This window comes from Pelobates fuscus, chromosome 6, assembly GCF_036172605.1.
Source record: "Pelobates fuscus isolate aPelFus1 chromosome 6, aPelFus1.pri, whole genome shotgun sequence".
Lineage (NCBI taxonomy): Eukaryota > Metazoa > Chordata > Amphibia > Anura > Pelobatidae > Pelobates > Pelobates fuscus.
This window is the reverse complement of record NC_086322.1, coordinates 236788900-236860988: the sequence shown is the minus strand read 5'-3', so window position 1 is coordinate 236860988 and position 72089 is coordinate 236788900. Positions and strand designations below refer to the sequence as shown.

The 72089-nt window shown below is 45.7% G+C and overlaps 1 protein-coding gene across 1 annotated transcript; it reads left to right on the top strand.

The window, feature by feature from the left end:
- Positions 1 to 25963: 25963 nt before the first annotated feature.
- Positions 25964 to 46831, top strand: CNP (2',3'-cyclic nucleotide 3' phosphodiesterase). Its single transcript, XM_063425386.1, has 4 exons — positions 25964 to 26096; positions 28350 to 29025; positions 40891 to 41021; positions 46324 to 46831. Exons 1-4 carry the CDS (start codon positions 25986 to 25988, stop codon positions 46774 to 46776), a joined length of 1371 nt encoding a protein of 456 aa, XP_063281456.1. The 5' UTR covers positions 25964 to 25985; the 3' UTR covers positions 46777 to 46831.
- Positions 46832 to 72089: the final 25258 nt, after the last annotated feature.

Sequence of the window (72089 nt, the reverse complement as noted above, 5' to 3'; positions counted from 1 at the left end):
ATGTTGTCTCTGGTCTTGAAATCCATGTGTTTTTAGATGTTCAACAATCCTATCCTTTAACATGGTTTCCATCACTTTCCCCACTACTGAAGTAAGGCTTACTGGCCTATAGTTGCCCGACTCCTCCCTATTACCTTTCTTGTGAATGGGCACAACATTCGCTAACTTCCAATCTTCTGGGACTACTCCTGTTATCAATGATTGGTTAAATAAATCTGTTAATGGTTTTGCTAGTACACCACTAAGCTCTTTTAATAGCTTTGGGTGTATTCCATCAGGTCCCATTGACTTATTTGTCTTTACTTTTGACAGTTGAAATAGAACCTCTTCCTCTGTAAACTCACGTGTAATAAATGACTCATTTATCCTTTTTCTTAACTGAGGTCCCTTTCCTTCATTTTCATCTGTAAATACCGAACAAAAATATTCATTGAGGCAGTCAGCTAGACCTTTATCCTCATCTACATACCTTCCTTCTTTTGTTTTTAATCTAACTAATCCTTGTTTTACTTTTCTTTTCTCATTTATGTATCTAAAAAAAGTTTTGTCCCCCTTTTTTACTGACTGTGCTATTTTCTCTTCTGTGTGGGATTTGGAAGCTCTTATAACTTGCTTAGCCTCTTTCTGCCTAATCTTATAGGTCATTCTGTCTTCCTCACTCTGGGTTTTTTTATAATTACTAAATGCTAACTTTTTGTTTTTTACTATTTTGGCCACATCTGCGGAGTACCACAGTGGTTTCTTGAATTTTTTGCTTTTACTGACAAGCCTAATGCAATTTTCTGTTGCCTTCAGTAGTGCAACTTTTAAATAATCCCATTTCTTTTGGACTCCATATAAATTGCTCCAGTCTGATAATGACTCCTTTACACATATTCTAATTTTAGAAAAGTCTGTTTTTCTAAAGTCTAAAACTTTTGTTTTTGTGTGGTGTGACTCAGTCACTGTTCTTATATTAAACCACACTGACTGATGATCACTGGATCCTAAACTTTCACCTACAGTAATATCTGATACCAAATCTCCATTTGTTAACACTAAATCTAGTATGGCCTCTTTACAAGTTGGCTCCTCAACGACTTGTTTTAGAGACAATCCCAGTAGGGAGTTTAGAATATGTGTGCTCCTGGCACAAGTAGCTATTTTTGTTTTCCAATTCACATCAGGAAGATTAAAGTCACCCATGATGATAACTTCCCCCTTCATTGTCATTTTAGCTATTTCTTCAACTAGTAGATTATCTAACTCTTCAATTTGTCCTGGGGGCCTATAAATCACACCTACACGAGTTACTGTGTGATTACCAAATTCTAACGTAACCCAAACGGACTCTATGTTCGCCTCACTAACCTTTATTAGGCTAGATTTTATGCTATCCTTTACATACAGGGCCACCCCTCCCCCTTTCTTGCCTTCCCTGTCTTTTCTATATAAAGAGTACCCTGGTATTGCTATGTCCCAGTCATTTTTCTCATTATACCATGTCTCTGTAACAGCGACTAAATTTACACTATCAGTTGCCATTATTGCCACAAGTTCATGGATCTTATTCCCTAAACTGCGAGCATTTGTAGACATGACTCTAAGCTTATCATTTTTTAACACACTTGCTACAGGCACCTTCTGTCCTTGTTTTGGGGGACAATTGGATTGATGTTTTATCACCCTTTTGCCCCCCCTCCTAGTTTAAAAACATCCTAGCAAAACCTCTGAACTGCTCACTGAGAACATTTGTTCCCTTTTGAGAAAGATGCAAACCATCTTTTTTGTACAGTTTATTTCCATTCCAAACAGAGCTACCATGAGCAATAAAGCCAAATCCTTGCTCCCGACACCATTCACCAAGCCACAAGTTAAAGTCCCTAATACGCATCCGCCTGTCGTTCTGAGTGTTATGCACAGGCAGAACTTCAGAGAATGACAGTGTGGAAGCAACCTGCCGTATATCATTGGCAAAAACACTAAAAACTTCCTTAACCTCTGAAACCTCATTGCAAGCCAAGTCATTTGTCCCTAAATGGACAAGTACATCCAATTCCCCTTCCTGCTTTGCTTGCTTAACAATATTACAGATACGTCTCCTGTCTCTGTGAGCAGTAGCTCCGGGAAGACACCTCACAAGACCACCATTGTCCATCTCCACACCTCTTATGATGGAATCCCCCAACAACAACTGCTTTCTATTAGGCCTCACCATAGTCTTCAAGCCTCTCTGCACAACACCACTAGCCTCAGTGCCTCTCTGCACAACACCACTAGCCTCAGTGCCTCTCTGCACAACACCACTAGCCTCAGTGCCTCTCTGCACAACACCACTAGCCTCAGTGCCTCTCCGCACAACACCACTAGCCTCAGTGCCTCTCCGCACAACACCACTAGCCTCAGTGCCTCTCTGCACAACACCACTAGCCTCAGTGCCTCTCTGCACAACACCACTAGCCTCAGTGCCTCTCTGCACAACACCACTAGCCTCAGTTCCTCTCTGCACAACACCACTAGCCTCAGTGCCTCTCTGCACAACACCACTAGCCTCAGTGCCTCTCTGCACAACACCACTAGCCTCAGTGCCTCTCTGCACAACACCACTAGCCTCAGTGCCTCTCTGCACAACACCACTAGCCTCAGTGCCTCTCTGCACAACACCACTAGCCTCAGTGCCTCTCTGCACAACACCACTAGCCTCAGTGCCTCTCTGCACAACACCACTAGCCTCAGTGCCTCTCTGCACAACACCACTAGCCTCAGTGCCTCTCTGCACAACACCACTAGCCTCAGTGCCTCTCTGCACAACACCACTAGCCTCAGTGCCTCTCTGCACAACACCACTAGCCTCAGTGCCTCTCTGCACAACACCACTAGCCTCAGTGCCTATCTCCAGGACACCACTACACTCTGAAAGTGCAGAAAATGAATTATGTAGAACAACAGACTGTGCAATATGCCTTTTATCCACAACTCCAAGTCTACCAGATCCTGCAATGCCCTTAGGGGCATTGCAAAAAGCCAATTCACACACTTAAGGCGCAATTGCTCCGACAGCCAGGATTTTAACATCCAATCTACACACATTAAGAATAAACTAATAGAGAAAGGTTACAACAAGAACACTTTAGAAAGAGAGATCCGGTTAGCCAAACAGGTCAGTAGAAATCAATTATTGAGGGATAAACCTCAGAGTGATACGCCTAAGGAAAATAACTTTTCAACAGCTTTCCTAACACAATTTAATACTGATCACAATAGAATAAAAACATGTTTACAACAATACTGGCCAATTCTGCTACAGGACCCAGTTTTGGGGACTTCTTTACCACAACAACCTAAAGTTATTTACAAAAAGAACAAAAACCTTAAAAACATGCTAGCTCCCAGCTATGCCCTTAAGTCCACTAATCAAAATGCTTTAAATACACTAGGATCCTTTAGAGGATGCAATACATGTAAAGCTTGTACCACTAGTCTTGTATTTAGAACAAATTCTTTCTTTAGTTACAGCACAGGAGAAAAGTTTAACATCAAGATGGACATCGGTTGCCACACGGACTTTGTCGTTTATCTACTGCAATGTCCGTGTGGCAAGCAGTATGTGGGTCGCACTAAAAGGGCTCTCAAGATAAGGTTCATGGAACATCTTAATAATATTAAAAAGAAATTAGAGACCCATTCTGTGCCCACCCACTGTAATACTTGTCCCCTGTTCTCTTTTTCCAACTTCAAGTGTGTGGGAATAGAAAGAGTATTACCTTACTGGAGGGGAGGAGATAGACTCAAAAAATGATCACAACGCAAAACATGCTGGATACATAAACTCCAGACCCTTCACCCAAAAGGACTTAATCATGATATAGATCTCATATGTTTTCTGGATTAGCTTTACTTTTTTGTCCCACAGCAGTGCCTTTGTAGGAGGGATTTTCTTCTTTTTCTTTTTCTCTCCTTTTTTATAAAGGATGGGAAATCTGTATTTTGTCAGATGAATCCACATTACCAAATAACTACAGGAACAGGTTTATTAAGGATATTCAAATGATGGACACCACTAGATCATTAAGATATACCATATGTAGCAATTTGTATTATGGATGATATGATTAACTTATTTTTAATACTTGAAACACATGAATATTAGAAAATAAATTCATATAAATTAATTCACATAAAAATTTATGTAATAACACTCTGTATATTAAGGTGTAAATATGGATACTTTTTGTAACAAATTTTTGAACGGATAAACACTGGTTATGAACAGCACCCTATATGATTGATGGCCGTTCATTAATACAACATCACTGATTATTATTATCATTATTTTGGAGCATTTATTTATTATGTTTGTTTAAGTTGTATGACAATCCATATATTGGATTTATTTATTTTTATTAAATATCACATTAAAGAGTTCACTATATTAATAATATATTTGGAATATGCTTAATTTCATATTAAAATACTATATTGATAAAGGGTTAATTGAGATTCCCATATACTTAATTGTGGCAACAGGACATTAGGGTAGTATTAACTCAATCTGTGTACTCTATGTTCTATAAAATTGACTATTCCTATTCCCCTTTGTTAGGAGATAGCTGGTTATAACATGCTCCAGTTTTATTTATTTTTTCATTAACATTAGGACTGCCATATCCCTGGCGACCTCTAGGTGGCAGTATGTTTAATTATTTCTTATTTTTGAGCTGGAATGCATAGGGCAATGGAGCGCGGAAGTGTAAACGGACTGCCACTTCTGGTTTTCGGTTTCACCGATTCGCGCCATGAATGATCGTTGCAACACCTTCTCCACACCTGAACAGGTTTTCTGGACACTCCACAACTGAACAAGATCATGAATTAAGGGTAACTCCCACCGGATCCACCAATGAACTAAGGGCTTTTGCCCTATTTATAGAGACTTATTGGGGGGATAATACTGTATGCATTTTTTGTATTGATTGATTTTATTTATTTGTATTCTGGTCCCTGAGGAAGTTCCTTTGCATAGGAACGAAACGCGTAGGACCTTTCTTGCGTTTTTATTTCATTTTATTTAATGGGGCTTATATTTATAGCCTTCATTCCACAATAAATTTGCATATATTTTTTTACCTATCTACTTCGAAGTCTCATTCCATTTTTTTGGTCCGCTTGGAGTTCCAGTGGAGAGTGGAGGCATTCAGCCGCCCAAAGTTTACCGGGGCAGGCACCTTTCTGGCGCATTATTTACTTTGATCTTGTGAGTGCATTATTGTATCAGCGCATTATTATTTACTGTTGCAGTATTACACTATGTATTTTTTTCTGTTCCTGTTCTAGATTATGCGCAGCTAAATGTAGCATTGGGATGGCCGAGGTACAGTACCTGGGCCATCGAGTGGGCTGTGGCAAGCAGAAGCCAGAACCAGCCAAAATAGAGGCTGTAGCCCAGTGGCCTACCCCTAAGACTAAAACCCAGGTGTTAGCATTTCTAGGGACAGCGGGGTACTATAGGAAGTTTGTCCCTAATTATAGTGCCCTGGCCAAACCCCTCACTGATCTGACCCGTAAGAACCTTCCCCGCCAGGTAACCTGGACCCCCGGAGTGTGAGCAGGCATTCCAACATCTGAAAAATGCACTTGTTAATGCCCCTGTCTTGGCAGCTCCCAATCCAGCTAAACGTTTTCTTGTACACACAGACGCTTCTATGTTTGGATTGGGGGCAGTACTGAGCCAAGTCGGGGCCGATGGCGGAGAACATCCCGTGGCTTACATCAGTCGCAAGTTATTACCCAGGGAAGTAAGCTACGCCGCCATCGAGAAGGAATGCCTGGCTGTGGTGTGGGCCTTGAAGAAGTTGCAACCGTATTTATATGGACAGGCTTTTTCCCTGCTCACGGATCACAACCCGTTAGTCTGGCTGAACCGGGTGGCTGGGGACAACGCCAGGCTGCTGCCCTGGAGTTTGGCGCTGCAGCCTTTTGACTTTAACATTCAGTACCGCCCGGGTAAGCAAAATGGAAATGCTGACGGGTTGTCACGACAAACTGATTTGGAGAAATGATCCGTGAGCACCCTGGACATCCCCAAGCCGATCCGTGTGGGATCAGACTGTGTATGCCGGCTTGTGGGCAAGGGGGAGCAGTGTAGCGGAATGCATTAAGCCTGTCCTGTACCATTCCTATGTAACTGTGTTCAAAATGTTATTCGTGTAGTCTTTTTCACATTGCTAGGGTATTTCTATGTATTAAACGTATGTTATTCGGTAGTTTCCATCCGTACGCTATACGAATGGAAACTACCGAACTGATGGACCACCCCAGAGAGAAGTGTGTCAGCTATTAAGGTTCGCACTTTCTCTGACCGCAAGTTAACAGGCTCGTTATGGATGTATCTGGGTGGCCGCCATTCGGTATGCGTACACGTGGCGGCGGCCATCTTACGCATACGAATCTCAGTGGTGTATGGTCGTCGAGTGTCTGGAACTCAAATCGGCCATTCGATTACCCGAACACCGCTGAGACCTCCAGAGCTCCATAACTCCCGAATGGGAAGGTTAATCAGAACCCCGTTCGGTAGTTTTAAAGTACCGAACGAGGGGATTCGTATAAAGGGAAAGTTAACCATGGATGGCAGTATTTTCTATGTATTTCATCTCCCGAACGAAGACCGACCGCAGAGCCAAAATGCATGGAACCCTTTTCGGATACCACCTCGTGTGCGGTCGGTCAAATTACACCCTCCACCTAACTCCCGAACCCCTGGTCCGATCTGGGTGAATTTTGGATATGTTAGTCACCCAGATCAGGACTACCAGGGGGTACCACTTAGCTAACAGTACCAGGTTGTTTTGGGGTACATCCAGAATCGAGGTAAAAGTGTAATAGTTATAAGTGGATTATATGTCACACTGAGGGGAGGAGAGGTATGGGAGGTAACTACTGTACTATTGGCTATTGTACTAACTACTGTAAATCCCTCCCTTGCAAGGGAGAACCCTTTATAAGAAAGTGTGTGATTAAAGATTTCAGTTCTGCTCCTGATACTGTGTGTCGTCCAGTTATTGGGAGTGCTGATGGGATATTGCTGTATTGTTTTACCTGCTGGAATTACTACTCCATGGATCTATAATACTTGTTCCTGAGCCTCACTGGGATCTTAAGTGGAGAATAGCTGTGGGATATCAGCTCTCCGCTACAATCGTCTATCTGGACGATATTCTGTTGATGGCGCAAGATCCCAACGTTCTGCATTAGCAGACGGCGTTCACAATGCGCCTGCTCCAGGACCTGGGTTTCGTCATCAACATAGAAAAGTCGGAGCTGACCCCCTCTCGGTCGTTCCAGTTTCTTGGTTTTGTGGTGGATTCCATTCAGGCGCTGCTCTGCCTTCTGGTATCCAAGGTGGCCACCATCAGGAGGGACATCAGGCGCCTACTCCGCAATCCGAGGGCCATACAGGATCTGGCCAGGACAAAAGGTCTACTTTCTTCCTCAATTCAAGCCATTTTCCTGGGACCCCTACACTACCGGGCTCTCCAATGTCTGAAGGCTCGCTACCTTAGTTCGTCCGCCTCTTACGACCAAGTTGTGTTGCTCACAGTGAAGCCCATCTGGAACTCCATTGGTGGCTTCGACACATGGAGGCTTGGAACGGCAGAGCGATATTTGGATCCAAGCCAGACTTAGTCCTGGAATCGGACACACCTGTTTAGGCTGGGGTGCTACTTGCAATGGCGTGGCAACAAGAGGACTCTGGGCCCCAGAGGAAAGGGCTCTTCACATCAACTGTCTAGAGTTGATTGCAGGGTCCGCTACATAAACCGGCTGGGCGGTTCCCATTCCAAACTTCTGTCGGATCTCACAAAGGACCTCTACCAGTACTGTCTGGACAGGAAGTTGTCGATTGTAGCAAAATATCTCACGGGACAAAACAATCTTGTGGCGGACTGGTTTTCCTGACACAGCAACTGTCAACTTCACCCTCCGGTGAATGCTGGACCTCCTGCGAGGTCCCCTCCATCTGGATCAATTTGCGTCCAGGAATTGTTCTGCAGCTGGCTTCCGGACCCCTCAGCGTGGCAGTGGATGCATTCCTTCAAATATGGCTTACATTGGGGGCATATGCATTTCCCCCCCCTTCTACATCATCCTCCGGACGTTACATCAGATAAAGCTTCTGAGGGTGTCAATCGTCCTGATGACGCCACTGTGGGGGAGTCAACCGTGGTTCCCTCTACTGTTGGAGTTATCGTGCAAAGACCTGCTACTACTACCTGTCTCCAAGTTTCTCCTGCGGGATTCAGCAGGGAATCCACATTCGTTGATATTGGAAGATCGTCTGTCCCTGGTGGCCTGGACCATTTCCAGGGTTCATGGAATGTGTCGGGACTATCGACTACGGCTAGGGAGTTACTCTTGGGCACCTGGCACCAGAAGATCATATCTGCATGCCTGGCGATCCTAGCATGGCTGGTGTCTGGAGAGACGTTTGGATCCTGAACTTATTGGCTGAATTGTTTTCTCAGGGTAAGTCATTTAGAACTATCAATGTTTTCCGATTGGCTATATCGGCGGCCTTTCGAGACCCACTACTGCTCGCTATTCCTCATTTTTGATGTCTCGCTTGTCTTACGTTTTCTTGAGGAAGGGCCTGATAATGGGGACTTGTCTTTCTGCTAATCTGGCTCTGCTGTTATGTCTTGTATCCTTTTGTTGCGTTTTGGATGTCCATGCCTTTTGATATAGAATCTTTTTCTTTTTCACCAGATGGTGTGTCTGTTTCTATCTCACGCAAGACGAAACCTAATTCGCCTTCTGTGTCGTTTCCCTACTTTCCAGATAGACCACGTCTCTGTGTGGCACGTATATCTCGGTCTTCTGCTCATTGATTTCCTACATTTAACAGTTTGGGGCTGTCTCTGCACCTACGATCGCTCGTTGGATTTGATGGATTCTGTCATCGGCTGGCATGGCGAGTTCCTTTGGGGCGCATTCGGTTCGGGGAGCTGCAGCTTCAGCGCCGCTGATTGGTCTAGGGAATTGACTTTCCGTACCTCTTATTTCCGTCCGCGATCTCATGTTTCTTCTGTCTTTATGTCTGGGTGTTAAAATTGCAAATATGAAGCCTCCTGTCTTGCCATAAAATTAGGGATTATTTTAGCCTTGGTGAGGGAATAATCTAAATTTTATTAGACAGGAGGTGAATATTTCCCCCCCTTACTGTTTCCCACCCTGGAATTGGTTTGTTTTTTGCTTTTGTGTTAATCGGGGTATTGTTGTATTCTTGGTCATGTATGGTCTCATATTTTATTAATAAACACATTTTCGTTACTGCGCTTTTTGTTGTCCGTGTGCATTTATTTATCTTATCGTATTCCACTGATGTGCTGATTGTGTAAGGTGTGACATTCTGCTTTGGCAGTTTACTTTCACAATGTTTCTTTTTCCTTACAGTTTAATCTAAAGTTGTACTGGATATGGCGGTTTCTCATCAGAGTGTGCCAGATACAGTTGGTTTAGTTTGGTCTTCATGCTCTCCTGCTCAACCTCATCAAATAAAGAGGAAGTGGGAGGGTCTGCCTAAGTTGTTTTAAACTGCTGTTATTTTGTTCTGATTGGTTGTTTTGAAAAGTTCTGTTAACTATTTCTTTGCTGCTGCAGGTTTCAGTAAAGAAGGTAATGCAAATATTCGCCTCCTCTCTTTAATACAATTTAGATTATTGCCTCACCGAGGCTAGAATAATCCCCAATTGTCTGTCAAACCATTCGAAAATAACATAACAAAAACAGAAGGAACTGCGCACAGAGCTTCTTTACACCTTTACCACTACAATAAGATGCAGTGATACTGGTGCATAGAATTAAGAGGAATCGATTAACCCCCTTAGTGACCAGACCTGTTTTCAATTTTCTTACTGTTAAGGACCAGGACTCTTTTTACATTTCTGCTGTGTTTGTGTTTAGCTGTAATTTTCCTCTTACTCATTTACTGTACCCACACATATTATATACAGTTTTTCTCGCCATTAAATGGTCTTTCTAACGATACCATTATTTTCATCATATCATACAATGTACTATAAAAGATTTGTAAAATATGATGAAAAAAATTTTAAAAACACATTTTTTCAAACTTTGACCCCCAAAATCTGTCACACATCTACAATTGCCAAAAAACACCCATGCTAAATAGTTTCAGAATTTTGTCCTGAGTTTAGAAATGCCCAATGTTAACATGTTCTTAGCTTTTTTTGGATATAGGACTATAAGTAGCACTTGACTATTTCCAAACCAATTTTTTTTCAAAATTAACGCAATTACATTCTAACACTGATATCTGTCAGGAATCCCTGAATAACCCTTCACATGTATATATTTTTTTTAAAAGAAGACAACGTAGGGTATTAAACTTGGGGTATTTTGAATCTTTTCATGCAAAATACTACCACCAATCTATGCCAAATTAAAAAAAAACTAATAATAATTGGTGATTTTTTTGACACACATAGCAATTTAAGAATACATGTACAGAGAACTTTAAGGGTTACTGCCAAATAACAATCCAATATGTGCAGGGCCGGATTAACATAGGGGCTGATGGACACTGAGACACTAGGACACATGGGGACACAGACACATGGGGACACAGGAAAACATGGGGACACAGGAAAACATGGGGACACAGGAAAACATGGGGACACAGACACGTGAGGACACTGGAAAACATGGGGACACTGAGACACATAAAGACATTGGGAGACACTGAGACATTGGGACACGGAGACATTATGTTCCCATGTCCCCCAGCCAGTGTCCCTAGTGTCTCAGTGTCTCCAAGTCTCCCAGTGTCTGTGTCCCATGTCCCTCAGTGTGCCTAGTGTCCCTATATGTCCCAGTGTCCCCATGTCTATGTCCACAACTGTCCCCATGTCTCCCCAAGTGTCTGTCTCCCAGCCAGTGTCCCCTAGTCTCCCAGTGTCTGTGCCCCTAGTGTCTTAGTGTCCCCAAATGTTTCAGTGTCCCCATGTCTCCCAGTGTCTGTGTTCCTAGTGTCTCAGTGTGCCTGGTGTCCCCATGTCTCCCGGTGTCTCTATATGTCCCAGTGTCCCCATGTCTATGTCCACAACTGTCCCCATGTCTCCCAGTGTCCCCTAGTCTCCCGGTGTCTGTGTTCCCATGTCTTTGTGTCCCCAAATGTTTCAGTGTCCCCATGTCTCCCAGTGTCTGTGTCCCTAGTGTCTCAGTGTCCCCATTTCTCCCAGTTTCCCTAAATATCTGTGTCCCCATGTGTCCCCATGTCTCTCAGTGTCCCCAGTATCCTAGTGACATGGGGACACACTGAGATATTGGGACACTTGGAGAAATGGGGACACAGATACTGGGAGACTAGGGGACTGGGCGACATGGGGACACTGACACTGTGATACATAGGGACACTGAGACACTGGGTGACTTGCGAGACTGAGACACTAGGAGACAGGGAGACACTGGGAGCAATCCATCTATACAGCAGAATCAAACTGTGAGTAGTTTGTTGGTGATTTTACAGAATTTTCTCTGATGTCACTCCTTGTGATTTACATCATGTGATGTCACGCATAACTAATTAATTATACAAATGATTAAGGCTGGTATTTTTTTCCAAGAAAGGTGGCAACCTTAACTACTCTTCACATGCTCTTGCTTAAAGGAGCACTATAGGGTCAGGAACACAATCATGTATTTCTGACCCTATTATGTTAAAACCACCACCCTGGCCCCTTCTTGCCTCCCTAAACATAGTAAAATATTACTTGTATTCAAGTCTGTATCTGCTGGCTCAGAAGTGGTGGTCTGAGCAAATTACAATACTTCCCCATAGGATTGGCTGAGACTGTCAACTACGCAGATAAGGGGCAGAGCCAGCACAAGTCCAACATAGCCCTGGCCAATCAGCATCTTCTCATAAAGATAAATTGAATCAATGTATCTCTATAAGGAAAGTTCAGTGTCTGCATGCAGAGGGTGGAGACACTGAATGGCAGTGCTGCACACTAGGCAGTACTGCCCCAGGAAGCACCTCTAGCAGCCATCTAAGGAGCGGCCAGTGGAGTTATTTTCTCTGAAAAGACAGTGTTTACTGAAAAAAGCCTGAATGGAATGATTCTACATACCAGAACAAATACAATAAGCTGTAGTTGTTCTGGTGACTATAGTGTCCCTTTAAGTTTGGAAGCTTAAGAGGGATGTATGGGAACAAAACTTGTGTGGACTGGCTGACATTAAAATTAGTTTAGGTAATGCAGACGTTGGTCTCTCTAAAACTGTGGCATGTCCCCTTTCTTCTACACTCACTACATACACCTTTTCTCTGTCTCAGACTATATACCAGGAACTTATGCCTGCTAGTAAGAAGGTAAGGAGGCAAGTGGACCAGCGAGTGCTAGGGGACAGTCCTTAGAAAGCATGGAGTGAGCGCATCATTAGACGCATTTATGTCAAGCTCAAGGTGCTGCCTGCATAGTATGCCCTTAGTTGGACAGCCTGCAGGATTGGCAGGCAGCCTGACATGCATTCAGACAAAGAAGGCTACTAAAATGCCTAACTAAGTATGAATATGGGGATTTGGTTCCACCATATGGCCATATGTTGTTAAGCCCACCACTACTTTCAAAGTACCCCATTATTGGTGGGTCCTACACTACAATGTGGGAGACAAATAAATAGTAATAGTGTTATAAATAAAACAGTGTTAAATACTAGTAAGAGCATAGTTAGTATACAAACATAAGTGATGAAAGCAATTAAAAGCAGTGTTAAAACTAAATAATTAATGTGTTAGTGCTGAAAATGAGTATACTCACTAATGCAGATGACTGTGCTCACTGGAAAAAATAATAAAAGTGACTTGACTAATGATAAACTCCTCCTTAATATACACACCTGTGGCCAGGAGACTCTGAAGCTGGGGGGGCCTGATTTGCGCCAGTGGCACACCCTTTTACCCCGCCCATTGACTTCCTGCTTCACTGCTATTAAGGGGTATGGATTTACTTGAAAGATGAAAGCATAAATTAGAGAGAAATTAGCATAGAGTATGTGTTTTCTTACAGCTGCATCCTATGAGTTTCCCTCCAGCACCATCTCCATCAGATACATGACGCTTGGGAGGTATGACTGTTTTAGTGTTTTTGGTCGATAAGATTCTGTAATTAAGCCCATCATAATTGTCAGCACCAGGGGGCGTGGCCTGCGACCTCATGGAGTAGTCGCATAGACAGAGAGCTCCGCAACCACCGAGCCTAAAGCTACATCAAACGAGCCAAAATCGAACAGAAAATTACCAACCTGGGAGCTCCCTCACCCTTCCACCCCATGATACCGTCTAGGCAGCTAAAAATGATGGACCCGATCCGCACCGCCACAAAAGACCGCCTGCGACAAAAGCAAGATGGCGACGGCATTACCTCAGAAGCCACAGATGCAGATACCCAACTAACTGAGGTTACAGAAACAATCCCCCACGGAGACTCTCCGGTCACCAACCACAGCCTCCACATAATGCTGCAGGACCTGAAAGAGTCTCTCAGGTCAGATTTTAAGCAAGGGATATTCAGGACCTGGGGATATTCAGGACCTAGGGGAACGCACAGACCACCTGGAAACGAGAACGGAGGAAATATGCGCAGTCCACAATGAAGTAGCAGACCAGTTACAACGCTTAGAAGAGGAACAATCAGCCCTAAAACTTAAAGTGGCAGATATGGAGGACAGATCCCGAAGAAACAACCTTCGCTTCAGGGGCATAGCTGATACCATTACTGCAGAGGCCCTCCCACAATATCTTAAAGCCCTTTGCTCCGCTCTGGCACCACAGCTTGGGGATGCGGCCTGGACACTGGACAGAGCACATAGACTGCCAAGACCGGCCAAACGTGCGGCAGACACGCCGAAAGATGTCATTGCACGCTCCCACTACTACAAGTCGAAGGAAGCTATCCTGACCGCGACGAGAAAGATGGAAAAGCTCCCAGAGCCATACCAAGGAATCAGTATCTACGCCGACTTATCAGCAGCCACTATGGCGAGGAGACGAGAATTTACCAACATCACTAAAACTCTCCGCAACCGACAAATCCCATACAGATGGGGCTATCCGACTAAACTATTAATATGGTACAAAGGCAAGACGGAAGTAATACTGGAACCAGAGGTTGGAATGGCGAAGCTAAAAGAATGGGGCCTACATCACAACATGGGCCAAAACTCTCCCACGCTCACACAGCCGAAAAAGCTGAGAGCTGATTGGATGATGGCGGGAGCGGCATCGAAATCCCCAACGCGAAAGGAGTAGTAACTCAAGGACCCCAAATTTCCATCCCAGGGCCGCTTTATTCACTTGAGTATCACACGTTAATCTAACTGTATAGTTTTACTATGTTATCTTAAATGTACAACTACTGTCGTTACAAATTTCATTCAATAACGGCCTAACTGTTAGCCCACAGGTTATGTAAACCTATACTAGAGAATGACTTAGACTAATGATATAATGGTGTGGTTAGCACCGCACGCTTAACAAGATGCTCAACCCTTTTTAGTCCAGAATGGCTCACCGATTCAGCATTCTAACACAGGCTTGACTTCGGTGGAGACTCCAACCCACCCCCCTTTTGCCCATTTTTGAGGGATGGCGATCTCTCACCTGTGGCAAACTTTATCCCTGTGTACGACACGGGATTTCCTAAGTTTACCCCTGTAACGGCTACCCAGGTAGTGAGAGGGTATCTGCCATTGGAGACGTCCTTTTCCCTGCAAGCTGCTGTGTAGAAGTCAGGCTCGTATAATCCCATCCACGTTATCCAGAGAGAGAGTCAGGTTCAGCTGTAAAAAGAGCAGAGTAATATTCCCAAATAATCCCCTTTCAAGAACGAGGCGAGGCTACGTTTTGAAGGGTCAAGAAGAACTGAGGTGCTGGCACACCCAGCCTGGCTTTTTATTACAAAAAGGTACAAACAGAACACACCCAGGGGGAGGTTGAAAATAACCAATTACATGCATGGTACAACCCCCACGTCTCCTCCCCTCAGATAGACATATAACATAATTATAACATACACACTTTTACCCAATTTTTGGATGTACCCCAAAAATAGGTTTAGGGGAACAACATGTCCAAATTTCAGCTCATTCGGTTGAGGGGTTCGGGAGTTATGGGTCCTTGAAGTTTTGACCGACGTCGCGAACACAGGTCTCCGTTCGCCTATTAAAACTCCACGAAATTCTTGCCATTATCTCCAGCTACTCTGTTCAGCCATACCAGGGGATTATGGTCTGTAATTAAGGTAAATTCTTGTCCATACAAATATGGGGTAAGTTTCTTTAGGGCCCAGACCAGGGCTAAGCACTCTTTTTCCACTGCCGCGTAACTCACTTCTCTAGGTAACAGTTTTCTGCTGAGATACGCGACAGGGTGTTCGCCCCCATCTTCTCCGATCTGGCTCAGAACTGCCCCCAGTCCATACATGGATGCATCTGTATGAACGACAAATCTTTTGTTAGAAACGGGGGCAGACAGAACAGGTGCATGAATCAGAGCATTTTTCAGGGCTTGGAAGGCGGATTCACAGGCGGGAGACCACAGGACTATCCTAGGCAGGTTCTTTTTGGTTAAGTCTGTCAGGGGTTTGGCGATGGCGCTATAGTCAGGGACAAACTTCCTATAATATCCTGCCATCCCTAAAAATGCTAATACCTGCGTCTTGGTGTGGGGTGTGGGCCAGTTGGCTACAGCCTCAACCTTAGAGGGTTCTGGGCGCTGCTTCCCACACCCCACCCTGTGTCCCAGGTACTGGACTTCAGCCATGCCGAAGTTACACTTTTCTGGCTTCAGAGTCAGGCCTGCGGCCCGAATCTGATCCAGTACAGCCTTTACATGCCTCAAGTGTTACCCCCAAGTTTCGCTATAGATCGCAATGTCATCCAGTGACGTGTTCACTTACATTAGAGTCAAACATATCCTACACACCCTACAAATACTACACTGTGAAGAAGCACAGCTGACGAGCTTTGGCCAACATTGGAACACGCAACCTTACAACCTTACCTGGATACATCTACAGCTCGCACACGTCATGTTTTCTCATGTTTTCTCCACTACTATTGAAGGTAACACGTGTTAATTAATTAGTTAATATGTTAACTCACCCCTATGCTTCCCCTCACCCTATACCCCTATCACCTGACCTATGATTATGCACTGCAGCAAGATGTTCACATAGAGTCCGCATACTGGATAAAAGTCCAACGCGCCTAGCCACAATCCCACTAGGCTTCCTGAGCGATAATGCTTTGGTCAATTACCAAAAGAACAACGCTGATACAATGTAAGCATGTTATCGCATATTGTGATGTATGTTATCCACATATCTATGTACAGAATGACCAATGACGAATGTACACGTTATATTAATATGACTATGCATAATCACTCACCCATCCCCTTTCTTTTTTCTGTACCCCCTTGTTATCATTTCCGTTCCCGTGATATAACCCAATAAAAATGAGAAATTGAAAAAAAATTATTGTCAACACCAGGCCCACTGTGCTCTTAATCCGGCCCTGCTCCCAAGTACAGTGATACCACCTATGCATAGTTTTGTTGGGTTGTTTGGGGTGTGCAATGCCAAAAGTCTCACATGTGTTTTTCAAATTTGACATATCTTCTTTGCCTATCTTCTTTTTGGGGGCCTTTTTAGATATCCCAATTTATTTTCTTGCAATGAGCGTGCATATATTTGAAAAGTTGACACCCCACTGTATTGTATATGGAATGTTTTGATGCCTTTGATTCATTTATTTTAGTCAAAACATTTGAGAATGTGTGGTGGTTTTTCAATTTTAATTTTATACACACATTTGTGTTTTATTTAGGGGAGTCTGTTGTCGGTTATTGCAAGAAAACACTCCAGGCTGTTTTCTGCAAGGCCTCCTGAGTACACCCATGCCTCCCATGCATCGGTTTGCCAGGTTTTTGGGAAGGTTCAGTTACAATTGTATGACTTGAATTTGAGTTGAAATTAAGAGTATTTCTTCTAATAGGCCTATCTTTAGTTTGGGGCTTATCACGCACCCCAGTTTTATTGCCATGAAAGTGTATATATTTTAAACGTAGACACTCCGAGGTATTGTATATGGAGTGCTTTGATACCTTTGATGCAACTGTTTTAGCCCAAAAAATTGGAGAAAGTGTGTGGTGGCAATTTTTCAGTTTTCATTTTTACAAACACATTGCTTTTTGACTGTGATTTAGGAGAGCCTGTTGTTGATTATTGCAAGAAAACACTCCAGGTTGTTTTCTGCAAGGCCTCCTGAGTACACCCATGCCCCCCATACATAGGGTAAACGTAACCAAAAAGAACCTGAAAGGCAAATGAAATGGTCCAGTGTGTGGTATCATTTGAAGCAGTCCCCAATGCAGAGTCCAGGCTGTCCAGGGCAATCAGGACAGTGATCTACAGTATGTTTTTCTCTGCCCCCTCTTAAAACAGACTGTGTATTTTTCGGGGATTCTGCTTTACCGCAGTAGGGGGGGATTTTAAAAATAAAATGTGTAGCCCCAACTCTGCTCTCTACCATTCCCGCCGGGGAGCAGGTGCATCACAGTACAAAATCCCCGAAATGATCTGGGGCTGAAACTGTAAAAAGGTCAGTTGTGGGTTACAATCTGCATGAAGTAGATTGCATCCTTTTTGTACCAGGCCCTTGTCTTATAATTAGGTAGGACTGCAGCAGCTGATCTGCCAGATCAACCCCATCCATATGCCGGTTATAGGCCTTAATGCACACTGACTTCCTTGTGCTCTCAGCTCTGCCACGTACAGAGACCTCCACAGTCCTCTTAGTGTGGATGGTGGTAAGAAGACATCCTTCTTGTCTCTGTATTTAACTGCCAAAAGCTCCTCTTGGTGCAGAGTTGAGGTCTCCCCCCCTTCATAGCCGGGTGCGTGCAAGTTGTCCTGGGAAACCTGCGCGGTTCTTTTTTATTGTACTGCAAGCTACTGTATCAAAGCAATACAGTAGCTTGAACAAAGGGACACTTGTATAAAAAGTGTCTGTATACAAGTGATACCTTTTGTTCATCAGGGGGAATATCAGGTCCCAGACAGTTGTGCCACTGGCTCCCATATGTTATGGGCAACTTGGAGGGTCAAGGTGGCTATCCTTTCCCTTGTACAGCCTCGCTATCACAGAGCTTATACACCTTTTACACCATACCTGGAGCGCTTGGAAGGAATATACTGCTTGAATCCCAGCCTTCCCTTATACTTCATCAGGTATTCATCCACGCATATATTCCTTGCAGGTGTATAAGCCTCTGCAAACCTGGCAGCGAAGTGGGTAATCAAGGGGCGGATTTTATACAGCCTGTAGAAAATTTCATACCTCTTCCTCGACATACACTGGGAGTAAATGGGGGTAGGGCAGATGGGGCTACTGCTCCAGTAGGAGCAGATGGAAGGCTTCTTTATGATGCTTATCAGCATAGTCAATGCCCAGAATGTTTTAAAATCTGGCACATCAATGGGGGCCCATTGCTGCTTTTCCAAAAAAGAGTCGGGCTTTGCAGCACGGAACTGATGGGTAGTGATGAACGGCGAACGGGAACTTCCGCAAAAGTTCGCGAGCCGGCGAACCGGGCGAACCACCACTGACTTCAATGGGCCAGACTCTTTCTGGCCACAAAAGTGATGGAAAAGTTGTTTCAAGGGGACTAACACCTGGATTGTGGCATGCCGGAGGGGGATCCATGGCAAAACTCCCATGGAAAATTACACAGTTGATGCAGAGTCTGGTTTTAATACATAAAGGGCAGAAATCACCTAACATTCCTAAATCGCAATGAATATGGATTGACACCTGACATATGACATATTGACACCTTGACATATGGATTGACACCTGTCCTCAGAGCCCCTGATGCACACGGACACAGAGCAGAATAGGGACTGTTCCCCTTACATAGGGTCACTTGGCAGGTATGGATTGACACCTGTCCTCAAAGCCCCTGATACACACAGACACAGAGCAGAATAGAGACTGTTCCCCGTCCTCAGAGACCATGATACACACTGACACAGAGCAGAATAGAGACCGGGGGTGTAGTAGCGTGGACACCCAGCACAGGTCGTTCTCCTTCAGCCTTTTTATACGAGGGTCCCTCAACAGGCACGACAGCATGAAAGACCCCATTTGCACAAGGTTGGATGCCGAGCTACTCATTTCCCGTTCCTCCTCCTCACTGATGTCAACGAAGGTATGTTCTTCCCCCCAGCCACGTACAACACCACGGGTACCAGATAGGTGACAACGAGCACCCTGGGATGCCTGTTGTGGTTGGTCTTCCTCCTCCTCCTCAAAGCCACATTCCTCCTCTGACTCCTCTTCCTCACAATAATCTTCCAGTGTTGCCGCAGGTCCAGCAAGCGATGCTGATAAGGCTGTTTCTGGTGGTGATGGTGACCACAACTCTTCCTCTTCACGCTCATCTACGGCCTGATCCAGCACTCTTCGCAGGGCACGCTCCAGGAAGAAAACAAATGGTATGATGTCGCTGATGGTGCCTTCGGTGCAACTGACTAGGTTTGTCACCTCCTCAAAAGGACGCATGAGCCTACAGGCATTGCGCATGAGCGTCCAGTAATGTGGCAAAAAAATTCCCAGCTCCCCAGAGGCTGTCCTAGCACCCCGGTCATACAAATATTCATTAACGGCTTTTTCTTGTTGGAGCAGGCGGTCGAACATTAGGAGTGTTGAATTCCAACGTGTCAGGCTGTCGCAAATCAAGCGCCTCACTGGCATGTTGTTTCGCCGCTGGATATCGGCAATGTGAGCCATGGCCGTGTAGGAACTCCTGAAATGGCCACACACCTTCCTGGCCTGCTTCAGGACGTCCTGTAAGCCTGTGTACTTATGCACAAAGCGTTGTACAGCACATCTGTCAACTTGCCCAACTTCAATGTCACAAACCACTTTGCCGATATCCAGTTGCTGCGGAGTCAGCCACTTTTCCACCTGTGCGTTCAGGGCGGACAGGAGTGCTTGTCCGGTGTGACTCTCTGCTTTCAAGCAAGTCAAACCCAAGACGGCGTGACACTGCCATATCCGGGATGTGGAATAGTACCTGGGGAGCTGGGGGGGTGCCGTTGATGTGGAGCAAGACGCAGCAGCAGAAGAGGACTCAGCCGAGGAGGTTATGGAAGAGGATGGAGTAGGGGGAGTAGAGGAGGTGGCAGCAGGACTGCCTGCAAGTCGTGGCGGTGTCACCAAATCCTCTGCAGAGCCATGCATTCCATGCTTGGCAGCAGTCAGCAGGTTTACCCAATGCGCAGTGTAGGTGATATACCTGCCCTGACCATGCTTTGCAGACCAGGTATCAGTGGTCAGATGGACCCTTGCCCCAACACTGTGTGCCAGACATGCCATTACTTCCTTTTGCACAATCGAGTACAGGTTGGGGATTGCCTTTTGTGAAAAGAAATTTCGGCCGGGTACCTTCCACTGCGGTGTCCCAATAGCTACAAATTTTTTGAACGTCTCACACTCCACCAGCTTGTATGGTAAAAGCTGGTGGGATAATAGTTCGGACAAGCCAGCTGTCAGACGCTGGGCAAGGGGGTGACTTTGTGACATTGGCTTCTTACGCTCAAACATGTCCTTGACAGACACATGACTGTGGGAAGATTAGCGGGAACTGCTCAAGGCGGGAGACGGAGTGGCGGATGGTTGAGAGGGGGCAAGGAGGACAGCAGTGGTTGACGTGGCTGAAGATGCTGGACCAGGAGGAGGATGGCGGCTTAGAGTAGGCGTGCTGCTGTGTTGATCCCATAGGCATTTGTGATGTGAGATCATGTGCCTACGCAAAGCAGTTGTACCTAGGTGGGTGTTGGACTTCTCACGACTCAGTTTCTTTTGGCACAGGTTGCAAATGGCATCGCTGTTGTCAGAGGCAGACACACAAAAAAAATCCACACTGCTGAGCTCTGCAATGACGGCATTCTGGTGGTGGACACAGCATGCGTTGATTGGCGTGCTGTCGGGCTGACCCCGGGTGCCGATGCATGCTGTCTGACTGTGCCACTAGCTCCTTGCGACGACCTCCCCCTGCTTCCAACTCGTCTCCTCCTCCTCCTCTCTGTCTCCCCATCTGAACTTTCACCCTGTTCTTCTTCTTGCCGAGCGGGCACTCACGTGACATCCATGGACGCATCGTCATCATCAACCGCTTCACTTGTATCTGACAACTCAGCAAAGGAAGCAGCAGCGGGTACAACATCATCATCATCACACCGTACGTCCATGTGTGTAATGCTGCCTGCCTGAGACATATCCCTGTTATCTACATCCTCTGGCAATAATGGTTGCGCATCACTCATTTCTTCAAACGGATGTGTGAATAACTCCTCTGACATACCAAGTAAAGCGGCTGTGGTGCTAGTTTTGGTGGTGGCGGCAGGCGGGTGAGTGGTATCTTGAGAGGTGCCTGAAGCTAAGCTGGAGGAGGATGGTGCGTCAAGGTTCCGAGCGGAGGCTGTAGAAGATTGGGTGTCCTGTGTTAGCCAGTCAACTATGTCCTCAGAATTTTTTAAGTTCAGGGTACGTGGCCTCTGAAAACTGGGCATTATTCTATGGCCAAAGGGAATCACAGCACCACGACCATGATGGCCCCTGCGGGGTGGCCTGCCTCTGCCTGTCATTTTTTTGGGATTAGAGGTACTATGCGTGCAAGCTACTGTGAGACCAGATATAAGTGGCAATGTGCACTGGCACAGTTCTGCACAGCACACTCTGTAGGCCTGACACACACGCTTTAAGGACACTGACTGCTATTAGCTTACACTAGAAACCTTTTTTTCTTTGTAAAAGCACGCTATACAGACACCAGATATGAGTGTCAATGTGCACTGGCACAGGTCTGCAGAGCACAGGCTGTAGGCCTGACACACCCGCTTGAAGACAAGTAACTGCTATTCAATCTATAACAGTGAAGAAAGTTTTTTGGTTTTAAATGCACGCTATAGAGACACCAGATATGAGTGGCAAATTACACTTGCTGAGGTTGGCAGAGCACACGCTGAAGGCCTGACACACGCTTTAAGGACACTGACTGCTATTAGCTTACACTGGAAACCTTTTTTTCTTTGTAAAAGCATGCTATAGAGACACCAGATATGAGTGGCAATGTGCACTGGCACAGGTCTGCAGAGCACACACTGTAGGACTGACACACCCGCTTTAAGGACACTGACTGCTATTAGCTTACACTGGAAACCTTTTTTTCTTTGTAAAAGCACTCTATAGAGACACCAGATATGAGTGGCAATGTGCACTGGCACAGTTCTGCAGAGCACACGCTGTAGGCCTAATAAAAACCCGCTTTAAGGACACTGACTGCTATTAGCTTACACTGGAAACCTTTTTTTCTTTTTAAAAGCACGCTATAGAGACACCAGATATGAGTGGCAATGTGCACTGGCACAGGTCTGCAGAGCACAGGCTGTAGGCCTGACACACCCGCTTGAAGACAAGTAACTGCTATTCAATCTATTACAGTGAAAAAAGTTTTTTGGTTTTAAATGCACGCTATAGAGACACCAGATATGAGTGGCAAATTACACTTGCAGAGGTTGGCAGAGCACACGCTGAAGGCCTGACACCCAGACGCTTGCAGACAACTAACTGCTATTAGCTTACAGTGAAACCCTTTTTTATGTTTTTAAAGGCACGCTATAGTCACACCACATATGAGTGGTGGCACTGGGCAAATGGGCACAGTATCCACTGAGCCTGACACAGAAGCTGTCAGGCAACTAACTGCTATTCAATCTATTACAGTGAAAAAAACAGTTTTCTTTTTAAATGTCAAGCATAAGCTATTGTGAAAACAGATATGAGTGGTGGCACTGGGCAAATGGGCACAGTATCCACTGAGCCTGACACAGAAGCTGGTAAACAACTAACTGCTCTTCTTCAATCTATTACAGTGAAAAACTTTTTTTGGTTTTAAATGCAAGCTTAAGCTATTGTGACACCAGATATGAGTGGTGGCACTGGGCAAATGGGCACAGTATCCACTGAGCCTGACACAGAAGCTGGCAGGCAGGCAACTGCAATTACATTACACAGAAGAAAAAAAAAAAAAAGCAGACTGATGTTCTAGCCCTAAAAAGGGCTTTTTGGGGTGCTGTTCTTACAGCAGAGATCATATGAGTCCTTCAGGATTGTAGTGGAGACTGAATACCCTAGCCTAGCTATCAATTCCCCTATCTAATCAGCAGAAGCTACCCTTTCCCTCCTCTCACTAAGCATGCAGCTTCAGAATGAATCGAAAATGGATGCTGGGAAGGAGGTGGGAGGGTGTGGAAGGGAGGGTCTGCTGCTGATTTGCTGGAATGTGTCTGCTGACCGTGAGGCACAGGGTCAAAGTTTGCTCAATGATGACGAATAGGGGGCGGATCGAACCGCGCATGTGTCAGCCTGCCGTGGCGAACGCGAACACGCTATGTTCGCCGGGAACTATTCGCCAGCGAACAGTTCGGTACATCACTACTGATGGGCATATAAATTAGTTTGGGCGACAATGTTCCCTAATACATCATCGCCCAGAAACACCTCCATAAACTGCTGAGGGCTAAATCCTGTGACATCCACATTGAAGTCAGGATTTGCAGTGAAGGGTGGGATATCTGGCCTCTGGCGATGAGGCACTACCCACTCCTCAGCAGTACTGCCAGCTGGAGCAGCACGTCTCCTTCTGGCAGGGGGACTTGCAGCCACAGATACATCATAACTAGATACATCACTAGCAGCAGACACTGTATCTAGTGATGTATCTGAGCACCTGGCAGGGTCAAAATCAGGGTCGGAGTCAGACATAGACTCGTCAGACTCTAGCGCAAGGATGGCATATGCAAGTTGTATACAACTTCTAGGACCTCTAAAAAACCCTATGTAACGGACCGTTTCAGCATAAAAGGGAATAAAATCCGTTTAGGCGATAATCCCCTTTTTGAGAGACAGGCACAGCTTCTGCAGAACACCAAACTCCCGAACTGGATACAAGATAACACTCCGAACTGGAACAGCTGAACAAGAAAAGCATACAATCCGCTTACACTCCTGGCAGTCAGCTTACAATCCAATTCCCCCCAAGAACGAGACGACACTTCATTTTGAGGGTTAAACAGGAACTCTGGACTGGCTCATCCAGCCTGGCTTTTATTTCCAACTCACACATACAGGCCACACCCAGGGGGAGGCATAAAAGAACCAATGACATAGATGTTACCTCCCACACATCCCCTCCCCTTAGTGTGACACATAATCCCATTATGCATACAGTTTAAAATATACTTTTACACAACTTTCATAACTTTAAAACCATACATCACATTCACATAAAAATACATATCCACAATCAATCCATTCAGGGGTACGACATATTAAAAAATGGCATGGATCAGACCAGGGGTTCAAAAGTTACTAAAAGTATCTTTTGTCCCTTACTAGCCGCATGGCAACCCAGTTTAGAAAGGTTTTACATAGGCCTCTATCCTGGAGACAAAGAGGAAAGTAATCCAATTACCCAGGGCTAGAAGCAGACTCCATTAACCACATGGTTACAGAAAGACATAACACACTTTAAAATACAGAAAGTTACTTTTTATCCATAACACACAGACATTTCACATATCCCCAGATAGCTGGGATCTGAGCGCACAAAACTACCGAATAGCGCGCAGATCCTATTCACAAAGTACAATTGCCATGGAGCTAAAGTCTTTCCCATAGTCTTTCATTATATGAATAGGCTCCATGGTATGGCTATCTGGGGTATCACATTCCCATAAAGTCTGGTCCATAGTCCAAAGGCAGCAGGCGGGCAACCAGGCTTCTCCAGTTCACAGTGGCGAAGTTGGTTTCGCCACACCCTAAAAAAAATTAACTCCTAAAAAAACTGCTGCTGTGCGAGAGTCAGTGATTATAGTGATAACTGGCAAGATAGGGGTTAATGGCTCTGAAAAGAGCCTTTGGGTCTCACAATTTTACAAATCCCTTCCTAAAACTACCTAAATCTCTCTACTTAAAACACAGATCTCTTTCCCTCTCTCACTAAAACAGAAGTGAAGAGATGGAGGGAGATCCACACTGATCAGAGTCAATATTCATTAATATTGACTTGATCAGACAAATGGGGATCATAGTTAGAATAAAATTGTTATAGGGGCAAGCTCTGATTGGATGACCCTAGCCTGCCTCTATGATGAGCCAGGCTAGGGACAACCCCAGAAGCCCTATGATGCACTGACTTTAGAAAGGCAGCATCATCTTGGGAGCCACATGACTGGGGGTGTAGGGGGGTAAAGATTAATTATTTTTGTTTATATAGAAAAACATTTTATTTACATTTTTTTTAATTCTTCACTGAGTGCCTCGACCCCTCGAGGCACTCAGCACATGCAGAGCATCGGAAGCCTGCCGATGGCTTCCGATGCTCTGCTTAACTGCCGGGCGCCACGTGGGAGCAATCACCTGGTGCTCTCCAGGTGCCCGGCAGAAATTAGAGGTATTGCATGATGCCCCAACATCAAGGCATCGCTGCAATACTATCAGAGCAGCTGATAGCGATCACGGACGTATCAGGTATGTTTTTTTACCTGATACGTCCGCGGTTGGGAAGGGGTTAAAGAAAGGTAAGTTCGGCATGACAGTGCCGCTTTTAAGAATTTTAACCTTGTATTAAATTAACCACTCATAACGTTCATTTAACAGTGCATCATTAACCAATCATAACTTCCCTTTAACAGTGCATCACTAATTACTGCAAACTGCACAATATTGGGAAAGCCTTCTTAAGGGGAAAATTGAATCGAATACCACCCCTCTTTCAGATATTGGAGAGTTAAATAAATAGGCGGGCAGAAGGGAGGAGTCTGACTGTCGGGGTAAGAGGAGGGGGGTTCAGGAAGAGCATGTTGATCAGGCTCTCAAACACAAAGCTCCTGTTCACTACTCAACTCTTACTGCTCCCTGCTAGAGTGCTACAGACCAGCATTACCCGGGGCCTTTTCACCTGCTGCAAGGTAACATCCCATGATTCTTTTTTTAAACGTTCTGTATCCTTGAGTGCTACAATCCATTGCATCATTTCTGGTTGTCCAACTCTGACTTCATCTGTTTGTTATTCGTGACACTTATAGGGGAGGTCCCTTCATGTGTCTGTGCTAAAATTGGATAAACTGTGTTTATAGTATTAGATTAACCAGCTCGTGGTATGTGCCTATTAGATTAACCAGCGAGATGTACTTCTGGGGTCTGTATTGTAAATAGAGCTGAGGTTTATTAATGTGTTCTATAAAAGTGAATTACAGGTTACGATAGCCGTGTATTAAGAGAACACAAATTAATATTTTGTGATACAGGAAGCAGGTGACAGTTGTGTGCCCATATGCCTACCTTTTTAGGACCAGGTCAGAGGTGCGAGTGCTCTTGCCTACCTTATAGGAGATGGTCAGTGGTATATAACCGAATAGCTACGTATGAGGAGAGGGTCTGAGATGTGTGCACTGTGTGCCTTGCCTATTAGGAGAGGCTAGGAGGTGTGCCCACATTTCTGATTAGAATAGTGTGCCCAAATGTGTTCACATAAAAAAAGTGAAATATATGTTCTCCGTGGAAGTGCAGTAGGCATATGGAGTATCAGTGACCTGACCTGAATAATATCTAGCTATCGAGAAGTAGAATGTTAAACTACTTCTGAAGTCTGTGCATTAGGAGACACATGCCCTGGTACATGTAAGATGCATACTACTGGTATTTATCTAGGGAGGTGTATTCATCACCTGTATAACTATAGATATGGGCATTTTGAGACATGGACAGTGTGTATATCTGTGTACATATCCATGCACATCATTTAAGCCTGCTTGATAGCTCATTCTACCTTTTGTGCTCCTGAAAACAGTTTGGCTGGACTGGAAACTTTGAGAGATGTCTTAAAACGTCCTGGTGTTTATTCTGTGTGTAAAATGTTTAACACCAAACCGTACGTTTTCATGTGAGAGCACACAGTATGTGGGGCTAACATAATATAAATAAATAAATCGAGTATAGTTAACTTAAACCCAAATTGCAATAGTCAGGCATCCAGTATATCTGAGTTGGGCAACTTTTTTCAAAACCAGCACTTTTTGACTACATTTTGTAGTTTTAGTTTTAATTTAATTACATTTCAGTGAAAAGCAGAATAAACACCTATAATTGTTTTAGTAAATAGTATATTCTCCCATTATAAAAACTCGTTGCTCTAGGGTATTATAACCGTTAATAAGATGAGTTTGACCAGTGTGCTCCATGTGGTGTATATACTGAGTGAATTAACACTTTTCATGTATAGTTTTAAGTTCAGGAGGAGCTCCTATGCATATTCATTTCTACATATTGCTAGCCAAAGTTTAACATTCATAGGAAAAGTATTTTACTTAAAGTTGCATATATAATGGGTATGTTAGTAGATTTGGGGAGATTGGCCGATTGTGCTGTACTTTCAAATGGAAAAAAAATATGTGGTTTTGGTACAGACAGCTTAGTAGTTATCTTTGTATAGTTGGGCTTTTGACAGATTGTCATTTTGTTCAAAGACAAAATATATGTGTGTGTGTGTGTGTGTGTGTGTGTGTGTATATATATATGTATGTGTGTGTATATATATATATATATATATATATATATATATATATATATATATATGTTTATGCACTAACTTAGAAACCTGTTGTGAATTTTTGTAGCATGGGTTTTTACTGTTCTACTATTTGGTTTTTCCTCCTACTGTATTTTAGGATGGGCACTGGTCGCTAATACATTGCAGTGGTAAAAGTGTTAACTTTCTTGACAATAATGCTGCTGTTCTGAAGAGTGCAGATGGCAGTGGGAAGCTGTGAATGGTATCAACTGTGTCAAAAGCCAACTCACACACCACTCTTTTGTTTTGTTAGGGGTTATTGTTTGAACATTAATTTGGACAATGGACAATTTTCAACCAGTGCTGATAAAATTCATTCGCCATCACTGAATGATTGTTTTGTAGTTTCCACTGATCGAAAGAAATGCATAGTATTTTTTTATATTTTCAAGATGTAAACATTTTCATATCTTTAACAGAACATTTTTTTTTACCAATTGTATCTTTTTGGGCAACATAATCAGTTCGTTTGGAAATAAGGAACATATTTTCTCACTGTTCACTTGTTGAAGAATTCTATGAATATAATATAATAAACATCCCAAATAAATTGGTTTTATGCTCATATGTCACCATTTTTTGTTTTCTCTAGGTAACTGCCACATTGAAGAGATCCAAGCCATTGTTGGCCAAGACTCTAAATCTTACAATGTCTACACAAGCTGCGAAAGACCACACAGAGGGTCACAAGATCCCATTGCTAGTGGATGACCACACAGTCACCACTGTTCGAGAATCAAAGATCTTGGTTATCTTGAGAGGTTTGCCAGGTAGTGGGAAGACCAGCTTGGCGAAGGAAATAGAACAAAAATTTAAGGACAACTCCCGTTTAATTTCTGCTGATAACCACAACATCAAACCAGCTATTAGGCCATCTGATGAAGGAGAATACTCTAAAATGGATGAGGAGCTCAACACATGCTGTGAGAGACGTGAAGCTAACTTGGTCATTCTTGATGACACACATCATGACCAGGAACGGCTGAACGGGCTCTTTGATTTAGCCAACAAGTACCACTTCACGGTACTTATACTAGAACCCAAAACTCCTTGGAGGCTGGACTGTGGTCAGTTAAAGGATCGGAATCATTGGAAGCTGTCTCTGGAGGAATTGAAGAACTTAAGGCCTACTTTGGAAAAGGAACTCGTCCCGCTGTACTTCGGCTGGTTTGTGACAAAACGTGATGAGGATACACTAAGAAAGACCAGTCAGGACTTCCTGGAGCATTTGAGCAATTTCAAGCCATTTAGGAAGCGTTTGCAAGCATGTATGTAAAATGAACAACATCTAACCAAAATGATTAGATTACATACAGGAAAACTAATTGATAAGAAAACCGTGGTGTGAAATTGAAAACACTCTGTATCTTGCATTACTGCTTCTTAGTGGTGCATATAATTAGTATTCTTTCTCTATGAAACACCATATTACACTCTGCAAATAATGTAAATGTATCTAGACATTATTGGTCCAGTAGTGTAAACTGTGGGGTGGGTGAAGTACAAATGTAGTGAATTTCAAATGAGTGGGCTAAGAAGAATGAGTGTATAGAGGGTTATTGTTCTAAAAGACATTGGGCTGAACAATTTATCACATGAGGTTACAGGCAGAAGCAATAGTAGATGTTCCTTCTCAAATGTCAGGAGGAATAACACTGTAGATCAACACCCTAACTTTGTACGCTTCTAAGAAAATACAAATAAGAATGTGAATCTAGAATAAATGCTGAGATAAGGTTTTCCATTGGGATTCTACTAGCTGAGTAATTAGTGAGAGAAACAAAGAATGAAAATAGTCTTGGTTGGAAGGAATAATAAATCAAAACATTTAGTAGTGGGGGGGGGGGGGGGGGGGTGGTGGTAGAGCAAAATGTATATGTTGGCATTTGTGAAATGTAGCATTTTATAATGAACTGTTTGGAGTGTGGAGAATCTGAGTTGCTTTAGAAGGGCACAGAATTCTTTGTAGTGGGTGCATTATGGCTCCTGTTTACTGTGTATAGTTGGCTTTGGTCTGAATGATAATTGAATTCCACACACTAAGCTAATGCTAGTATAGAGGGACATCTAATATGCAATTGAGAATATGATGGGCTATTGGTAAAAAGTACACTCCGTGAACCATAAGAACTTCATTAAAATTAAGTTGTTATGGTGCCTGGAGGTCAATGACACTGACTTATCTTTAGGATTTAAATTGTGTATGTATGGTTTAACCCCAAGGTCTGTGCTCCTTTTGCTCCACAGTCCTGCTTTCTCAAGAACAGAAGATTTGGGTAGGGGCTTATACTGTTCGCTTACCCAAAGGTAAGCCCACACAAGGGACCACCTGTCACCATAAGGTCATTTTGATGAAGTTATTATGGTGCCCAGTGTGTTCCTTTAAATAGAGCTCTTCATCTGAAAAATCATTAATTTTGGAGCCTGGTGGAAGCAAAGTTTTGACATTAAGAAAAATGTTAATCTATATATTTCTATACAGGGATAACATTTATGGAACTTTATTAGTGGTTCAGTTTAGTAGTGTGAGTTCAGCAGTGTTGAATCTTTTTTGAAAATCTACTTGTCAGTCTGGTCAACATACTTGTCCCAATGTAAAATAATTTAAATTACAAAGGTTGGGGCTTCTGCGAAGAACCCTGGACATTGACAGAGCTATTTGCTGAATTTTCACAAATTAAATCTGAAAGAAAAAATGGAGGCAAAAATAGCTTGTTTGGAATAAATTGGGAATTACTATGAATGTCGTACCCTCTGCTCTCGAATAGTCTTCCCCCTTTTCATTGTGTGTGTGCGCACGCGTACTGGCTGTACATGGATGTGATTGTGATATACACATATACAGACCCTAAACAAAATATACTGCACACTGATGCATGCATCCACTAACACAGACTTACTGACTGACCCATATACACACAAATTTCACATTCTCTGACACTCCGACACCAGCATCTGCCTAGATTTTCAGCAGTGTATAGCCTGTTTCATTCTCTGTCTGCCATGCACAGTGTGGGCTGCTGGGATATGACATCATGCTTTATCCTGGTGGGATTCCGCCATGTGCATCGCAAGGAACTGCTAACTGCCGCTGCTCCTCAAACCCCCCCCCCCGTAAGCCACCGATAAGCAGCAGACTGCCCTAGCTGCAGGACATTTCCTGGTGGGCCAGTACGGTCTTCACTATAATGCCTTGGAGGGATAGGTGGTACCCTGGTACAGTGTCTGCCGGGCATCTATACCCCCAGGGTAGCCCTACCGCTTGCCAACTGACAGGGGTTAAAGAATAAATAAAACTTACAGCGTTACCCAGGCGTCAGGCAATTAAAATTCCCTGCCCCTACTTTTTATATTCTAGAGGGCAAACATGCTCGAAAACAATCTTCACTTGGGTCATCAGGAGAACATATTGTTACAAGTAAGCAAGATACAATATTTTTATTTAGGGTGCACTGTCCCTTTTAAATTACCTGAAGTTGCATGTACTGTTTCAAAGAGTCTTTACCAAAAGGAAATTGTGTATACTTCACTATGGTGGGAGTGTTATTGTGTCAACCACTGCTTCAAAGTTGCGCATATTTGAGGTCTCTAACCAACAGGCACCTACGTAGTGGCCATCAACTCTTTTGTTTACTCAAACTTTAATGACTACAAATATTTTACCAATTGATCCTTAAAACTTGAATGGAAATGTTGCCTACAGCAGAAATTTTATATTTGCTATCCAAGGATTGGCAGGTCAACTTTGGTGTGAATGCACACCAAGTTGACTGTCCCTTATGCAGGCCGGCCCACTGAGGGTAGACTATGCAGGGAGCACTGTTTCAGTGCTCTCTGAAAGGTAGAAATGCCATGAGCGCAGTGCTTGCAAGTCTAATAATGTGCTCGCTCTGTTTGTTGGGGACAGTTCTCTGTTGTCCCCAAAACTGGGACACCAGTTAGAAAGTCAGGAAAGCGAGACAGGACCTAACAATCTGGACTGTCTCCCCACAATTGGGATGCTTGGGAGCCATGTTCATAAGTTGGATAACTGCTTATTGATCCAAATCAACATCTGCTTAAGGAGATGTTGGAACTAAGATGTGTAAATTGAATTTGATGGACTTTTGTCAATCTACATTTCTATGTAGATGGGAGCAATTTTACTTACCTTTCCCAATTAACAGATTACATCAAAAATAATGCAGCCCTTTACTCCATGTATAAAATTAATAGTTTTCACCTCCAGAAAACTGATTTAATAAAGGTTTGTCTATAACACTGGAAACTGCATCCTAACTAAAAAGTAGTGTGTGTCCAATATGATGTCCCAATGTGGCATCTATAGTACCTGTAGAATCCCCATTTCACTATTCATTTTGGTTTTTTTTTAATTCTACACCTGCTGGCTTCATTTATTAATGTGTTTGTGGTATCTATCACTCTCTCCTCTATATATCTATCTCTCTATCTAATTTTTTTTTTTTTTTTTTTTTAGTTTAACTTTAGTCCGGTGTATATGTATGGTGCTGCAAAACAATCAATTCTTGTTACCAAAGCCTTCAATCTCCTGGCATGCCAAGAGTCATATCCTATATAAAGCGCTACGGAATCTGTTGGCGCTATATAAATGATAATAATTATTCTCTAAATCCTTGTATGTGCTTGATTGAAAACTGGGATCCCCTAGGACAGCAAATATTGTTGTATTATGAAGGATGTTTTATAGGCAAATGAGACTATGTCCTTACCTCTAAACTGTTGGCCTGTAAAATCCTATGGATATTTATATTCGTCTTTAATATAATGCATTTCATTGTACTTCATACAGGATCGTAAAAAAAAATGGTTGCCTTTTATAAAAAGAAAGATCAATAGCATAGTCCTCCACCAGGCTACTTAGGAGCACAGTGATGTCCCCCAGATGAATGTTGCCAAGAGGTGTTGGGGAACAGAACTTTGCTGCACATCCCACTTGGCAATCACATTGAATACCTGGCTGTGCAGTATGTTTTTGCTTGTCTGTGCTTTTTATCCTGGAGACATTAGATAAAAAGGTGGGGAAATATTATTACGTATCTCCACCACTCTGTTAGTGTAGTGGTAATTTAATTTTCCTTCAGGCTCAAGCCCTGAGTGGTTCTGGAACCTCGGAATGCCTCATTTTAAAATGTTCCTGACACTATAGTGTCAGAAATACAAACCTGTATTCCTGACATCATAGCCTGAATTACAGTTTAGTCCCCTAGCTCCCCCTTGGCTCCAGTTAAAAAGGTGAGTTTACTCTTTTTCCAGCGCAGTGCAGGTCTGGTTGCAGCTGGCCCTGCCCACACCCAACCCCCTTGTTTGAAATCATCAAACTTGATGATCTCAGTCAATCCAATGCTTTCCCATAGGAAAGGCATAAACTTTTCTCTTAAAAGGCAGTGTTTGGGGGGCGTGGTTTGACCGCCGACAGTGATGGCTGCTTAGGCAGAGAGCTCTGCGCCCTGCCAGACCCGAAAAGCCCCGCAAAACGCAACTCACCCCTGCCACCGATTTAAAAAGCTGATCGCCGCATGTGGGATCCGCCAGAGGATGGCCACCAACAAAAAAAACAGCAAGAAGCCGAAGGAAGGGACCCTTTCCGTCGCCGAACTCCTCGCGATGCCCAGGCCGCATGCAACAAAAGATGGCGGCGGCCAAATGAGCGCGGGCTCCCCGGACTCCCCACAAGCAGGAGAACACAGGCACAGACCTCTGCAGACGTCCAATGCAGAAATCCTGCACTCTATAGCAGAGGTAAGAAACTACCTGGCTGGGGAGATAGAGAGATCAGCAAGGGAGGTTAAAGAGGAGATTCAGTCAGTGGGCCAGCGCACAGAGGCCCTGGAATGGAGGATGGATCACGTGGTGGCAGCCCATAATGAAGCAGCCTCCACTACCAACCAACTAATTACTAGGGTAGCTGAGCTAGAGGCAGAACTAGAAGATGCCTCTAATAGATCCCGCAGGAACAATTTGAGGATTAAAGGCATATCTGAAAGAATAAAAGATGCAGACTTACAGAATGTGCTGCTGGAACTGTTTAAAGAGCAATTGCCTGCCATACCGGAACACCTGTGGACAATAGATAGGGTGCATAGAGCCCTGAGAGCCAGAGGCCCACCTGACGGCCCACCTAGGGATGTGATAATGCGGTGGCACTTTTTCTCCACCAAAGAAGCGATTATCAAAAGCGCACGCCGCCACACTTACTCACTGGAAGGCTCTGCACTCCACCTTTACCAGGACATAGCGCCTGCCACCCTAGCCAGGAGAAGGGAATGGAAGCCCGTAGCCGACCTAGTCAGGGCCAAGGGCCTCAACTTCGCATGGGGACATCCCTTTAAAATGCTGGTGTTCAACGGTCCGCGACCGGCTGTACTCCTACCCACGGCAGACCCTAAGGCCTTCCTCCATGGATTATGCATAGAAGTCCCAGAGGATTTCCGACTCCCAGAAGGGGCACCCAAGCACTAGGCCACTTGCCCAGGGATGACGCAGGTCTGGACGGCGGTGCTCCATAGTGGACCCCAAGGGACCTTCCTTCTACTAAACCCTACCTCTTATTAACCAGACTCAACCCAAAGTAATCCCCTCTCGCAAAGACCCACATGTTGAAATTCAGACCCAAGTCACTAAAGATAAGACAAAAGTAGACGACTACATCGAAAACAGACTACTTCAGCTACAGATCGCATATCCTCAAACAAACCAAACACAAGAGACACCTGTCAGGGCTGTCCCAAATGCAACAGCTAAGAAATCGAGGCATAACATGAGACGTGAGAAAGACGACCATACACCACAATACAGCACACAGGAGCTGGGGGAGAGACAGTACGTAACACTGCCTGAAAGTAACAAACCCGAGAACCGGCCTGAAGCACAAGGGAATGGAATCAAGCAAGACAATACGCAACGTATACCAAAGAACGCTAATATACCAAGAAGAACAAACAGAACAGAAGAAGATACCACGCTATCCCGCGACCGTGGAATTAAACTACTGGGCTGGTGAAGTGGACGTATGAAGACGAGAACACACTTATATGGCGACTCCACCTCTGCCCGAACCTTCTAAGAATTCACCGAGCTGTACAGCTCTATGACTTTTACACTGATCATTTACAACCGGGACAGTGTCGGAGCTCACCTCCGCATGGGACTTTGGTCCATTCCCAGGCATATGGACACTGCACCGGGTTACTGAGAATGTTGCAGTTACGTCCAGACACGCAAGTGTATACTCCCATTCCCCCCACCCCTCTTTATTATTTTCTGTTTTACTTTGCATTCTCTGTATTTAAAGGGATCTCAGGGGCTACCTGGAGATAACGGAGGTTAGGGGATGTGACATAGGCTGACCGCTGCACCAAGGGTTTAGGGTAATGCTGGGTAGCCCGTACTCAACTTCATCCCCCTAGACCCGCCACCGGGACCCCCCTCACAGGGGTGACAGAAACTCTTATTTCCTTCGGCCATCCCTACCATCCCCCGCCCCACCCCCACCACCATCTTACTGGACGTGGGCCGGAATGGTACGACCCCCAGCAGCACTGACACAGAAGGGGTGACCCCCCCCCCTCCCCCTTACCGACCTTAAAAGACACCTGAGAACGGGGATTGGAACACTAGAGGTGGGGATGGGGTTACTGGCTCTGAGAGTATTCAATGTGGTTTGTATCTCATGTATATATTGCCTGTCTGCTCACTGTAAAGTAAGCTCGTCTCGCACCCATATTGCAGTTCTATGTACACACCAATGACTTGGTATGAGATTACGCACAATCCTAACCAAACTTAGCAGGGAACTGATGTTCATATCCTATAATATTTTGATGTTCGGGTCCTCGGCAGGGTGCTCGGCGGTTGATTGTCCCCTCCGTGCTACTTGAGGTATTCGCGGAGCGGATAACCACCCCCCGATACACCCGGCACGAATAAGACCGGAGTGATCCCCTACCTCCCCACTTCGTACCTACCCCCCCTCCCACTCTCCCTCTCCCCTTCCCCCCCTATCATCGCCTCATATACAAAGGCTGAGACTGCTAAGCGGGCTCCCCGGACCCTCAGCAACCCTCCCGCAGACAGCCTCAGACTACCCAGCTCACAGGCCAAACGAAGCCTCCCCGGCGAGGACTTCCCCCCCCCCCTCCCATACCTGCCACTAAACAGTGTCCAATTTTTGCCTCTCCTCCCTAGCCCACACACGTCGCACCTCGGAGGGGCGAGCGGCGGACGGTCCTGACTCCAACGCACAAGTGACTAGCAGGACCTTAGACGAAGCATGGCCACACTCAAAATAACCTCCCTTAACGTCAACGGCCTTAACACACCGACCAAAAGACGACTATTAATGAGGGAACTAAAAAGACAAAAGACAGACATAGCCTTCGTGCAGGAGACACATATGCTGCGCTCAGCCCGGATTCAACTAACCGACCACCTATACACCAGGGCATACTCTTCCAGAGCTCTGGTGAAAAAAAACGGAGTAGAAATACTCATTCATAAAAACTGCCCCTTTCTCACTCAAACGACACAATCCGACACCATGGGCAGGTACGTCATCCTTACGGGGACCATACATGCCACCACCTACCACCTGATTAACGTATACGCACCCAACCAACCAGACCCAGCCTTCTGGGACAACTTACAGGACATAGTACACAAACTACCGCATGGCATAATAGTAATGGGGGGCGACCTGAATGCCACTCCCAGTCCACCAGTCGATCGTAGCACACCGACGGGAGGCCAGAGGGCCCCGAGGGTGGGGGGACAGGACAAACTACTATCCCAGTTCATACAAAACACACAACTTCTTGACCCCTGGAGACTGCGGCACCCGGGGCAGAGAGACTACACTTTCTTCTCGGCGGCACACTCCACTTACTCCCGCATAGATTTATTGTTGGTCAATCAGAATGGGATCCCGTGGATCCACTCTGCGCGGATCAACCTCATTACGTGGTCAGACCACGCAGATATAGAGATTCTATTACGACTCCCAGGCCCAAGACCACCTTGGAAATGGAGGTTGAACAGCACACTCCTTAAGGACCCAGATGTGGTACGGCTTATTCAGGAAGAACTTACGTCCTACTTTAACGAAAACGATACACCGGACCTAACACAAACCACAATATGGGCCGCACACAAGGCGGTCATCCGGGGCTCCCTCATTAAACTGGCAACTCGGTTGAAAAAACAGAAGGCGGAAACCCTCTTCGAGCTCCAAAAGGCGCTGAGGAGGGCCGAAGCCAAGCACAAACACACCCCCACGACACAGGGACTCCAGGACCTTCGGGCACTCCGACACAAAATAAGGGCCTTAGCGGTAGAGGACCTTGGTAGGGATCTAGTCCGTAAAAAACGTCTGTATTATGAACGCTCCAATAAAATGGACACCCTCCTAGCCAGGGCACTCAACCCCAAACAACAATTCAAAACCATAACGGCGATCCGAAACACGACAGGGCTGATAACTCATAACCCCATAGAAATCAACCAGGTATTCACGGAGCTTCTAGCCAACATTTATAATCATTCCCCGGAATTGAACGGAGACAATGCGTCATATGCACTCACGGTTACAAACTACATAAACAAAACGAAAATACCACATCTCACGCTAGAAAACATATTAACACTGAGTGCTCCGATTGAGGAGGATGAGGTGGATGGGGCCATCACAGCACTTAAAGGCAATAAGGCCCCGGGACCGGATGGGTACGACGGTTCCTACTACAAAATCCTTAGAGACACCCTGATCCCACGACTAGTCAAGGTGTACGCGGAATGGATGGACGGAGGACATCCCAACCCGGAAACGCTAACAGCTGACATCACCCTCATCCCAAAACCTGGTAAAGATCCGTCGGAGGCTGGGAACTACAGGCCCATTTCGCTTATAAATTTCGATGTCAAATTGTTTGCGAAAATCCTAGCGACGCGTCTAAACCCCCTGCTGGGAAGACTGGTCCACCCGGACCAGGTCGGCTTTGTGCCATCTCGACAATTGTACGAGAACACTAGGAGGGGGGCGGATGTCATCTGGTGGGCGGTGAGGACCCGGACGCCTTCTCTGATCCTTTCCCTGGACGCGGAGAAGGCGTTCGATAGGGTCCTGTGGCACTACCTCTTCTCACTCTTAGAACACCTCCGAATACCGGACACATTCATACGGGGCATAAAAGCCCTGTATACCGCACCAAGGGCGCAGACGGCCGTCCCAGGAGCAGCCCCGACCCCATTCACGCCCGCCAACGGCACCAGACAGGGCTGCACCCTCTCCCCCTTATTGTTCGTCCTAGCGCTAGAACCACTTCTGCAGCGGATAAGGGAAGACGGGAACATCCCAGGTATACGGGCACGGGGGGAGGAATACAAAGTCTCGGCGTACGCCGATGACATCATGGTCACACTCACTAACCCCCAGAGATCCCTGCCACACCTACTCTCCCTCCTTGAAGAATACGGCCAGGTATCAGGCTATAAAATTAATTTAGAAAAATCAGTGGCAATGCCGCTGGAACTAGAAACGGCTGAGATCACTGCCATACAAGCCGCCCATCTCCTCAACTTCTCGAGAACCGAAGTCAAATATTTAGGGATCAAACTAACAGCAGACCCAGGGAAACTGTACGACGCGAACTACGCGCCCACATTGCAGAAACTAGGCAGGGATATAGACAAATGGCAGGAGAAGCCAATCTCATGGATTGGGCGACTACATGCCATAAAAATGACGCTGCTTCCACGCCTATTATTCCTGTTCCAAGCCCTGCCGATCAAAGTCACTAAGCAAGACCTCACTACATTACAAAGACACATAGATAACTTCATATGGGCACAAAAACGACACAGAATAGCCAGACATGTACTGTATCGACCGAAGTTAAGAGGAGGACTTGGGCTCCCAAATTTGCACCACTACTACTTGGCGGCTCAGTTAGCCCAAATAGTGGCGTGGCACACACCAGAAGGCTCTCATAGGTGGGTTGACCTGGAAACGAAATTAATGGGCACGGACCTGCCACAATACTGGATATGGGTCCCCAAACAAGACAGACCCGCCCTACAAACCACCTGCCCGGCCATTCTAAATTCCGTGCGAATATGGGACCAGACAGCTACCAAGTACGCACTTAAACACACCCCCTCACCCCTGACACCATATTTGAGAAACAAGGCGTTTGAGCCCGGGCTGAGCGCACGAGACTTTAGGGGGTTAGAGAGCACGGGGATGCAGAGATATAGACAAATGTACGAGGGCGACACCTTTAGAACGTTTGATAGTCTGAAACTTCTAACGACCCTAACTACGAAGGATGTATTTCGCCACATGCAATTACTGGACTTCGCCAAAACTCCAGAGGTTAAAAAAGCCGCACACACCCCAATGACGTTTTATGAACAGCTGTGTAACGCCGAAACCGTACAGAAAGGCCTTATAACGGCTATTTACGCACAACTTAGCGCCCCCGCCAAAGACGCTACAGACCCACGTTACATTGGCCAATGGGAGACAGACCTGGGGGAGACACTGGAGGGAGAGGATTGGGTTGACATTTGGGAAGCAACAGCCAAGACCTCAATTTGCGTACTGCACCAAGAACAATCGTATAAAATGCTCATGAGATGGTACACCACACCAGTGCAACTACACAAAATGGGGAAAACCACGACCGATACATGCTGGAAGGGCTGCAGGGGTAAAGGCACATTTGTGCATATGTGGTGGGAATGCCCTGAAATACACAAATACTGGACACGCATACAGACACTAATAGCAGACGTCCTAATGATGCCTGTTGCCTTAGAACCTTGGTCGATCCTACTGTCCAAACCCGTAGACGGCCTCCCCAGAAAAGAAGCAACAACTCTTTAACAAAATTACATTAGCGGCCAGAAGGGCCATCGCCCAGGCGTGGCTAAAACCTGACCTACCCACAGACACCGACGTAATTGTAAAGATCAAAGACACATATCTGATGGACAAACTCACAGCTCAAATTAGGAACACAGAGAAATCATTTCGCAAAATCTGGCAGCCCTGGGAAGACTATCTTGACGATTAGGGCCATATCATTAATACGCTGACAGACAGAGACTTTAGGAAGGGCCTCCCTCCACCGCGCCCCCCTCCCACGACCGGTGCTTCTCCCCCTCCCCGCCCTCCCCTCCCCCAACCTCTCATCCTGGCTCACCCTTCCCTCTCCCCCCTCCAATGTTTTTATTTTTATGTTTATTTTCATTCTTTTTATTCAATGCTATACAAAATCGGACAACAGGACGAATCATAATAGATTCTTACGATGTTACTAACATATGGCACTGTATTGCATTGTCCTTTTACTCTATGTACGGGATGAACACGCCCACGATGGTTATAAACGACACAATAAGGCAGGATACCAAGGCCATTTAGGCCGACACACACCTAGTTTTTAACGTAGGCCACACGCCACCCCTCGGAGGTCGGTCATCTGTGTGAGCCGCTGTGTCTCGGCGGACCACGCTTAGAACCGACGCTACATAACGATGTTAAAGCCTACCCAGATATATGCATGGAATGTATTTTAACCATCGTGACTCAGACGAAATGGACTCTGACTACCGCACTGTACATTTACATTGCAACGTTATATTTTAATGTATTGTATTGTACTGTTTTGTTATCATATAATTGTTTTTTCTTGTTACATTTTCAAAGGGCGGGATATGCCCCCCCCTCTCAGTTTAAGACGCCACGGAGCGGCTCATATTAACACCGCATATGCTATAACTTCATCTCTCTATTGACGTATAACTTGTAAAACTGATCGTATTCGGCTCCTGCGTGAGCCACAGTACATTGCTATGCCGTACTCCGTGACGAACCAAAAATAAAGAATTAAAAAAAGAAAAAAAGGCAGTGTTTACATTAAAAAGCCTGCAGGGACAGGCTATAGACACCAGAACCACTACATTAAGCTGTAGTTGTTCTGATGACTATAGTGTACCTTTTAAAGAAAAACAACTTGGTGAAAGCGAAAGAAAATGTGTAAGAATTGGCAATTCTTTTACCAAATAAAAATTCTTTTACCAAATAAAAATTCTTTTACCTTTTCTGTTGTCTGCAGATGGCTACGAAGACAAACACAAGTTAGATCTTCTGAAATATTTTGGCAAAACTCCCAACATTCTGCACTGCACAACCAAATACTGCGACTACGGAAAGGTGGCAGGATCTGAAGAATATGCCCAAATGGAGGTAATTAGTGAACCATGGAGTATGGCATGTGGTGGAGAAATGTGCAAAGCACTTTTAAAAATGCAAATAATAATACTCTATTGTACTCTAAAACACCATTTCAAATTATAAAGTAAAGCCTGTTGTTTTAATGTAAAGCTATTTACATCCGCGCACTGTACACCTAAAGGAGAATATTGTGTGAGTGGTTCTACACTAACTAAACATTATGGATGTTATTCACTAAACACTGAACTGTAATGCATTTAAAAAATAAATAAAATAGCATTTTTCTTTTAGAGGATTTCATTAGAGGAACATAGAAACCAGTGGTGTACACATGACCCATGGGGCCCCGGTGCGAAAATTTATCTGTGGGCCCCCCCCCCCCCCCGGTATGACCGCGGTATGTACGCAAGGACCACTACAGACACCCAGATCACATCAGCTCAATGAAGTGGTCTGGGTGTCAGTTCCCTCTAGTTTTAACCCTGCAGCTGAAAGCATAGTTTCACTGAGGGTTAATCCAGCCTCTATTGGCTGTCCCACTGACAGCCGCTAGAGGCGCTTCTGCGATTCTAAGACACTGAACGTCCATAGGAAAGCATTGAGTAATGCTTTCCTATGGGCGGTTTGAATGCGTGCGCGGCTCTTGCCGCGCATGCGCATTCAGAGCTGAGAGGCGGAGGGATCCCCAGCGCCATGGGAGTCCGGCGCTGGAGAAAGGTAAGTCCTGAAGACACACACACTCTCACGAACAAACGCATACGCACTAGCTAACAGACACACACATTTACTGACAGAGACACATTCAGCGGCAGACATACATACACACTCACTTACAAAACATACACTCTCACTGACAAACACACATTCACTAACAGACATCAAACAGACTTACTAACACACACACACAAACACACTCAGTAACAGACACACACAGTAACACACTCACTGACACTCACTAGCAGACACACACTCACTGACACTCACTAGCAGACACACACACACACTAACACTCAGACACACACACACTTACACTCACTCACACACACTTACACTCACTCACACACACTTACACTCACTCACACTCACTCACACACTCACACACACTCACACACACACCCACTAACACTCACTCACACACACACACATTAACACACACTTACACACACAATAGTTTTTTTTTTTTATTATTATTAATCCCCCCAGCCTCCTTACCTTTTGGAGTGCTGAGGGGATTCCCTGGGGTCCAGTGGTGCTGCTGGGCTCCTGGGCGGCCGGTCACCCGGCGGGCAGGCAGGCTGGCCGGCGCGCGAGGGAGCACTCTCCCCTGAGTGCTTCCTCTTCAGCTCCCTCGCGCGCCGCGTAGGGATGCCGGCGCCGGAAGATGACGTCATCTTCCGGCTCCGGTATCAGTGCGGTGCGCGAGGGAGCTGAAGAGGAAGCACTCAGGGGAGAGTGCTCCCTCGCGCGCCAGACTGACCGGCCGTGGGGTGACAGCAGGGCCAGCCTCGGGGGGCCCTGAGGTGGCCGGCTCCTGGGGCCCCCAGGAGAAGAGGCTGGCCCTGTGGGTACATACAGGGTCGCAGGGGCGGCCGGGCCCCCTGGTGGGCCGGGCCCGGTCGCAGCCGCGACCCCTGCGACCCTGGTATGTACGCCACTGATAGAAACATAGAATGTGACGGCAGATAAGAACCATTCGGACCATCTAGTCTGCCCAATTTTCTAAAAACTTTCATTAGTCCCTGGCCTTATCTTATAGTTAGGATAGCCTTATAAATATCCCACGCATGCTTAAACTCCTTTACTGTGTTAACCTCTACCACTTCAGCTGGAAGGCTATTCCATGCATCCACTACCCTCTCAGTAAAGTAATACTTCCGGATATTATTTTTAAACCTTTGTCCCTCTAATTTAAAGGGAAACTCCAGTGCCAGGAAAACGATCCGTTTTCCTGGCACTGGAGGATCCCTCTCCCTCCCACCCCCCAATCCCCGGTTACTGAATGGGTGAAAACCCCTTCAGTCACTTACCTGAGTCAGCGGCGATGTCCCTCGCCGCTGTCTCCTCCTCCGCGACGCTCCTCCTGTCCATTGCGTCGGCCGGTGGGTGAGACTGATCCCGCCCACCGGCTGAGGAGACCTAATGCGCATGCGCGGCAATGCCGCGCATGCGCATTACGTCTCCCCATAGGAAAGCATTGAAAAATCATTTCAATGCTTTCCTATGGGGGTTTTGAGCGACGCTGGAGGTCCTCACACAGCGTGAGGACGTCCAGCGACGCTCTAGCACAGGTTTCCTGTGCTATGGACCAGGAAGTGACCTCTAGTGGCTGTCTGGTAGACAGCCACTAGAGGTGGAGTTAACCCTGCAAGGTAATTATTGCAGTTTATAAAAAAAACTGCAATAATTACACTTACAGGGTTAGGAGTAGTGGGAGTTGGCACCCAGACCACTCCAATGAGCAGAAGTGGTCTGGGTGCCTTTAAGACTGTCCTCTTGTTGTGGTAGTTTATTTTTCTTTTAAATATTGTCTCCTCCTTTACTGTGTTGATTCCCTTTATGTATTTAAATGTTTCTATCATATCCCCCCTGTCTCGTCTTTCCTCCAAGCTATACATGTTAAGATCCTTTAACCTTTCCTTGTAGACACATTCAGCGGCAGACATACATACACACTCACTTACAAAACATACACTCTCACTGACAAACACACATTCACTAACAGACATCAAACAGACTTACTAACACACACACACAAACACACTCAGTAACAGACACACACAGTAACACACTCACTGACACTCACTAGCAGACACACACTCACTGACACTCACTAGCAGACACACACACACACTAACACTCAGACACACACACACTTACACTCACTCACACACACTTACACTCACTCACACTCACTCACACACTCACACACACACCCACTAACACTCACTCACACACACACACATTAACACACACTTACACACACAATAGTTTTTTTTTTTTATTATTATTAATCCCCCCAGCCTCCTTACCTTTTGGAGTGCTGAGGGGATTCCCTGGGGTCCAGTGGTGCTGCTGGGCTCCTGGGCGGCCGGTCACCCGGCGGGCAGGCAGGCTGGCCGGCGCGCGAGGGAGCACTCTCCCCTGAGTGCTTCCTCTTCAGCTCCCTCGCGCGCCGCGTAGGGATGCCGGCGCCGGAAGATGACGTCATCTTCCGGCTCCGGTATCAGTGCGGTGCGCGAGGGAGCTGAAGAGGAAGCACTCAGGGAGAGTGCTCCCTCGCGCGCCAGACTGACCGGCCGTGGGGTGACAGCAGGGCCAGCCTCGGGGGGCCCTGAGGTGGCCGGCTCCTGGGGCCCCCAGGAGAAGAGGCTGGCCCTGTGGGTACATACAGGGTCGCAGGGGCGGCCGGGCCCCCTGGTGGGCCGGGCCCGGTCGCAGCCGCGACCCCTGCGACCCTGGTATGTACGCCACTGATAGAAACATAGAATGTGACGGCAGATAAGAACCATTCGGACCATCTAGTCTGCCCAATTTTCTAAAAACTTTCATTAGTCCCTGGCCTTATCTTATAGTTAGGATAGCCTTATAAATATCCCACGCATGCTTAAACTCCTTTACTGTGTTAACCTCTACCACTTCAGCTGGAAGGCTATTCCATGCATCCACTACCCTCTCAGTAAAGTAATACTTCCGGATATTATTTTTAAACCTTTGTCCCTCTAATTTAAAGGGAAACTCCAGTGCCAGGAAAACGATCCGTTTTCCTGGCACTGGAGGATCCCTCTCCCTCCCACCCCCCAATCCCCGGTTACTGAATGGGTGAAAACCCCTTCAGTCACTTACCTGAGTCAGCGGCGATGTCCCTCGCCGCTGTCTCCTCCTCCGCGACGCTCCTCCTGTCCATTGCGTCGGCCGGTGGGTGAGACTGATCCCGCCCACCGGCTGAGGAGACCTAATGCGCATGCGCGGCAATGCCGCGCATGCGCATTACGTCTCCCCATAGGAAAGCATTGAAAAATCATTTCAATGCTTTCCTATGGGGGTTTTGAGCGACGCTGGAGGTCCTCACACAGCGTGAGGACGTCCAGCGACGCTCTAGCACAGGTTTCCTGTGCTATGGACCAGGAAGTGACCTCTAGTGGCTGTCTGGTAGACAGCCACTAGAGGTGGAGTTAACCCTGCAAGGTAATTATTGCAGTTTATAAAAAAAACTGCAATAATTACACTTACAGGGTTAGGAGTAGTGGGAGTTGGCACCCAGACCACTCCAATGAGCAGAAGTGGTCTGGGTGCCTTTAAGACTGTCCTCTTGTTGTGGTAGTTTATTTTTCTTTTAAATATTGTCTCCTCCTTTACTGTGTTGATTCCCTTTATGTATTTAAATGTTTCTATCATATCCCCCCTGTCTCGTCTTTCCTCCAAGCTATACATGTTAAGATCCTTTAACCTTTCCTTGTAAGTTTTATCCTGCAATCCATGAACCAGTTTAGTAGCCCTTCTCTGAACTCTCTCTAAAGTATCAATATCCTTCTGGAGATACGGTCTCCAGTACTGCGTATAATACTGAGGTCTCACCAGCATTCTGTACAATGGCATGAGCACTTCCCTCTTTCTTTACTGCTAATACCTCTCCCTATACAACCAAGCATTCTGCTAGCATTTCCTGCAGCTCTATTACATTGTCTGCCTACCTTTTAAGTCATCAGAAATAATCATCCCTAAATCACTTTCCTCAGATGTTGAGGTTAGGACTATCAATCTATTCTGTACTCAGACCCTGGGTTTTTACTTCCAATATGCATTATCTTGCACTTACCCACATTAAATGTCAGTTGCGACAACGCTGACCAATCTTCTAGTTTACCTAAATCATTTGCCATTTGGCTTATCCCTCCTGGAACATCAACCCTGTTACAGTATCATCAGCAAAATGACATACCTTACCATCAAGACCTTCTGCAATATCACTAATAAAAATAATAAAGAGAATGGGTCAAAGTACAGATCCCTGAGGTACCCCACTGGTGACAAGCTGATGCTTCGAATATACTCCATTGACTGCAACCCTCTGTTGCCTATCACTCAGCCACTTCCTTACCCATTCAACAATATTGGAATCCAAACTTAAAGATTGCAGTTGATTGATAAGTCTTCTTTGTACAACCGTGTCAAAAGCCTTACTGAAATCTAAAGAGGACATGCAATAATTTCCATGGTTTCATTTCAAGTCCACTGTACATAAAAGTAAAAAAAAAAAAAAAAAAAAATCATACATGGTTTAATCATTTTTCCTTGTCTTTCTTCATTTTACAAGGCTGTAAAAAAGGGTTACTCCAAAGCTTACACCCTCCACATTACAGCGCTCTTCGTAACTCCCAGGACAGCAGGAGCACATGTGGAACTGACTGAAGAACAGCTTACTCTGTGGCCACAAGATGCTGAGAAAGAGGTGATGCCAAAGGATACCTTCCCAAAGGGGAGCCGTGCCCATATCACTCTGGGCACTGCAGCAGATGTGCAAGATGTCCAAACTGGTATCGACCTACTGGAGTTCATCAAGTTGCAACAGTCAGGGGGGGAGAAGGAAGATTTAGGTGAAATATGTGGGGGCAAGATATATTATTATGAAAATGGCATGTGGATGCTAAACCTATCCAGAAAGATTGAGGTAAAGACCATATTTTCAGGCTACTATGGGAAAGCTGGGGTTACTGCCCCGCAGCGCGGTGGCAAAAAAGCTTTGTTACCCACATGTGAAATAATGTAAGACCACTGGAAACAAACAAAATTAGGTGAAAACCCACAGGTTTTTTTTTTTCTGTTTTATTTTTTTTATTTATTTTTATATAAAGAAGTTAAGTAAAAAATTGGCGCAATAATATGTTTAGCAAATGCTTAAGTGCAAGTGCCCCAATATAATTTTTTTTAAAAGTAATATCAGAGTTACCATCAAATAAAGTGCAATTCGAGTGCAGTAACCACTCCGTTATTGGCATAAATCTACATTTAAAAATAATGGTGCACAAACAATCTGTGCAATATGTATGCAAATACTAGTGCAATAAATCTAATTATCCGTACAAACTACCATATGTGGTGCATAAAAGTGTAATTCTGATCCAGCGCACACAAGGGGTGATCCTCCCTAAGCCAGAGAGTGGTTAGTGGTACTCAACTCATTGTACCTTTTGTGAGTTACTGTCCATTTTGAGCATAGTTTCAATTATTTAAAAGCTTTACAGTGTTGCATGATTGTCTTGATTTTCTCATTCATAGGAATTCAGGATCTGCATATCTAATGGATAGGCATACACAGGGCTCTTTTTTGTTGCACCATACATGGCTGTTTGTACATACACACACACTCGTGCATACAACTTGCACTTATTTGTATCACTGAAAAATATAATTTCCACATGGTAACATAACAGATTTACTTTGTATCCTGAGTAAAAAAGAAACTTTTTTTTTTATTCACTAGTCAGGAAATTATGATTAAATGACAAAGGAACAGTAAAATGTAGCACCTCAGCTCTTCTAGAATAAATTGTGCTGCTCTGCTGCAAATCCACCACAATTTCATTTTGGTGAACGCCCTCCATGCCTTAAGTCAGATTTTGGATATCTGTCTGGAAATAACATAAACATTGTTACAGATCTATTCACTGATGCATAGATTTATCATTTTGCATCATTTACAAAATCAGGCCTTTTAAAGTGGCTCAGAAATGGTCAATTCGGTGTTTACATTTGTTCATCGTTTCATATACAAAATAATCCAACGAACACTGGTCATGTTGAGCACAGAGTTCAAGAAAAAAGAAAATTGACCTACACATAAACCTGGAAGCCATGCTGCAGTCAGATCTTTATTGGTCACTAGCATCATATGTTCTCTCTAACCTTATATTTTTTTTTTATTCAAAATCCATACGTGCAGGCTGGTCATAGATCATACCAGGCAACTGCTATATTGATACTGAGTGTGTTTTCACTGGTCCCTTTAACCCCTTAAAGGACCACTATAGTGCCGGGAAAACATACTAGTTTTCCTGGCACTATAGGGCCCTGAGGGTGCCCCCACCCTCAGGGTCCCCCTCCCGCCCGGCTCTGGAAAAGGGGTAAAACTTACCTTTTTCCAGCGCTGGGCGGGGAGCTCTCCTCCTCCTCTCCGCCTCCTCTCTGCCCCGTCGGCTGAATGCGCACGCGCGGCAAGAGCTGCACACGCATTCAGCCGGTCGCATAGGAAAGCATTTACAATGCTTTCCTTTGGACGCTTGCGTGCTCTCACTGTGATTTTCACAGTGAGAATCACACAAGCGCCTCTAGCGGCTGTCAATGAGACAGCCACTAGAGGATTAGGGGGAAGGCTTAACCAATTTATAAACATAGCAGTTTCTCTGAAACTGCTATGTTTATAAAAAAAAAATGGGTTAACCCTAGCTGGACCTGGCACCCAGACCACTTCATTATGCTGAAGTGGTCTGGATGCCTAGAGTGGAACTTCTGGAATCAAAGGGAATCATGACATGTCACACATGTCATGTGTCCTTAAGGGGTTAAGTGGCCCCTGCCTAGCAACATATTGGGATGGAGGCCAGGGCCGCACTACTCCCTGCCTTAATGGCAGTGGAAGACTCACACTGTATCACGCAGGGCTAGTGCTCACTAATTCCTATGTTGCTATACAGGGAGAGAGCCTGGAACAGTTATCCGGCTGCCACTTCTGTTCTTTACCCTGCACACAGTGGTCTCTGTGCAGCCAATACAAGGTACCCTCCCTATGTTATGAGGACTGCTCTGGAGTGAGGCTGTGATGAGTAGATATATGATGTACAACCTGAGGTAGGGAGCTTGGAATCAGTCCATTGTTATAGGGGTTGGGCATATTTTTCAGGACATTGTTAATGTCATGGGGCAGGGGAACAAGCTTAGCAGCTGGGGGCCATAAAGGATTAGGTTTGAAATCTAGCCTTCTCCGTTGTACAACTTATCCCATGGGCATCTCTGTCCAACGGGCATTTCTAAGTGTATCTGTGACTTTGAGGTGTGTATCTGTGTGGGTTTGTATGTATGTGTCTGTGCAAGTATTCGTCCGTATGTATGACTGTTTTGTTTATCTTTGCATGTCTGTCTGTATCTGCACATGAATGACTGTGTGAATAACTGCAGTATATTTGTATTTGCTTGCAATGTACTTGTTCATCCATTTGTGGTTGCTAAAGTTATAGGTGGGCTGCTGAGCTATAAAATGCCTGGGATTTTTTTCCCCTCCTGCACTCAGAGGTTTTGAAATTTGTGATGCAATTTCAAGATGGTTGTCCCCATATAGAAAATCTGGCATATCTTTTAAATGATAATTACAGCCTACTTAATATAGTTTTTTAGATGAAAATAATGGTCTCTTAAAAATAAATAAAAATAAATTCTAAACTAAAAAAAATGTTCAGCTGACGTGCACTTTTAAACTTTATTTTAATTATACTAGAAATAGGCAGAAACTAGCCTACCATCTAGAACAGGCATAGGCAACCTTCAGCACTCCAGATGTTTTGAACTACACCTCCCATGATTCTTTGCCAGCATTATAGGCATTTTGGGGGGTGTAGTCCACAACATCTGGAGTGCCGAATGTTGCCTATCCCTGATTTAGAATATTGGTTTCCAAACCTGTCCTCAAGGCATGCCTACAACTCCAGGATTTAGGGATTACCCAGTTGTATCAAGGTGTTTTGTGGGGTTTTTTGGTTTTTTTTTTTTTTTTTTTTTCTAAAAACACCTTAGACAACTGGGTAATCCCTAAATTCTGGACTGGTAGACATGGCTTGAGGACCGGTTTGGAAACCACTGATTTCGAATAACCCATAATTAATTGTCATGTGTATGTACAGTCCCAAAGCTTCTTGAAACATGCCAATTGATGAAGAATTGCAGGTTTTGAGACCACATTTAGTTTCCCAAGCAGAGCATCTTCAGTAAAAAATCAGAATGTGTAATTTTGTGTGTAAGCAGTAAGGTATTCATCCACAAAACGGAGGCTTTTTTGTTTGCATTCTTTAGAAACAATTAAATAAATTTGCCATGGAGTGTAACCTACCATTTGCATGTCTCTACCAGTGGACTGACCACTATAAAAACAAATGAGACGCTATGAGCTTATCATAAAGTGAAGTCCTTTGGCATGTTAAATGTGAAGGATATGGTATTGTACTGCAAGGAGTAAACATTTTGGAGTGGATTTAAAAAAAAAAAAAAAACTCTTATAACCTACAACCTAACCAATCTACTGCTCCGATAATGTATATCTTTCATTTATGTACAACAAGCTTTCAAAACTTCAACATTATCCGAGCTGGTATGACAAAAAAAAAGGGGAAGTGGATTCTTTGAACTATAACCACTTTTTTATGTACATGCACTCCTTTAATGACAACTCTATGCTTGATTCAAAACCATGTTGATTGTTGGTACTGACAAATAAGAAGTGTGAAGTTGACGTGAGTCAAAACAATAGTTTTGGAGGTATACGATCCTCAGTCGATTTTATGGAATTAAACTAAACACTTTGTTAATGAAGCAAAAATATAATTAATGCAAAATTCCAATTTCTGAAAGACTCTCTGTGCAGACTGGGAGTGGCTGAGCTTTCTCAGCCGATTCTGGCCCTCTCATGTAATGGCTCCTATACAGGTTCCCTCATAGATATGCATGTCACATGTTTCCACTTTATGCAGTACCTTGTTGCCAGAGTGTGCCATGGGCCTACCATTGCAATTCTTTTATCTAGGAAGAATCTGAGTTAGAGAAATTGAATCTTTTGTCATGACCTATACAAATAGGCTTGTGTTTCTTTACAACTATGTCTTAATCTTACAGATAAAATTTGATATATTTTTTTTATGATGCATTTATGCACTTCATTTATTGGTCTATTGTCCTGCACTGGACATCTGGACATCTATTTTCATGAGAATCCATGTGAATCAAAGCATTGGCAGAAGTGCATATTAAGAATTTTGGTCACTGCTCTGTTTGATAACAGAGTAAAGATTTGACCCATGTATGATTTGCAGGAAATGGTTTGTAATTTATTTAATCTTACTTCTTCGAGATTCATTTCATTCTGAACCTCAATGCATCCAACTTTAAGCTGATTAATTTATTGGTCAAATTCCTGCATTCAAGGCAAAATGTATCTGAATCACAAATTAACTACAACTGACAATGTTTTTTTTTTTCATTTTGATTTATGATTCCAAATTAAAAGGCACACTCCACTGCCCAAATACACTAAAAATCACTGTTTGGTAGATATACCCCAAATGAAAACTTAATTATGATTTTTTTTTTCCTCTTGTCTGCTGCCTTTGCAAGCTCTCCCCTTCTAACCCTGCCCAGACTTTATTTGGCTTCAGTCACAGGCTTCCCAATGCTGTTCAATGAGAAGTCTTTGTAAGCCAGGTGCTCTATGCAATTGCGGCCTCTTGAGGTCAGTTGCATTGAGCGAACAAAACCAGGAAGTAACATTACCTGTTGTCTGCATGAAATACAAGGGTGTGTAACCAGGTTAATTTACAAAAGTGTAAATTTCTACTGAAATCTGCACTTTTTGCAAAATTTAAATAAAATAATCATCATGTAAGAAGTGACCAATGGGGGAGGGTGAACCATAAAAACAAGGTTTATATTTAATATATAAAAATAGATTTTTATTTTTTACTGCTCACTTGATCTATGAACCAAATGGTGGGAAATGTTTCTATCTGTGTACTACAAAACATATACGTAATATAAATCTTTTTTTTTTCTGTACATTGGCCTATTTTACACCTTTTTTGGTTTGTCTGATCTTGTTTTCAGAATTCGTTTTTTTGTTACCTGAATTCTGCCAAGCTCAATGGACATATGGCAGAAATTCAGTAGTCCTGATAAAATTTTTATATTTTGAAAAAAATATTTGGGCAAAAATAATTTTTCTGTGCACAAGACTAAGTTTTGATTTTTCCTGATTTTTCCTGATTTACACTGTGAGCTTGTATCCCCTCATCATTGAATTCTATTGTTTCGTTGTATAGGTTTAAAAAAAAAAAAAAAATCATTGGCTTTGCACTTGTACAGTTCTTGAAAACCATTGAGATTTAATAATTGGATTCATTTAACTCCTCTAAGACTGTTAGTGCCAAAGATGTACAACTGATTTGAGGTGTTAGAAAGTAAACTATTGAATACAGACAATGGCCACACCAGTCTTTTTTTTTTTTTAAATCTAATGTAAGCTCATTGAGCAGGGCCCTCCACCTCTCTGTTCCTATACGTCCAGTTGTCTGGTTACAATTTCATGTCTGTTAGTCCACCCATTGTACAGCGCTACGAAATGTGATGGCGCTATATAAATAATATAATAATAATCTGGGAAGCCAATTTTGGTGCATCGTAGAAAACTATAAGGTCACAGGCCCTAACATTTTAATAGAACTCCAATGTTATATTTTATGCTTTTGGAAGCAAATTTAATAATGGAATTAAGTTGTCTAAAAAGCTTTGAAGAAGTTCTATGGGTTTATTTTCCTGGAAACTGTTTTGTAGATTGAAATTTGGAGTAAACAAAGACTTTAAATGTAAAACTTAAATTGTGTGTGTATAAATATATATATACATACATACATACATACACCCATGTAAACATTTATTTTTGATAAAAGCACTATATCGAATTGGCTAATATTGTGTTAATATTTTTGAGATATATACATACATACACACACTTTTTTTAAAAAAATATTCCTTGTGGTACATTTTTATTCTGTTATAGCACAAGCATTATGGAAGCAAATTCCACTGTCCTCAGATTTTTCAGTACTTTTTTTTTTTTTTTTTTTTTCTCTTACAACTCAGCGGCAGAAATATCTAATTAGAAACTGTTTGCAAAAGGTAAGAATTGTAAAATATGCTTATCTTATTAAATTGTTGGTTTGAGTGCCACAGTAATGAAACACACAAGACAGTGTTCTGAGCCCCTCAGCATTCAGGCTTTGTTTTTCTTTATTACATAATATTTAATTACAAAAATGTTCTCTATAGACTGTTTGTTTAGTTAGAGAAATCTCTATATTCATACTAATTCCACAAACTTTAGATTTGTAAAATGAAAATACACCTGGAGTCATACGATACTATAGTATAACTTCAAGCATTGATCAGATACTCAACAACTAATAAACCCAACTCCTTTTACCTCTCTTTTACAGGGTATTTGGAGACACCAATTGCAAATATCTAATTTAAGGCCAAAATAACCGAACTGGAAGTATATACATTCTGTTTGGCTTCTCTGGCCTGTAAATTTACTTTGAATATTCAATTTAGTAAATAACCCTCTAGGGAGAATTTATCAAGGCAAAAACTGGTGCTTTTATGAGAAAAGAGCCAATTTAATGTTACTTAACTATTAGCACTTTAACCAAGATTACCATCTGTTTTAGTTCGATAATTGCCCCCTTGCAAGAACTTGACATCCATCTCTGTGGGAATGTATCACTTGTCAAAAAGAAACAAACCCTTTCGGCTAATTGTTGGCAAGAGGGAGAACGTTTTCCCCCAATAGACACAAACATAACTTTTTGCAAAAGGAGTGTGAGTTAACAGATTGCTGATAAGTTGCCACAAATCACCAATATTGTCTGTCCCAAGTATCTCTATCTAATGATGAAAGGGAACAGTAAGTAGCTGGTTTGATGTGCATCTTATTTGCCAGGACAAATGCCAGGCTAGCTGAGAATAATGGGAGTTTTAGTTGGGCTTTTTGTTGGTTATTCCTCTTAAACTCTCTAAACTATCCAACGTAAATTTATTTTACTAGAAAGCTTATTAACATGTATCTAGTACCTGACTGCTTGTTTGTATGAGGTGTAGTGATGCATGCAATGAAATGCTAATGTTTAATGTCTAATTGTACTTGTTGATTACACATTTTAATATTGCCAAAAACTTGAATAAAAAAATAATGTATATGCTGTGTGGTTTCTATATCATTGTGTCTGTGTAGAATGGATTACTGCCACTTTAGAGGGAAAGTCTGAGTCAACTTGTGAATTATATGTTGATACTAGCTGTGCTGACATAGGATGGCAACTAATAAAAAAAATAATAAATTGCCCCAGGATTCCACTTTCATGCATTTGGAGTGAAGTCATGTAGTTTTGGTTTACTGCTCACACGTCTTATTCCAAATACTATAGGGTTAGGAACATAAATCTGTATTCCTGACCATATAGTGTTAAAAACACTATCTGGCTACCCCCTGCCCCAACCCCATCTAAACATAGTACAAAAACTCAAGCTTTTAGACCTAAAGAATGGAGACTTAGTCAAAGAGAAGCATGTCAAACTCAAAGTCTAGCACAGGCCAAATAAACAAGGTTTAAGTTTATGTGGGCCAAAAAAATATTTTCATAGAGTGTAGGTTTATTTTGAAAAGTACAGTATGAAGAAGAAAAACAGCATCCCCCTCTACTAAATCCAAGTCCCAGCCTACAAGCAGACCCCACTCACATTGCCCCTGCCTGTATGCGACCCTCTGGAGTCTGGCCTCTGGTATACCCCAAATGGCGCCGTCTGCACCCTGTGCCAAAGCGGGTACTCCCGCTACTTCTTGAAACCCTGTTAAGGTGGAGCACATTGATGTCATGTCGGAATGTGACCTTGCATGCCTCTGTGCACCTCCAAGTACTTCACTGTCCATCCGCTTCTTAATACTGACCGACACACACACACACACACTCACACACACTCACAAACACATTTACACATCCTCCAGGCGCTCGAAGGTGGCCACATCAGGGCACCCCCAAAGTTGTGCTTTAATTGGTATGGCAGAGCAGACACCTGCTCTGCCGACAAATGCTGGAGGAGAGGGGGAAGGAGAAGGCAGGCAAGAGTGGGCTGCGAGCGAGGCTGTTTTTTTGCAGCTTCTCACTCCTCCCACGTGCGCCCTCTGTGATGCTGGGAGCTGGAATATGATGTAATTCCAGCTCCATCATTCTAAACAGCGCATGTGAGGAGTTGCCCCACACTGATTCCCAGGGATAGGAGAGGACCCACAACAGCTCTCCCAAAGGTAGGGAGGCTAGGTGGCCCTCCAAAAAATTAATTTGTGTGTGTGTCAGTGAGTGAGTATGTCAGTCAGTCAGTCAGTGACCTAGTATGCGTCTGACAGGGAGTTTGTCTGTAAGTGACTGTAGGTGCTCGTCTGTCAGCGAGTGAGTGTATTTGTGTGTGTGTGTGTGTGTGTGATACTCTGGAATTAAATTTCATGGAACTCAATTGCAGTAAAATTTAAAGAATGGATGTCCCTAAGGAAATAGGGGAAAAAAAAGAGAAACTTACTTTGTTAAAGTCTTGCAAGAGATCTTCCAGTTTAATTGCATACAAATTAATAAACAAAACAGTTATTTTCCTTTTGTAATCCTTTTCCAAAAAGATATTTACGTAGTTAAGTAAAAAATTGAACAAGAAAGGTGGTTTTCCAAGTAAAACAAAAATAGCAAGCAAAAATACTTGGATTGCAGCAATAGGTGGTAATGACGAGACAGCTGCTTGCTTTAGGTAAATCTAAAGCTCATGCAATTAAGTAAAAAGAAAATAACTTTATTTAACTTGTCTCTTGGAAGTTGAAAAAGGAGTAGTAACAAGTCCGGTCCCTAATCAGGGTTATAGAGGTCTACAAAGTCTGTTTTCCATTGGCCAATATTTGGTAAACCAGTAGTATTTAGGGGAGCTGATTGTATCACTGGGAAAAGCATAACAAATTGATTGAGCAATTTGAGATTACCAGCAGCTTCCATTTAACACAGGTGTGGGTGACATCAGAACACAGGCGGGCCTTATCGGTGAACCTGGAAGTGCTGCACAGTGTATCTGCCGATCAGTAATCATGACAATGTGTCAGTGAGAGTATGTGTGTTACATTATGTACGTATGTTATGTCAGTGAGTGTATGACCATGTAAAATATATTCAATAATATATACAATATTTATTAATAGTTATATATATATATATATATATATATATATATACACACACACATTATATTATACATCAATTTATATATTTACAATATATTATGGATGTAGATATTAGGCGGTATGTGTGTATGGATGCATGTATTAAGCAGTATGTTATCAGCAAAAATCAGCACGGTTTTATGAAGCACAGGTCGTGTCAAACTAACTTGATTGCATTCTACGAAGAAGTAGAAGTATAGATCAGGGTGTTGCAGTGGATGTGATCTATTTGGACTTTGCCAAGGCATTTGATACAGTTCCACACAGAAGATTAGTGTTCAAACTCAAGGAAATCGGTCTAGATGAAAATGCTTGTTCTTGGGTAGAACATTGGCTTAAAAACAGAGTACAAAGAGTTGTCGTTAATAGTAAATTTTCAAGCTGGACAGAGGTGGCAAGTGGTGTCCCTCAGGGGTCTGTTCTGGGACCCCTTCTATTTAACATGTTTATAAATGATCTTGAAGACAGCATTGAAAGTCATGTTTCAATGTTTGCAGATGACACAAAACTTTGTAAAATAATACAATGTGAGCAAGATATTACTTTGCTGCAGAGGGATTTAGATAGACTCAAATCTGGGCACTCAAATGGCAGATGAAATTTAATGTTGAAAAATGCAAAGTTATGCACTTCAGCGTAAAGAATACACAAGCAACGTATACCCTTAATGGAAGCGAATTAGGGATAACAACACACGAAAAGGACTTGGGAATTGTTATAGACAACAAACTATGCAACAATGTGCAATGTCAATCAGCAGTGGCCAAGGCCAGTAGGGTATTGTCATGCATGAAAAAGGGCATTCATTCTCGGGACGAGAATATCATTTTGCCTCTTTATACTGGTAAGACCACACATTGAATATGCTGTGCAATTTTGGGCACCTGTTCTAAAGAAGGATATTATGGCACTAGAAAAAGTGCAGAGGCGGGCTACAAAATTAATAAAAGGAATGGAACATATCAGCTATGAAGAAAGGTTAACAAATTTAAACCTATTTAGTTTACAAAAACGTCGCCTGAGAGGGGATATGATAACATTATACAAATATATTCAAGGCCAATACAAACCATTGTGTGGAAATCTATTCACAAACCGGACTTTACATAGGACACGAGGTCATGCGTTTAGACTAGAAGAAAGAAGATTTCGTCTAAGGCAAAGGAAAGGTTTTTTTACTATAAGAACAATCAGGATGTGGAATTCTCTGCCTGAAGAAGTGGTGTTATCAGAGTCCATACAGATGTTCAAACAGCTACTAGATGCATACTTGCAAAAACAGAATATTCAAGGATATAATCTTTCAATGTAGGGTAATAACTGCTTGATCCAAGGATAAATCTGACTGCCATTCTGGGGTCAAGAAGGAATTTTTTTCCTAGGTTGTTGCAAAATTGGAAGTGCTTCAAACTGGGTTTTTTGCCTTCTTTTGGATCACAGCAAAAAGCATATGTGAGGAAGGCTGAACTTGATGGACGCAAGTCTCTTTTCAGCTATGTAACTATGTGTGTATGGATGTACGTATTAAGTAGTATGTGTATATAGATGTACGTATTAGGCAGTATGTGTGTATGGATGTAGGTATTGGGCAGTGTGTGTTGAGAACCATATGGAAAAATTTAGGTCCAAATAGCTGATCTAGTTCAGTTACAGTTCAGCTGTTTTTTCTTAACCCCTTAAGGACAGCAGGCATTCTATGCTGTTCTTAAGGAGCGGAACCTAAACGCCGGCAGGCAGCATAGTATGTCCCCGCCGTCCACCCCACTTACCCGATCGCCGCACTGCTCCCAGTCTGGGGGGAGTGCTGCCTGCAGTGGGACTGCCTGGTGAGCAGTCTCCCTGCTAATGTCATACTAAGTGTATTAATATAAAAATACACTTAGCATTAATATATATTTATATATGTATATATATACATTAAAATAAGTAAATAAAAATACATACTAAAATAAAAAAAATATATATATTTCCTGACCAATTATTCATGGCAGCATTTACTCATGGGTAGCTCCTCCCCTCACAGCAGAAAGGACAGGAAATAGAACTCTGAAACGGGTATATATAGATCCTCCCCCTACCCATCAGGCAGTCTTTTTTCCTGTCCTTCACAAGCAGTTTGGAGGGAGTCTGCTTATGCAGGCTTAGGTTTTATTTTATGCTCACCTGGCTATATTTTTGTAGCCATGCCAGGGTTCAGCCTCTAAGCCCTGAAGACCCAGCAATACGCACTAAGATGAAAAGTTGCTACCCTGGGTACCCCCTTTAGTGACCGGGGGTCGGACCCAACCTCTCCCTGAAGGGGATGAAAATGGTCCACTGCATGCCAGGGTTCAGCCTCTTATCCCTGAAGACCCAGCAACAGGCCAGCTTGGGTACCCCCTAAGGGGATGTATGTGATCTACTGTATACATGAAGCCCAGCAAACAGCATACCGGTAAGAGTTGCCAGCCTGGGTACATGCTTCAGCATCCAGGGGTCTGTCTTATCTCTCTTGGAAGTGATGACAGTTGTCCACTGCATATATGAGGCCCAGTTGAGTCTAAGCCTTTATCCCTGAAGACCCAGCAAACAGTACATATGTAGCAGTTGCCAGCCTGGGTACCTCCTTCAGCAATCAGGAGTCTAACCTATCACTCTCCCTGAAGGGTTGACAGCGGTACACTGCATACATGAGGCCCAACAGAGTTGTGACTGCTGGGGTATACCTATTATTTGTGTTCCACCTTGTATGGTGATGATGAATGGCATATGGGGTACAGATGGAAGCCTATAGTTTAAACAGTTTAGGCTGTCAGTTGTTCAAATCCCCATTTTTGCCGCTGAAACATAGGCCTGCAACGGTTCAGGTGAGTGCATTAGTAGTTTAGATTAAAACTAGTATAGGCACCTGGGTCTCTGTTCTTTCAGTCCCTCCCAGCTGCTTATTTTAGGCTTCCTTCCAACAAATAGGTCACATTTAGGAGATTTGTGTGGTGAGCATTTGGGTAAGTTTATATAAGGATGTTTGGTGCAGGTATATGTACCCAAAAGAGTGCTGATGATACAAGTATGCATTGGGCAAAGTAGTGCTGATAATGCAAAAAGAGTGCTGATAATGCAAGGAGGCATTGTGCAAAGGAGTGCTGATAATGCAATAAGATGCTGTGAAAAAGAGTGCTAATAATGGAGATCCTGGCTGTATAAAGTCTGCTGGAATTCCACAGCCTGGTGACAGAGGAATATCCAAGGTAAGAGAACCTTCCTGGGTGTCTGTTTGAAGTACACATATGTATATGACAGGTTTTGAAAAACCTAGCTCCAAGTCCACACACACACTTGCTTCTATCAAGGTATGTGGCATTGATTGCTGTTATCTGTGCATTATCACAAATAAGCAGGCCTTTGCAGACAGTGGAAGAAAATGCTGCACAGGAGACCACCGGGCCTCAGTATCTGTACATGAACTGGTGGTGATACAGCATCGGTATGTTTCCACTATATGCTCTTATGTATGAACAGTGTGTGTCCGGTATATGCTCTAGGTATGAGTTACTGTGAGGACACTGCCTCGGTATATTTATCCACTATATGCTCTATGTATGAGTTACTGTGAGGACACTGCCTCAGTATATTTATCCACTATATGCTCTATGTATGAGTTACTGTGAGGACACTGCCTCAGTATATTTATCCACTATAGGCTCTATGTATGAGTTACTGTGAGGACCAGGGGAGGGCTGGCAGCCTTAGGCCTGGGGGGCAAAACCAGTCAAGTGGCCCATTGCGCCACCAAATCAGTTCACCATTCCTGGTTTTATAACGGATATTGATGTTATGCTAATCAGTAGCTCTTTGCCATACCCGCTCCTTCACGGCTCTGACTTTCAATGTTGTCAGAGCACAGGCTGAGAATCTCTGAGCCTGTGCTCTGACTCACTAACTGAGCGCCGGAACCACGAGGGAGAGGATATGATCTGACTGCACCTACTGCTGGTGCGCACCAGTGGACCACCAGCGAATCGTTTAAATTAAATATGCTGGTGTACCCAACTTGCGAGCTGTGTTGGCCGCCGGGTGCCTCTGTTGTCATGGCACCCTGCGTGACCGCACAGCTTGCCCACCCCAACGGCTGGCCCTGCTGACACACACTGACGTTACTACTTAGACATCACTCAATATTAATACAGACATCAGAGTAAACACCAATAAACTGTGGAAGCAGAGCTGATCCCCCCAAAAAAGGTTTGCTTAGAGGATTTATTGTAAGATTAAATCATGCCTCCTCCTCTCTCTCCCCAATGCGCTGCTCTGTAGGCTGGGAGGAAGTGAAGAGTAATCACAGTCTCCCAGCACAACACCACCTGTGGCTGCATGGGGAACAGCTGTTTAATGTAATGCTTGCAGGACGGCCAGCTGCCGCAGAACCTCTTTGTTTCCGTCTCTGCAAAGGGCTCCAGGCACTGCTTGTTGTGAGTGTGACCCACTGTAAATTAGGGGCAGAGGACAGAGGGCACTTGCACTGCGGTCAAGACGGGTCTGGGCAGGAGGAGAGTGTTGTGCAATCAGTGCACTCCCCTCCTGTGAGTCACCAGTAGACTGGTGCACCTGCCCAGGATCAGAGGCAGTGCAAGGATTTTTGCCGCCCTAGACAAAATATAAATTTGCCGCCCCCCCCATGTGACATCACAATGCCCCACCCATATGATCTGCCATATGAACTAACGGCAGTGCTGCACACAGTGTGTGTTTACATTAAAAAGCCTGCAGGGACCAGCTATAGACACCAGAACAACTTCATTAAGCTATAGTGTCCCTTTAATGTGAGGTAAATTATAGATTAGTGTCACTAATAATATACTAGATTGCCTACTTACAATTAGATGAGGATGATGATGGGCTGCAGTTTGGCTCCACTGGTCTGGTGTAGAACAGGATCTCTGGAGGCTGTTTGCAACTGTGGTCACAAAATTCAATGTTCTGGGAGAATTGGAAGCAGCTCCATTTTTTGGGGGCCTCTTACACAGCTCAAGGTCTGGGCCCCAGGGCCTGACGGTGGGTATGCCCATAAGGCCCACTCATAAGTCCACTTATATGTTCCACCCACCCATGAGTTCGCTCACAGGGAGTGGAGTGTGTAGGGGATGTGTTATGTGTTATTGTAGAGGATCTAATATGTGTGCTTATGGTATGTAGTGTATAGGGATACCAGTTTGTGCAGGTGAGTGTGTTTGTGTGTAGTGGAAGCAGTGTGTATTTGTGTATAAGGGATGTATTATGTGTTTCTGGTTGTGTGTAAGGGATGCATTGTGTGAATCTGTGTTTGTATGCATAAGGGATGCAAGGTGTGTGTCTGTATGTGTGTGCATTGAGTGTAAGAGATGCATTGTGTTTCTGTGTGTATGTAAGAAAAACAGTGTGTGTGTTTGCATGTGTGTGTAAGGGTTTGCATTGTATGTTTCTGTGTATGTGTGCAAATTATGCATTGTCTTTGTGTGTAAGGGTTGCATAGTGTGTGTGTGTAATGGATGCATTGTGTGTTTCTCTGTGTGTAAGGGAAGCATGTTGTGTTTCTGTGTATGTATAGGGATGCATTGTGTGTTTCTGTGTATGTATAGGGATGCATTGTGTGTTTCTGTGTATGTATAGGGATGCATTGTGTGTTTCTGTGTATGTATAGGGATGCATTGTGTGTGTGTGTGTGTGTGCGCGCGCGTAGTGTGAAAGAGCTCCCTGTCTTGCCCCCTGCCCTATAGAGCTGTCCCTTCTGTCCCTTAGAGCTCTCCCCTGCCCCTTAGTGGTCTCTCCTCACCCCCACCCTCCCCTAGCGGTCTCTTCTCTCACTCACCCACCCTCCCTGTGCTCTTCTCATCCCCCCCTCCACCCTCCCTGTGTTCTCCTCACCCCCCCTCCTCCCTGTGTTCTTCTTACTTCCCCCCTTGTTCTTCTTACTCCCCCCTTGTTCTTCTTACCCCCTTCTTCTTCTTACCCCCTCTTCTTACCCCCACTTCTTCTTAACCCCTTCTTCATACCCCATTCTTCTTCTTACACCCCCCTACTTCTTCTTACCCCCCTTCTTCTTCTTACCCCCTTCTTCTTCTTACTCCCCTTCTTCTTCTTACTCCCTCTTCTTCTTCTTACCCCCCTTCTTCTTCTTACCCCCCTTCTTCTTCTTACCCCCTTCTTCTAATTACTCCCCACTCTTGTTCTTCTTACTCCCCCCTTCTTCTTCTTACCCCCCTCTTTTTCTTATCTCCCTCCTTCTTACTTCCCCCTTCTTCTTCTTTCCCCTTCTTCGTCTTACTCTCCACTCTTCTTATTCTTACTCCCCCCTCTTTTTCTTACTCCCTCCTCTTCTTCTTCTTCTTACTTCCCCCTTTTTCTTATCTCCCCTCCTTCTTACTCCCCCTCCCCCTCTTCTTACTCCCCTCCCTCTTCTTCCCTCCTTTTTTCTTTTCTCCCCTCCTTTTAACACTCCCCCCCCTCCCCTCTTCTTACTCTCCCCCCTCCCCTCCTCTTACTCTCCCCCTCCTCTCTTCTTACCCCCTCCCCTCTTCTTACTCTTTCCCCTCCCCTCTTCTTACTCTCCACCCTCCCCTCCTCTTACTCTCCCCCTCCCCTCTTCTTACTCTCCCCCTCCCCTCTTCTTACTCTCCCCCCTCCCCTTACTCTCCCCCCTCCCCTCTTCTTACTCTCCCCCCTTCCCCTCTTCTTACTCTCCCCCCTCCCCTCTTCTTACTCTCCCCCCCTTCCCCTCTTCTTACTCTCCCCCCTCCCCTTACTCTCCCCCTCCCCTCTTCTTACTCGCCCCCCTTCCCCTCTCCCCTCTTCTTACTCTCCCCCCTCCCCTCCTCCTATTCTCTCCCCCCTCCCCTCCTCTTATTCTCTCCCCCCTCCTCTTATGCTCTCCCCCCCTCCCCTCCTCTTATTCTCTCCCCCTCCTCTTATGCTCTCCCCCCTCCCCTCCTCTTATGCTCTCCCCCCTCCCCTCCTCTTATTCTCTCCCCCCCTCCTCTTATGCTCTCCCCCCCTCCCCTCCTCTTATTCTCTCCCCCCTCCCCTCCTCTTATTCTCTCCCCCTCCCCTCCTCTTATTCTCTCCCCCCTCCTCTTATGCTCTCCCCCCCTCCCCTCCTCTTATTCTCTCCCCCCTCCTCTTATGCTCTCCCCCCTCCCCTCCTCTTATGCTCTCCCCCCTCCCCTCCTCTTATTCTCTCCCCCCTCCTCTTATGCTCTCCCCCTCCCCTCCTCTTATTCTCTCCCCCCTCCCCTCCTCTTATTCTCCCCCCTCCCCTCCTCTTATTCTCTCCCCCCTCCCCTCCTCTTATTCTCTCCCCCCTCCTCTTATTCTCTCCCCACCTCCCCTCCTCTTATTCTCTCCCCCCTCCTCTTATTCTCCCCCCCTCCCCTCCTCTTATTCTCTCCCCCCTCCCCTCCTCTTATTCTCTCCCCCCCTCCCCTTATTCTCTCCCCCCTCCCCTCCTTTTATTCTCTCCCCCCCTCCCCTCCTCTCCTCTTATTCTCTCCCCCCCTCCCCTCCTCTTATTCTCTCCCCCCCCTCCCCTCCTCTTATTCTCTCCCCCCCCTCCCCTCCTCTTATTCTCTCCCCCCCTCCCCTCCCCTCCTCTTATTCTCTCCCTCCCCTCCCCTCCTCTTATTCTCTCCCTCCCCTCCCCTCCTCTTATTCTCTCCCCCCCTCCCCTTCTCTCCCCCCCCCCCCTCCCCTCCTCTTATTCTCTCCCCCTCCCCTCTTCTTCTTACCCCCTCCCCGGTAGCGTGGCCGAGCTGCTCTCCGGTCCGCAGTGCCCGGCCGGAGTGATGGGAAGGTGCACACTGAGTGTGCACTTCCTGTCAGTCCGGCCGGGTACAGGAAACAGAAACTCCTGTTCCGCGCGGAACAGGAGTTTCTGTTTCCTGTACCCGGCCGGACTGACAGGAAGGTGCACACTCAGTGCACCTTCCCATCACTCCGGCCGGCACCGCGGACCGGAGACCAGCTCGGCCACGCTACCGGGGAGGGGAGGCAGTGAGGCAGCCTGTCTGGGCGCTCTTTACAGAGCGCTCAGGCGGCTGCAGCATTTAAAGGGCCGGCCCGCCGCGGCCGGTCCTAAAAGAATTTCGGGCGGCCTGGGGGGCAATTGCCTCCCTGCCCCCCGGCCCAGCCCGCCCCTGGTGAGGACATCGCCTCAGTATAAGTATCCTCTATATGCTCTCTATAGGAGTTACTATGAGAACACAGCCTCAGTGTATGTATCCACTATATGCTCTATGTATGAGTTACTATGAGAACACAGCCTCAGTGTATGTATCCACTATATGCTCTATGTATGAGTTACTGCGTGTACAGAGCCTCAGTATATGTATCCACTATATGCTCTATGTATGAGTTACTGTAAGGACACAGCCTCAGTAGGTGTATCCACCTTCTTTCTCCCACTGTATGTTTAATTTCTTTCCACTGAAGTATCCACTATGTGCTCTTTATGGGAGTTGCTATGAGGATACTGCCTCAGTGTGAGTATCCACTATATGTTCTGTGTGTGAGTTACTATCAGGACACGGCATCAGTGTATGTATCCACCATATGCTCTATGTGTTAGTTGCTGTGCGAACACAGCCTCGGTATATGTGTGGAGCGTTGCCGAGCGTTACCATGGCAACGCTCCACACAGCATCGCGCGGGAGGACAGGGGAGCTGCTTCACAGATCCCTCCCCCTGCCTCCCGACACGGAAGCAGAGTAGGCGCCTGCCGTTTCGGGCAGGCAGGTGCCTACTCTGCAGTGATGGCGGACCTCTGCCTGCCACCACCGGACCACCAGGGATGACGGTACCACCACTGGACCACCAGGGATGGCTGTGTCCCCCCCCCCCACTTCATTAAAGGTAAGAAGGAGGGAGTGGGGGGATACACAGCACCCCTACCCCCCCCCCACCAGAAGTACTCTTACCCCCCCAGCGCCACCCCTACCCCCCCCAGCACCACCCCTACCCCCCAGCACCCCCCCACCCCCCCAGCAGCACCCTACCCCCCACAGCACCACCCCACCCCCCCAGCAGCACCCTACCCCCCCAGAAGTACCCCTACCACCCCCAGCAGTACTCCTACTCCCCCACAACATTACCCCTACCACCCCCAGCAGTACCCCTACCCCCCCAGCAGTACCCCTACCCCCCGCTGTACCCCTACCACCCCCAGCAGTACCCCTACCCCCCCAGCAGTACCCCTACCCCCCACAAGTACCCCTACCAACCCAGCAGTACCCCTACTCCCCCACAACAGTACCCCTACTCCCCCACAACAGTACCCCTACTCCCCCACAGCAGTACCCCTACCCCCCCAGTACCCCTACCCCCCAGCACCCCTACCCCCCCAGCACCCCTACCACCCCCAGCAGTACTCCTACTCCCCCACAACATTACCCCTACCACCCCCAGCAGTACCCCTACCCCCCCAGCAGTACCCCTACCATCCCCAGCAGTACCCCTACCCCCACACACACAGCACCCCTTCCCCCCACACACAGTACCCCTACCCCCCCACAGCACCCCTACCCCCCCACACACAGTACCCCTACCCCCCACAGCACCCCTATCCCCCCACACACAGTATCCCTACCCCCCACAACAGTATCCCTAACCCCCACACAGTACTCCTACCCCCCCACAGCACCCGTCTCACACACACACACAGCACCCCCCTCACACACACACAGCACCCCCCCAAACACACACACAGCGCACACCCCACACACACAGCACCCCCCCACACACACACAGCACCCCCCCACACGCACACAGCACCCCCCCACACACACACAGCACCCCCCCCCCCCACACACACACACACACAGCACCCCCCCCACACACAGCACACACACACACACAGCACCCCCCACACACACAGCACCCCCCCACACACACAGCACCCCACACACACACAGCACCCCCCCACACACACAGCACCCCCCCCACACACACACAGCACCCCCCCCACACAGAACCCCCCCCACACACACAGCACCCCTCATACACACACACACACAGCACCCCTCATACACACACACACAGCACCCCTCATACACACACAGCACCCCTCATACACACACACACAGCACCCCTCATACACACACACACACACACAGCACCCCTCATACACACACACACACAGCACCCCTCATACACACACACACACAGCACCCCTCATACACACACAGCACCCCTCATACACACATACAACACCCACACACACAGCACCCCTCATACACACATACAACACCCACACACACGCACCCCCCCACACACGCACCCCCCACACACGCACCCCCCCCACACACGCACCCCCCACACACACGCTCCCTCCCCACACACAGACACGCACCCCCCCACACACACGCACCCCCCCACACACACGCACCCCCCCCACACACACACACGCACCCCCCCTACACACACACACACGCACCCCCCCTACACACACACACACACGCACCCCCACACACACACACACGCAATTGCCGTGTTGGCACTTTAAGGAAAAAAAAGTTGGCATGTATTGCGGTTTGGGCACTCGGGCTCAAAAAGTTTCGCCATCACTGCACTATAGGCTCTATGTGTGAGTTACAATAAAGATGCTCTATGTGTGAGTTGCTGTGGGGACACAGCCTCAGTATTTGTATCCACTATATTGTCTGTGTATGAGTTGATCTGAAGACTCTGCCTCAGTGTGTGTTCTTTATATGCTCTGAGTCGCTGTGAAAACACAGCCTCAGTATATGTCCTCTACATGCTCTGCTTCAGTGTATCTGTTCCCTATATGATTGATGTATTAGTGGAAACACAATATATGTGAATGATATAAGGCACATCCGCTATATGAATCCAAGCTAATACTGGTTCTATGTCGGTTGTGAGTCGCAACCTCAGTATATGTGAGTGGTGTAATATGTGCATGTATGTACGTAGTGGGCATTGGATAGCATTCCCTTAATCCCCCATAAAACCATAATTTACCCCTTCAAATAACGACAGACAACTTATTGGAGAAAACAGGCCACAGCATGTATTAACACAACCAAATACTGTATAACTCCTTTTAACATATAACGAAATAATAATTATCATAAATTAACATAAACAATTTGCATATAGTCATACAGTAACCAAAGAAACCGTCCTTGCCAATCTAACTTCCCCAAGGCTCTCACCTCCCCCCCTCGGCATAATAAAAACATCTTCCTTTTCAGGGCTCCCCACCCACTCGGTGGGGCCCAACCTTAATGCTCCCCACTGGTCGACTTACAACCCAGTGGGGACACGTCCAACCTGGTACCTCCTCCAGGTTCACCATAAGAGACAGGGGGAGGATGAGACCCTGCCATTTTTCATCTAATCTACCAAACCATCCCTTATTTGGCAAGGACACACCCCCGCCACAACCCCGCTGTTTTAAGCCTAAAATCAGCGGGGGACCCCAAAACAAACCAACCATGGCCTGTTCCACTGTCTCTCGAATGGCCATATTAAAACGGTCGAGTCCGACCTCAGTCAAATGAACCCCATCCGGCTGCAACAAATCTGCCGCCTCCTCAAAAACCCTATGAAAATGGGTATCCCCCAAACCCCTATAACAAACCATGAAACCCAACGGTTGAACCCTTCGCGGCAACGCTCCAACGCACTCTGGCTGCGTGCTTGCCACCAATAGCTCCTCGCCACAACCTCCCTTCATGCCCCCCCGGCGCCGAACCACCAAACCTCCACTGTCGAGTGCTCAATCATCCGCCCCGAGAAGGAGAAAACAATCACATAGGAACAAATCTCCATGAGTCCCACCTTCCTATCCTCCGCACATCCCAATTCGGCTTACCCAGCCGAGAGACCTCAGTCGCAGCGCCAATGCGGAAGGAATGACCGCCAAACATATTGAAAATGGGAGAGAAATTCCCCTACTCGTATAGGTGGACTCCCTGAACGCCCTGACCAGACAGGTGTCCAATCCCGGGACCGCTGCCAGCGGGACCCACCTGCCCTTGTCGAAGATGTCGGTCTTAAATGGCGAGTCTTGAAGGACACCAGGTCCTGACCATCCCGGACATCCGCAAACAGAATCCCTCCTTACCGGCTGACCAGTTCGGACTCACCAATACCCCAATCCTCATGGCCCCAAAGAAAGGAAGAAATGGCGAAGCATACCTCTGGGAGCACCTGGCACAATTGTGCCCATAGGGCCCCCAAACCGGCCTCCATGGATCCACAGAAAACGACCCCTGCACCGCCCGCCATACCAGAAACTCCATGTTGACATCCACCCAACCCTGGGGCTGAACTAGAAAACTAAAACGGACATGCGCGAAGACACCCTGGAGGGCGACATAGCCCCCGAAACCCAACGCTCCAGCAGTCACAACAGACCTTGTAACAAGCAGGCGAACCCGCAAATACACCCACCATTGACTCCAGCGCCTGCCATTCCACACCTACCCTGGAGTACTTTGGCCCAGGAGGAACTGCACCTACACGACACATTAAGACCCGGGCACCGGAGCACCAGATGCTGGAGCAGGAGAAGTATCGAAAGAGAAAGAGGGGCCGAGAGCTGGCTAATCGCCTGGACAACCCCGAGGTTGGCACAGTGAATAACGACACGACAGTCCTGTAGCTCTTGACCCCACAAATCCAACGCCACCACAATGGGAAAGCCCCAGGAAGGCAAGCCGGAGGCGGACCATGCTGCCGACCATGTCAGCACACCAGCGCGATCCCAGAATCGCCCCCCCCCCAAAACAGAGCCAGCCGCATCCGTATAGAGGGGCAAGTCCAAACTGTACACCTCTGGTGCCTGCCAAGATGACCTTCCAATATACTCGGTCAGGAAGGAATCCCAGACCTCTAGGTACACCCGCAACCGCCTCGTGAGCCGGATAAAATGCCGCGGCCCCGGTAGTCGCAGCTACCAGGCGCCTGCAGGACAATTGCCCCATGGCATGAGCTGGCAGCTGAAGGTCAAACTCCCTAACAGGGACTGAAGCTGGCACGGCTGCATCCTCCTCAGACCCTTGGCCATCGCTACATCCCCTCAACCCAATCCCGCAGCAGCCAGCACTCCATGGCCACCGAGTCATGGCACCCAAGAAGCTAAGGCACGTCACTGGGCCCCACTGTCTTATCGTGCTCTAAGAGGACCCTAAAGCTCCGCCGAGTCGAGCAAGAGTCAAGTCAGCGAAGGCCCACACACAAAAACCATCAAGGTAACGCAGCAACGAGCCAATCCTAGCTCCCTGCTGCACCACCCACTCCAGGAAAGCGCTGAAGCACTGAACGTAAAAGCAGGATATGAACAACCCATCGGGAAGCACATATCCACACAATACCGTCCACAAACCCACCACCCAGGAGGTGATGACAGTCCATACGAACCGGCAACAAGCGAAATGCGGCTTCGATGTCGGCCTTCGCCAGCAAAGCCCCAGGGCCCACTGCCCCAACCATGCGCACCACAGCATCGAAGGATGGCTAGGACATCCGACATTGACATCTTTCACCGAAACCCCTTGAGGATAGGGCAAATGATGAATCAGCTGAAACTCCCCCGCCTCCTACTTGGGCACCAGGCCCAAGGGGGACCCACAACTTGGGCAGCGACAGGGCCTCAACTGACCCAGCGATACACCCCAAAGCCACCTCCTGCAGGAGCTTATCCAGCATTATCTGCACATAAACATAGGATGTGAGTGCAGATAAGGACCAGTCGGCCCGCTCAGTCAGCCCAATTTTCTAACTACTGTCAGTAGCCCTGGTCATATCTTATAGGTAGGACAGCCTTACGCATATCCCATGCCCGTTTAAAACCCTTTACTGTGTTAACCTCTACCACTTCAGCTGGAAGGCTATCCCATGCATCCACTACCCTTTCAGTAACGTAATACTTCCTGATATTATTTTTAAACCTTTGTCCCTCTAATTTAAGACTATATCCTCTTGTTGTGGTAGTTTTTCTTCTTTTAAATATAGTCTCCTCCTTTACTGTGTTGATTCCCTTTATGTATTTAAATGTTTCTATCATATCCCCCCTGTCTCGTCTTTCCTCCATGCTATACATGTTAAGATCCTTTAACCTTTCCTGGTAAGTTTTATCCTGCAATCCATGAACCAGTTTAGTAGCCCTTCTTTGAACTCTCTCTAAGGTATCAATATCCTTCTGAAGATAGGGTCTCCAGTACTGTGTACAGTACTCCAAGTGAGGTCTCACCAGTGTTCTGTACAATGGCATGAGCACTTCCCTCTTTCTACTGCTAATACCTCTCCCTATACAACCAAGCATTCTGCTAGCATTTCCTGCTGCTCTATTACATTGTCTGCCTACCTTTAAAGCGGCACTGTCATGCCGAATCCCGTTTTTTTTTTAACCCCCCTCCCGCCTCCACTACATCCAATCGACCCCCTAGTCATCCCCAAATGCCCCTAAGCCCCCCACATTACCTCTTTTTAATTCTTTATCTTCTGCCCCGATCTTTATTCAGGGCGCCGCCATCTTTGTGTGGGTAGGTGAAGTCCCTGTGGGACACGTCATCTGCCCACACTACACAGACTGTGAGATTCCCGCACATGCCCAGTGAAACACCTGGACATGCGAACGGGAATTTCATCTATTCATTCATTCGTCAGACAGACGAATGAATGAATAGAAAAAATCAGACGAACAAACTAACACTGTGTATCAGTGTTAGTTTGTTCGTTCAGTTTATTACAAGGAGGGAGCTACCGGCGTGCAGCTCCCTCCTTGCAATATGTAAAGACAGAAGCGGCAGGGAGCAGTGCTCCCCACCACTTCATAAGCCCCCCATGTCCCCCCTCACTCTATGGGGGTCAATATGACCCCCATAATAGGACAAGGGAGATTAAAATCTCCCCAATGCCCCTACTCGCTATACCGCGAGTAGGGGCATGTCCACTAAACAGTGAGCAGCCTGTGGCTGCTCACTGTAAAAAAAAAAAAAATGGTAATAAGGGGGGGACCTACTGTCGTCCCCCCCGGCCCCCACCCCTGCGCGGTGGGTGGGGGCCCTAATAAAACAATAAGGGGGGGGGACCTTCTGTCCTCCCCCCCGGCCCCCACCCCTGAGCGGTGGGTGGGGGCCCTAATAAAAACAATAAGGGGGGGGACCTATTGTCCTCCCCCCCTGGCCCCCACCCCTGCGCGGTGGGTGGGGGCCCTAATAAAACAATAAGGGGGGGGGACCTATTGTCCTCCCCCCCTGGCCCCCACCCCTGCGCGGTGGGTGGGGGCCCTAATAAAACAATAAGGGGGGGGGGGGCCTATTGTCCTCCCCCCCTGGCCCCCACCCCTGCGCGGTGGGTGGGGGCCCTAATAAAACAATAAGGGGGGGGACCTACTGTCCTCCCCCCCGGCCCCCACCCCTGAGCGGTGGGTGGGGGCCCTAATAAAACAATAAGGGGGGGGGACCTACTGTGCCCCCCCCCGGCCCCCACCCCTGCGCGGTGGGTGGGGGCCCTAATAAAAACAATAAGGGGGGGGGACCTATTGTCCTCCCCCCCTGGCCCCCACCCCTGAGCGGTGGGTGGGGGCCATAATAAAACAATAAGGGGGGGGGACCTACTGTCCTCCCCCCCTGGCCCCCACCCCTGCGCGGTGGGTGGGGGCCCTAATAAAAACAATAAGGGGGGGGACCTATTGTCCTCCCCCCCTGGCCCCCACCCCTGAGCGGTGGGTGGGGGCCCTAATAAAACAATAAGGGGGGGGGACCTACTGTCCTCCCCCCCTAGCCCCCACCCCTGCGCGGTGGGTGGGGGCCCTAAATGAACCCCCCCCCCATCAAGGTGACTAGGGGTCCCAAGCCCCTAGTCACCCCCCACCCAAAACATTCTATCCCCTACCTACCCCCCTCACCCTAAAAATAGTGAGGGGGGAATAAAATAACTAACCTGTAAAAAAAAAAAAAAATTACACTTACCATTTGACGTCTTCTTTTTTCTAAATTCTTCTTACTTCAGCCCCCCAAAAGGCCAAATAAAAATCCATA

Bases quoted from the DNA above. Each gene is read 5' to 3' on its own strand.
- CNP (XM_063425386.1), top strand. From the start codon at position 25,986: ATGTTGATCAGGCTCTCAAACACAAAGCTCCTGTTCACTACTCAACTC. The intron at 26,097-28,349 runs GTAACATCCCAT...TGTTTTCTCTAG, and splicing joins GCCTTTTCACCTGCTGCAAG to GTAACTGCCACATTGAAGAG. The intron at 29,026-40,890 runs GTATGTAAAATG...TGTTGTCTGCAG, and splicing joins TAGGAAGCGTTTGCAAGCAT to ATGGCTACGAAGACAAACAC.